Source organism: Pelobates fuscus, chromosome 3, assembly GCF_036172605.1.
Source record: "Pelobates fuscus isolate aPelFus1 chromosome 3, aPelFus1.pri, whole genome shotgun sequence".
In the NCBI taxonomy this organism is placed as follows: domain Eukaryota; kingdom Metazoa; phylum Chordata; class Amphibia; order Anura; family Pelobatidae; genus Pelobates; species Pelobates fuscus.
In genome coordinates, this window is record NC_086319.1 from 37743480 (window position 1) to 37799201 (window position 55722).

General features: G+C 43.9%; 1 protein-coding gene across 2 annotated transcripts; it reads right to left on the reverse strand.

Annotated features, from left to right (window-relative positions):
* Window positions 1-27231: 27231 nt before the first annotated feature.
* YAF2 (YY1 associated factor 2) lies at window positions 27232-48912 on the reverse strand. 2 transcript variants are annotated; one of them, XM_063446930.1, is made up of 4 exons: window positions 48764-48912; window positions 48339-48464; window positions 30206-30358; window positions 27232-29490 (listed from the first exon to the last, which is right to left on the reverse strand). In XM_063446930.1, exons 1-4 carry the CDS (start codon window positions 48787-48789, stop codon window positions 29253-29255), a joined length of 543 nt encoding a protein of 180 aa, XP_063303000.1. In that variant the 5' UTR covers window positions 48790-48912; the 3' UTR covers window positions 27232-29252. The 2 variants fall into 2 exon arrangements, with proteins under 2 accessions (XP_063303000.1, XP_063302999.1); XM_063446929.1 differs by lacking the exon at window positions 48764-48912 and having other exon boundaries at window positions 48339-48536.
* Window positions 48913-55722: the final 6810 nt, after the last annotated feature.

The following is a 55722-nucleotide window of genomic DNA, read 5'->3' on the forward strand; positions in this document are numbered from 1 at the left end:
TAATAATAACCAGGAGGAGGGCAAGGCTGGGCATCCAGGTAATAATAACCAGGAGGAGGGCAACCCTGGGCGTCCAGGTAATAATAACCAGGAGAAGGGCAAGGCTGGGCATCCAGGTAATAATAACCAGGAGGAGGGCAAGGCTGGGCATCCAGGTAATAATAACCAGGAGGAGGGCAACCCTGGGCATCCAGGTAATAACCAGGAGGAGGGCAACCCTGGGCATCCAGGTAATAACCAGGAGGAGGGCAAGGCTGGGCATCCAGGGAATAACGACCAGGAGGAGGGCAACCCTGGGCGTCCAGGTAATAATAACCAGGAGGAGGGCAAGGCTGGGCGTCCAGGTAATAACCAGGAGGAGGGCAACCCTGGCTATCCAGGTAATAACCAGGAGGAGGGCAACCCTGGGCGTCCAGGTAATAATAACCAGGAGGAGGGCAACCCTGGGCGTCCAGGTAATAATAACCAGGAGGAGGGCAAGGCTGGCTATCCAGGTAATAATAACCAGGAGGAGGGCAAGGCTTGCTATCCAGGTAATAATAACCAGGGGGAGGGCAACCCTGGGCGTCCAGGTAATAATAACCAGGAGGAGGGCAAGGCTGGCTATCCAGGTAATAACCAGGAGGAGGGCAACCCTGGGCGTCCAGGTAATAATAACCAGGAGGAGGGCAAGGCTGGGCATCCAGGTAATAATAACCAGGAGGAGGGCAAGGCTGGGCATCCAGGTAATTACAACCAGGAGGAGGGCAACCCTGGGCGTCCAGGTAATAATAACCAGGAGGAGGGCAAGGCTGGGCGTCCAGGTAATAACCAGGAGGAGGGCAACCCTGGGCGTCCAGGTAATAATAACCAGGAGGAGGGCAAGGCTGGCTATCCAGGTAATAACCAGGAGGAGGGCAAGGCTTGCTATCCAGGTAATAATAACCAGGAGGAGGGCAAGGCTGGGCATCCAGGTAATAATACCCAGGAGGAGGGCAAGGCTGGGCATCCAGGTAATAATAACCAGGAGGAGGGCAAGGCTGAGCGTTCAGGTAATAATAACCAGGAGGAGGGCAAGGCTGGGTATCCAGGTAATAATAACCAGGAGGAGGGCAAGGCTGGACATCCAGGTAATAATAACCAGGAGGAGGGCAACCCTGGGCGTCCAGGTAATAATAACCAGGAGGAGGGCAAGGCTGGGCATCCAGGTAATAACAACCAGGAGGAGGGCAACCCATGGCATCCAGGTAATAACAACCAGGAGGAGGGCAACCCATGGCATCCAGGTAATAACAACCAGGAGGAGGGCAAGGCTGGGCATCCAGGTAATAATAACCAGGAGGAGGGCAAGGCTGGGCATCCAGGTAATAATAACCAGGAGGAGGGCAAGGCTGGGCATCCAGGTAATAATAACCAGGAGGAGGGCAACCCTGGCTATCCAGGTAATAACCAGGAGGAGGGCAACCCTGGGCGTCCAGGTAATAATAACCAGGAGGAGGGCAACCCTGGGCGTCCAGGTAATAATAACCAGGAGGAGGGCAAGGCTGGCTATCCAGGTAATAATAACCAGGAGGAGGGCAAGGCTTGCTATCCAGGTAATAATAACCAGGGGGAGGGCAACCCTGGGCGTCCAGGTAATAATAACCAGGAGGAGGGCAAGGCTGGCTATCCAGGTAATAACCAGGAGGAGGGCAACCCTGGGCGTCCAGGTAATAATAACCAGGAGGAGGGCAAGGCTGGGCATCCAGGTAATAACAACCAGGAGGAGGGCAACCCTGGGCGTCCAGGTAATAATAACCAGGAGGAGGGCAAGGCTGGGCATCCAGGTAATAATAACCAGGAGGAGGGCAAGGCTGGGCATCCAGGTAATAATAACCAGGAGGAGGGCAAGGCTGGGCATCCAGGTAATAATAACCAGGAGGAGGGCAAGGCTTGCTATCCAGGTAATAATAACCAGGGGGAGGGCAACCCTGGGCGTCCAGGTAATAATAACCAGGAGGAGGGCAAGGCTGGCTATCCAGGTAATAACCAGGAGGAGGGCAACCCATGGCATCCAGGTAATAACAACCAGGAGGAGGGCAAGGCTGGGCATCCAGGTAATAATAACCAGGAGGAGGGCAAGGCTGGGCATCCAGGTAATAATAACCAGGAGGAGGGCAAGGCTGGGCATCCAGGTAATAATAACCAGGAGGAGGGCAAGGCTGGGCATCCAGGTAATAATAACCAGGAGGAGGGCAACCCTGGCTATCCAGGTAATAACCAGGAGGAGGGCAACCCTGGGCGTCCAGGTAATAATAACCAGGAGGAGGGCAACCCTGGGCGTCCAGGTAATAATAACCAGGAGGAGGGCAAGGCTGGCTATCCAGGTAATAATAACCAGGAGGAGGGCAAGGCTTGCTATCCAGGTAATAATAACCAGGGGGAGGGCAACCCTGGGCGTCCAGGTAATAATAACCAGGAGGAGGGCAAGGCTGGCTATCCAGGTAATAACCAGGAGGAGGGCAACCCTGGGCGTCCAGGTAATAATAACCAGGAGGAGGGCAAGGCTGGGCATCCAGGTAATAACAACCAGGAGGAGGGCAACCCTGGGCGTCCAGGTAATAATAACCAGGAGGAGGGCAAGGCTGGGCATCCAGGTAATAATAACCAGGAGGAGGGCAAGGCTGGGCATCCAGGTAATTACAACCAGGAGGAGGGCAACCCTGGGCGTCCAGGTAATAATAACCAGGAGGAGGGCAAGGCTGGGCGTCCAGGTAATAACCAGGAGGAGGGCAACCCTGGGCGTCCAGGTAATAATAACCAGGAGGAGGGCAAGGCTGGCTATCCAGGTAATAACCAGGAGGAGGGCAAGGCTTGCTATCCAGGTAATAATAACCAGGAGGAGGGCAAGGCTGGGCATCCAGGTAATAATACCCAGGAGGAGGGCAAGGCTGGGCATCCAGGTAATAATAACCAGGAGGAGGGCAAGGCTGAGCGTTCAGGTAATAATAACCAGGAGGAGGGCAAGGCTGGGTATCCAGGTAATAATAACCAGGAGGAGGGCAAGGCTGGACATCCAGGTAATAATAACCAGGAGGAGGGCAACCCTGGGCGTCCAGGTAATAATAACCAGGAGGAGGGCAAGGCTGGGCATCCAGGTAATAACAACCAGGAGGAGGGCAACCCTGGGCATCCAGGTAATAATAACCAGGAGGAGGGCAAGGCTGGGCATCCAGGTAATAACAACCAGGAGGAGGGCAACCCATGGCATCCAGGTAATAACAACCAGGAGGAGGGCAACCCATGGCATCCAGGTAATAACAACCAGGAGGAGGGCAAGGCTGGGCATCCAGGTAATAATAATCAGGAGGAGGGCAAGGCTGGGCATCCAGGTAATAATAACCAGGAGGGGGGCAAGGCTGAGCGTCCAGGTAATAATAACCAGGAGGAGGGCAAGGCTGGGTATCCAGGTAATAATAACCAGGAGGAGGGCAAGGCTGGGCATCCAGGTAATGTCTGCTGGGAGAGGAACGCTAGGCTTCCAGGCTATGCCAGCCGAGAAGACAGGGATTGGTATCTAATGCCATACGTGAGGACAATAAAGGGCAAATAAGTAATGCCAGCTGGGAAGACAACGCTGGCAACCCTTGGGCATCCGGGTAATGCCAGCAGGGAGGGTAATGCAGGTCATCCAGGAAATTTTAGAAAGGAGTCAGCATTGCTGGGCCTCCAGGTAATGCCAGGAGTGCAACGCTGAATAGACAATGAATGGTGTCTAAGTAATGCTATACATGAGGACAACGAATGATGAATAGCTAATGCCAGCTGAGAAGACAATGCTGGCAACTGTGGGCATTGGTATTGCCAGCAGAGAGGGCAACTTCTGCATACAATTTGTACCTCTTGCAGGTACATATTATAACAGTCTTGGGAGATTCAGCAAAGGCAATTTCACAAAGGAACAAGGAGTTAAAATAGTGGAATTTTATTCTCAAATCAGAGATAACTGTTTGGCGAGTGAATAATTTCAAGAAATTCCCAGAATAATTTGGTCGCCATGTTTGCCTGACTTTTCAGCTCCCGATTACTTCCTGTGGGGAAATATGAAGGCGTGGGTGTACATGAACAATTGAGCCACTTATTTGCTTACCTTAATCCAGCGCCGGGCTCCCTCGGCGCTGGTGACCTCTCCTCCTCCATCGTCAGCTTCCGAGTGGAGCCGAACCCGCATGCATGGCCAGAGACGCACACGCACTCAAACCGGCCCATAGGAAAGCATTACTCAATGTTTTCTTATGAGGATCTTTTTTGAAGCTGGACTCCATGAGGATGTCCAGCGCCAAATAAGTGCGGTTTACTCAGTGTAAATCGCGGAAGTGGCCTCTAGTGGCTGTCAGGGAGACAGCCACTAGAGGCTGGATTAACCTTGCTTTGTAAACATAGAAGTTTCTCTGAAACTGCTATGTTTAAATCTGAAGGGTTGAGCTGAAGTAGTCTGGTTGCCTATAGTGGTCCTTTAAATAATGTTATGAATAATGCAATCGAAAGAGCCCGACTTTGCAAGGTGGCAAATGGAGCTCATTTAAAAGATGTCATATTTTGTACCTAGTCTAGCAAATCTCCATACATTAAACATTCATTGTATGCAATATCACTGAAATTGGTTCATTAATAAAAAAAAAAGTTATTGACTCCTCGAATCCTTCTCTGAATTTAGGCCCTCCCTGGAGAAGTGTATTATTTAACGGTTTGTGCAACATCGATGTAATCTGGCAGCCAAGCAGAGTAATCTGGAATGTGCATGCATGAACAATTACTACTTCACTGTACTAGTCAGTGGGGGCGATAGACATCGTTGGGTGAGCACGTGTACTGTGTAGCCGTCGCATTCAATATGACTGAGCGAGTAGAGGAACGAACCTGCATTACATTTTGCATTCAGCTTAAAAATTTCTCAGCGTAAACTATTCGGAGGCTTTCGGGGACGATGCAATGAGTGCAGCGCACATAAAAGTGTGGCACAAACACTTTGAAGATTGTTCTTGATGAGCATAGGCCCCAGCATGTTAGGTGTAAATGGATATGAAAGTCAGCTCTTAGAATCAGAGGGCTTGGGGGAGTGACTAGAAGACACTCAAAACGAAAAATAAAATTGGATGACAAGACTAATAGGGGCATACTTATGGCACTATAAAATCTTTATAAAGCTGAAGTTGTCATAGTACCCACAATGTTCATCTAATCAATCCAAGATTTTTCTGTGGAGTCTTGTTGTTGAAGTGCTTTAGAAGTTAAAGGGACTCTCCAATGCCAGGAAAACAGTTTTTCTGGCACTGCAGAACCCTACAGTGTCCCTCTCCCTCCCACCCCCCATCCCATGTTGCTGAAGGGGTTAAAACCCCTTCTAGTGACTTACCGGAGTCCAGCGCTGGAAGTCCCTCGGCGCTGGGTCAGGCTCCGCCTACTCTAATGCACATGCGCACACGCATTAGACCTCCCCACAGGAAGGAAATGCTTTCCTATGGGGATTTCAGCAATGCTGGAAGTCGCTCCAGCCTCTTATACAGGGCTGCTATCAGAAATTTTGGGGCCCCTGACAAAGCACAAGGTCTAGGCCCCCCCCGCCCCCTCCCTCCCGGGCCCGCCCACGCCCTACCTAGTCCGCTGACAATGATGCGGGACTGAATGTGGTGTGTATAGTGGAAGTGAATTAGAATGTGGGTAATGGATGTAGTGTTTGTGTGTATTAGATACTGTTTGTGCAGTGAATGCAGAGTGTGTGTTTGTGTAGCGGATGCAGTGTGTATAGTGAACGCAGAGTGTGTTTAAGTAGTGGATGTAGTGTGTGTACAGTGGTGTAGTGTGTGTTTGTGTAGTGGATGTAGTGTTTGTATGTACTAGATGAAATGTGTTTAGTGGATGCAGTGTCTGTAGTGGATGTAGTGTGTGTATTAGACACAGTGTCTGTGTATAGTGAATGCAGAGTGTTTCAATTTGTAGTGGATGTAATGTGTACTGTGAATACAGGATGTTTGTGTAGTGGATGCTGTGTGTACAGTTGATGCAGAGTGTATGTTAGTGTAGTGAATGCAGAGTGTGTGTTAGTGTGTAATAAATGCAGAGTGTGTCAGTGTAATGAATGTAGTGTGTGTGTTAATGTGTAGTGAATGCAGAGAGTGTGTTAGTGTGTAGCAGATGCAGAGTGCGTGTCAGTATAGTGTATGCAGAGTGCGTGTCAGTATAGTGTATGCAGAGTGCGTGTCAGTATAGTGTATGCAGAGTGCGTGTCAGTATAGTGTATGCAGAGTGCGTGTCAGTATAGTGTATGCAGAGTGCGTGTCAGTATAGTGTATGCAGAGTGCGTGTCAGTATAGTGTATGCAGAGTGCGTGTCAGTATAGTGTATGCAGAGTGCGTGTCAGTATAGTGTATGCAGAGTGCGTGTCAGTATAGTGTATGCAGAGTGCATGTTGTATTAGTGAATGCAGTGTGTGTATTGTATTAGTGTATGCACTGTGTGCAGTGTGTGTATTGTATTAGTGAATGCAGTGTGTGTATTGTATTAGTGTATGCACTGTGTGCAGTGTGTGTATTGTATTAGTGTATGCAGTGTGTGTTGTATTAGTGTATGCAGTGTGTGTTGTATTAGTGTATGCAGTGTGTGTTGTATTAGTGTATGCAGTGTGTGTTGTATTAGTGTATGCAGTGTGTGTTGTGTTAGTGTATGCAGTGTGTGTTGTGTTAGTGTATGCAGTGTGTGTTGTGTTAGTGTATGCAGTGTGTGTTGTGTTAGTGTATGCAGTGTGTGTTGTGTTAGTGTATGCAGTGTGTGTGTTAGTGTATGCAGTGTGTGTGTTAGTGTATGCAGTGTGTGTGTTAGTGTATGCAGTGTGTGTGTTAGTGTATGCAGTGTGTGTGTTAGTGTATGCAGTGTGTGTGTTAGTGTATGCAGTGTGTATGCAGTGTGTGTGTTAGTGTATGCAGTGTGTTAGCAGTGTGTGTGTTAGTGTATGCAGTGTGTTAGTGTATGCAGTGTGTTAGTGTATGCAGTGTGTTAGTGTATGCAGTGTGTTAGTGTATGCAGTGTGTTAGTGTATGCAGTGTGTTAGTGTATGCAGTGTGTTAGTGTATGCAGTGTGTTAGTGTATTTTGTACTAGTGTATGCAGTGTGTGTTGTGTCAGTGTATGTTGTGTCAGTGTATGCAGAGTGTGTGTTGTGTCAGTGTATGCAGAGTGTGTGTTGTGTCAGTGTATGTTGTGTCAGTGTATGCAGAGTGTGTGTTGTGTCAGTGTATGCAGTGTGTGTGTGTTGTGTTAGTGTATGCAGTGTGTGTGTGTGTTGTGTTAGTGTATGCAGTGTGTGTGTGTGTTGTGTATGCAGTGTGTGTGTGTTGTGTTAGTGTATGCAGTGTGTGTGTGTTGTGTTAGTGTATGCAGTGTGTGTGTGTTGTGTTAGTGTATGCAGTGTGTGTGTTGTGTTAGTGTATGCAGTGTGTGTGTGTTGTGTTAGTGTATGCAGTGTGTGTGTTGTGTTAGTGTATGCAGTGTGTGTGTTGTGTTAGTGTATGTATTGTGTTAGTGTATATAGTGTGTGTGTTGTGTCAGTGTATGTAATGTTTGTGTGTTGTGTCAGTGCATGTAGTGTGTGTGTTGTGTCAGTGCATGTAGTGTGTGTTGTGTCAGTGCATGTAGTGTGTGTTGTGTCAGTGCATGTAGTGTGTGTTGTGTCAGTGCATGTAGTGTGTGTTGTGTCAGTGCATATAGTGTGTGTGTAAATGTGCAATCTGGGGGAGGGGGAGGAAGGGGCATTTTAACATAATTAAAAAATTTTTTAATTGTTTCTCCCCCCTCCCTGCTTACCTTTGTCCAGGGAGGGGGGAGATTCCATCCCTGGTTGTCCGGTGGGGGGCCCCCAGCTCCCTGTTACCGCAGAGGGGGCCCAGGCAGCACACAGCCTCCTCTCTTCTCTCCTCCAATAACTCTTGCGAGACCCGCGGAGCGTTGCCATGGCAAACGGGTCTCGCGAGAGTTATTAGCAGAGAGGAGAAGAGGCTATGTGCTGCCTGGGCCCCCTCTGCGGTAACAGGGAGCCGGGGGCCCGCGGCTGCACACATAGATCGCGATATTCGCTATCTATGTGTGCAGAGAGGGAAAGTGGGGCCCAGGACTGCCAGAGCAGTCCGGGCCCCCCAGCCAGTGACAACCGTCATGGTTGTCACCCCCTGATGCCGGCCCTGCTCGTATAGCACACTTTTCGTGTTCTAAGAACACGGAAGTTCCTCTAGTGGCTGTCTGACAGACAGCCACTAGAGGAGGACTTAACCCTGCAAGGTAATTATTGAAGTTTGTAAAAACTGCAATAATTACACTTGCAGGGTTAAGGGTGGTGGGAGTTGGCACCCAGACCACCCCAATGGGCAGAAATGGTCTGGGTGTCTGGAATGTGCCTTTAACAGCATGTCACCCTTCTCCCCATTCATGAAACTTCCAAATTAAAGAGAAATCAGTATTAGTTTTTTTTTACATTTAGGAACATTCCCCAGCAAACAAGCAGTCAGCCAGGATGTCATATTAGGTTCTTTCTGCTTGAACTATAAAGTAAAGGTGTGTACCACCAATCTAATGTTTCCCTGTCAGAAAGACTGAGAAATCACTGTATTTGATTGGGGCAACTGACGCACATGTGCTATTTTCTTCCAAACAGAGAGAGAGAATGTCATCTCTGACAGTCTCTTGGGGGAAGAGTGCATTTGCAAGGAACATTCCAAATGTTAAAATCAAACATTTTTTAACTTTGGTGTGCTCCTTTAACACCTTTCAAAATCAACGGTCTTCTACGATACCTTGCATGAGGGAAACTTGACCTATCCCAAATGATTAGTATGCTTAAACGGTTATATTTCATCATTATAAATAAATAAAAAGCCAAAATGAGGTAATTTAAACTTTACTAAATTTCTGCGTGACGAACCTTTTTGTACATTGTAAGTATGCTAGATTTTCCTGTGATATCTTTTGTCTAAAATGAAAGATTAACAAAAAAAAAAAGAATCAATGGTCTTCAAATTTGGCATCATGATTCAATGTGCTACTAATTTCCTATGAGAAGCATTTGGCTGAGAGCAGCACGCTATCATCCCTAATGCTTCAGTAGATTGGACAAGATTCATCGTTACAGAGGACTTCACAGGAGTCAGAGTGGCTGCACTAAGGAGACTCTGGATTTATAGTGCCCTCTCTCCCCCTTTTTTAGGGGAGGGGTGGGCCTGAATCTAAAACAAACCTGCACAACATTTAAATAGGCAAAACTTCTTCGGGCCGCAGATGGGTTTTTAGTACCTATGGGGTTTGTCCTATTTCATTCTTTTACCCCCTGTAATAAATCCACTCCCTTCATTATATTTCTCTTTACAGTTTTACCCCCTTTTAAAACATATATTTTGCTCCTTACTGGGTATCATATTTTAAAGGGAAACTCCAGTGCCAGAAAAACGATCCGTTTTTCTGGCACTGGAGGGTCCCTCTCCCTCCCAATCCCCGGTTGCTGAAGGGGTGAAAACCCCTTCAGTGACTTACCTGGGACAGCGGCGATGTCCCTCGCCGCTGTCTCCGCCTCCGCGACGCTCCTCCTTGTGATTACGTCGGCCGGTGGGTGAGACTAATCTCGCCCACTGGCCAAGGAGACCTAATGCGCATGCGCGGAAATGCCGCGCATGCGCATTACGTCTCCCCATAGGAAAGCATTGAAAAATCATTTCAATGCTTTCCTATGGGGTTTTGAGCGACGCTGGAGGTCCGCACACTGCGTGAGGACGTCCAGCGACGCTCTAGCACAGGTTTCCTGTGCTAGAACCCAGGAAGTGACCTCTAGTGGCTGTCTAATAGACAGCCACTAGAGGTGGAGTTAACCCTGCAATGTAATTATTGCAGTTTATAAAAATCTGCAATAATTACACTTGCAGGGTTAAGGGTAGTGGGAGTTGGCACCCAGACCACTCCAATGAGCAGAAGTGGTCTGGGTGCCTGGAGTGTCCCTTTAACTCCTTACTAGAGGAAAAATAAAATCCAGGGCTGCACTCACAGTCTTAGAATGAAAAATACTTCTTTATTCCATAAAATGAGAGAGATCAACGTTTCGGTCCACGCAGGGACCTTCCTCAGGATCAAATTCCTTACTATGTATAATTTCATAAATTGACCCCCTCCTTTTGATACCGGAGAAACTGACGGAAGCCAAGCACAGAGAGATGGACACAGGTTTCTTCAGGAAGGAAGAGATTCTTTATTCGGTTCACCGATCGGGACTCAGAGGGACTAATGTCACCAAAATACAACAGGTTCTGAGCCCCGGACAATAGTGCAGGCTCCTTATATAGGCATATAACTCCTCCCATATTAAGCTCCACCCGCACATTCTCTTAACCAATCAAAACAAATAAGAATTAACTTCCTGCTTGACCGCATGGCTTGTCCAGCACAATGGAGGAGGGGAATACTACATCCTGTATTCTCGCACATGCTCCGTACACTACTGATCGTATCTTGCCACGTGCAACCAACCGACTGATACGTCAGCATATGCACGTACACATGCCACGTGGTAATCTCGGCCTACTAAATTTATTTTTACCGAGATTCCACCACATTCCCCCCTTTGATGCCTCTTGATATTTCACAATTACTTGAGGCATCACTTAACCTTGGTTTGCATACACCTCAAGTTACCATGAACCAGACCAGACTTTTCCTATGATGTGAATCCCTCAACACTCCTCTACCTGCATTGGTTCTCCCTGATCTAGAGCCTCATATTTATATATGGCCATTATCTGTGCTGCAGCCTTCCTTTCTGCTATATTTTCTATCAGGCTTTGCACAGACCTAACTACTAAGGGAATAAGACATGGCAGGAGTAGACACAACATTAAAATCAGTATGACTCCGCCTACCAATGCCTTAAGCCCTCCAAACTGCTCATACCAGTTACCAAACCAACTACTTGGATTGTACCCTTTCCATACCTGAGTAGGCACATGCGCTAGTTTAACCATATGGCTAGTAAGCTCAGCTATTGCTTGCCCTTCGTCATCTATTTGAAGACAGCAATTGCTCAGGTTAAACTTCCCACATACACCTCCCTCTACTGCCAATAGGTAATCCAAAGCTAATCTATTTTGGTACACTGCTGTCCTCATCCTGGTATTATGCTTCGCTAGAAGATTGAGCGCTTGTGAGGTCTCATTAGTAATTATCTCAACCACCGCCTGTAACCTTATAATGCGGTTGAGCATATAAATTGGGGTCCTATACCCGAAAGTACCATCCTCTGCCCACGTGGCTGGCCCATAATAATCTATAATACGCTGGGGAGGCCATTCATCATCTTCCCAGGCACCTATCTCTATGGGTCCCCTTTTCTTCCTATGATTCACATCATATACTTTAACACCCAAAGTCTCACCTGTTTCAATAGGTAACAAGAAGAAGGATGGTTTGAGCATACCTAACACACATGCCCCTTCCAACTCCTGTGGCAACTCCGAATAGGCCTTCTTACCACAGATCCAGTACAAATTTGCTGGGGCTTTCCAACTAGATGCGATAGATAAATCAAACCATACGTCCTTTAAATTGGCATATCTTGCAAACGGGTTAGATGGTTCTGAGACATTTGAAGCCGACCACCAAGTTGTATTCTTTGTATCATCATCATAAGCTTTTTGCCCTAGACAAGTTAACTCTCCTACAGAAGTATTAAACATCATTCCTTTCCTTGCTATGCAAACATAACCTATGATGGAGGTCTTTAATCTCCACTCAGATTTACCTCTAACACTCATCTGATAATCGGCTTGTGAAGATATTAATTGTTCAACTGCCTCAGAACCGGGCATTACCTCCTTTGCTTCCCAAGGCCATTGGTCTCCCATGTTAGTACCTCCACACACATAGCAGTTGGTTACATTAAGACTACCGGCAATACTTTCAGCTAAATCTATGAACAGGTTTTTAGCGTTATGGGGGATCTTATTATCTATACTCATCTCTTCATAAAAGGAATGGAATACCTGATGAGTTTGGGAGGTTACCGTATCGGTCTCTATCCCTATAAACAATACTGTCCCAGGGTCTAAACCCGTCCCGTATATTTGAAACCCAAATAAATTACCATATCTATCCAGGAATTGGTCAGGATTATTTAAAAGAATATGGACTGGATTACATTCCATAGACTTACAGTATGGATTGGTAGGCAACTTAGTCACAATCATGTCCTTGTCTGCTGTCTGTCCCCAAGTTGCCCACCCCACACAAGACCAATATGGGCACAAATTATAATCCCTGTTTGGGCATCTAGGACTCACATACTTATTTTTACTACTGGGACATATATATTTATCATTAGACCCATACGTTCTCTCCCATCTAAGATCCCCACATACATTCCACGGCTTTCTACCACTTGAGATTGCTTTGCATGCATCAAATAGCAGAACACCCGAAAAATGTACGGATTCTAACACAGTTTTGTTTATTAGGGTCCCCTGAGGATCTCCATTCCTGAGAGTCAACCAAATTGTACGGGGTTGATACTCTGGATTGAAGCACTTAGGTTCTCCTATCCCTAAATGGCATACACTATACTCTACATTTAAGTATCTACACCTGGACACATCACCTTTACATTCATATTGCGAATGCCAAATTAGGGTCTGGGAAATATGGTTACCTGTTCTTGTAGTCTTAATGCATACCTCACAGCTAGGAGTGTCGGTACCTCTATCTTCCTGAATATAAAAATACATATAAATAAACATTATCACAAATACATCTTTCGTCGGCTGCATCCTCAGTCTTCGTCCGTGCGATGGCACCTCAGCTTCCAGGTGTAAGGGCTGCAGGGAATGGAGTTCTGCTCGTCTTCACAGGGGTCCCTTCGAGACTTTCCTGGCTTTTAAATTACACGTTGGTGAGCGGACAGGCTTTATTATGGCCGTCTCAACACTCACTTACCAATCTCTGAAACAATAAAATTTGTAATCCACAAGTTTCCTCGTCACTCCGACTGAGTCGTGCGCTTTAACAGGATCTTGCAGGGATTCTCTGGATCTGATGTAGCTTGCCAAGAATCTACCGCTGCTGGTTTAACCCTGGAGTGATGAATCCACGGAGTCACTTCGGCCACTTTTATCGCTGTAGGGGTAGACAAAAGAACAACATAAGGACCTCTCCACTTGGGCCCTAACGGTACATTATTCCACTCTTTAATCCACACTTGGTCTCCTGGGTGGTAACTATGAACTGGGGGATAAATATTCACAGGTAATCTATCTTGTACCCATTTCTGTACCTCCTCCATAGTCTTACCCATCTCTACAACCTGCTGCCGGGTAATTCCTTCTCCCAACTGACTCAAATCCCCCCTTAAGTTACCAAGTACGGGAGGTGGACGCCCATACATGATCTCAAAAGGAGAGAGACCCATCCTTCTGGTAGGTGTACTGCGAATTCGCAACAGAGCTATAGGCAAAAGGACGTTCCACTTAAGTTGGGTTTCCTGACACATTTTTGCCAACTGATTCTTAATTAATAGTTCTATTCATTCTCTCTACTTTACCAGAACTCTGAGGTCTATATGCCGTATGAAGTCTCCACTTTATACCAAGCATAGGAGTCAGTTGTTGTAGGCACTGATGAACAAAAGCTGGACCATTGTCCGATCCTATAGAGCAGGGTAGTCCATATCGGGGTATTATTTCTCGTAGCAGGAATCTCACAACTTCTCCTGCTTTCTCTGTACGAGTAGGACATGCTTCTACCCAGCCTGAATAGGTGCACACAACTACTAGTAGGTAGCGATGTCCACCAGATTTAGGCATTACTGTATAGTCAATTTGTAGATCGGACATAGGGAGTCCCCCCATATACTGAACTCCTGGTGGCTTTACTGGTCCTTGCCTTGCATTATTTTTAGCACACGTTACACATCTTCGTACAATGGCTTGAGTTAAGTTGGACAATCTTGGTATGTAGAAATGTTTTCTGAGAGATTCTTCTGTACTCTCTCTTCCAGAATGCGTCCCGTTATGATAGTTTTGGACGATTTCTACCGATAGTGATGCTGGAATAACTATTCTCCCATCTTCTAACTGATACCATTTGTTCTCCAAATACTTTCCAGGTTCAGTCTTTAACCACTCCTCTTCTTGAGCTGTATAAACCGGAGTCCATTGAGACAGTGGAGTTGGAATAAGAGCAGCTATATGTTCCACATATTCCTGTCTTCCTGATTCAGCGGCACGCTTAGCTGCACTATCTGCCATCCGATTTCCTTTGGTTACACCACCATCTCCTCTCAGATGCGCTCGACAATGTATAATACCTACTTCTTTCGGTTCCCATACTGCTTCCAATAGTTGTAGTATTTCAGCTGCGTACTTAATTTCTTTGCCTTCTGAATTCAATAGTCCTCTTTCTTTATACAAAGCTCCGTGGGCATGAGTGGTTAAAAACGCATACTTAGAGTCCGTGTAGATGTTCACTCTTAAACCTTCAGCCAATTGTAACGCTCGTGTTAGTGCTATCAATTCTGCCTTTTGTGCTGATGTTCCTTTTGACAGTGGCCGAGCTTCTATCACCTTATCTATCGTTGTTACTGCGTATCCTGCATAGCGAATCCCTTCTTTCACATAACTACTGCCGTCTGTATAATATTGGACATCGGTGTTCTGGATGGGAAAATCACGAAGATCTGGTCTACTTGAAAATACTTCATCCATCACTTCCAAACAATCATGTTGACTTTCAGTAGGTTGCGGCAGAAGGGTAGCTGGATTTAAGGTATTTACAGTCTCTAAATGCACTCTTGGGTTTTCACACAACATTGCTTGATACTTGGTCATACGGCTGTTACTAAACCAATGATTTCCTTTGTAATCCAACAACGTCTGTACTGCATGTGGAACTCGTACATAAAGTTCTTGACCCAGAGTGAGTTTATCGGCTTCAGCTACCAGCAGGGCGGCTGCAGCTACGGATCTTAGACAAGGTGGAAGACCGCTGGCCACTGCGTCCAGTTGTTTAGACATGTAGGCAACAGGTCTTTGCCATGATCCCAAGTACTGTGTCAATACTCCCACAGCCATTCTTCTTTGCTCGTGTACATACAGGTAGAATGGTCGTGTGTGATCAGGTAGACCTAATGCTGGGGCACTCATCAAAGCCCTCTTCACATCTTCAAATGCCGTTTGCTGTTCTTGAGTCCATAGGAAGGGGTCGTGTTCTGTACCCTTGATAGCTGTATACAGAGGTTTCGCCAATATCGCATAACTGGGAATCCATATCCTACAGAAGCCTGCTGCCCCCAAGAATTCTCGCACTTGTCTTCTATTCTTGGGTGTTGGTATTTGGCACACAGCTTCTTTTCTCTCTGGACCCATTATTCTTTGACCTTCAGAGATATGGAATCCCAGATATTTGACAGTTGGCAAACACAACTGAGCCTTCTTTCTAGACACCTTGTATCCTGCCTTCCAGAGAATGTGTAGTAGATCGTGTGTTGCTTGCTGACATTTCTCTTGTGACTGCGGCTATCAACAAGTCATCTACATATTGTCATAATACACACTCTCCTGGGATGGACTTGAAGTCCAGTAGATCTTGACTTAGAGCTGAACCAAATAGGGTCGGTGAGTTTTTAACCCCTTGGGGCAGTCTTGTCCAAGTCATCTGGTGTTTCAAGCCCGTTACAGCATTTTCCCATTGGAAAGCGAAGATACATTGTCTTTCTGCGGCAATTCGAAGGCAAAAAAAGGCATCTTTGAGATCCAAGACTGTAAAATAGGTAGCCCCGCCCGGAATTAAAGCAAGCAGGTTATACGGATTGGGCACAGCTGGGTGTATACTGACAACCGCATCATTGACTGCTCTCAAGTCCTGCACAGGACGATACTCATCTGTACCGGGCTTTTGAACAGGCAGCAATGGGGTGTTCCAGGGGGAAGTACAGAATTTTAGGATACCATACCGTATGAACTTATCCAGATAAGATTGAATATTTTTCTTAGCCTTCTGCGGGATGTGATATTGCCGTAGGCTCACTGGATAAACCCCAAGCTTTAGTTCGATTCGAATGGGTGGATGTAACGGATCGCCTGGCACCCCGACTGGGTACCTCCGTTGAAGGATGCTCCTAGCGCTCCTGAGGACTTTAAGCACTGCAGCAGACACCACAACCACCAACTCTGAGAAGCATAGGAATCCTCTAGCATATGAATGCTGTATACAGCCGAATAGGAAAAACCATTCGATAGGTTTACACTCCTAGCAGTCAAACTGGAACAGCATACAACGAATCCTCCCCCCAATAATGAGACGACACTCCACTTTGAGGGTTAAGCAGGAACTCTGGACTGGCTCATCCAGCCTGGCTTTTATTACACTTGTACACTTACAGGCCACACCCAGGGGGAGGCATAAAATAACCAATCACATACATGGTTCAGCCCACACATCCCCTCCCCTCAGATAACAGTAAACCCAATTATACAGTACACATTTTTAACCAAGTTCTGGATGTACCCCAAAAACAGGCCCTTATTCAGGGGGACAACATATCCAAAAATCAGTTGATTCGGATAAACGGTTCGGGAGATATGGGGTTCCAAAGATTTGACCGACCGCATGGGTAAAGTATCCGAAAACAGTTCCATGCATTTTGGCCCTGCGGTCGGTCACAAACAAGGGAATGAAAACAGACGAATTGCCTGTGTTATAGAGCCTGGAGAGGGTTTGAATGAATTCCCTTGTTTGTGGGGTTCTTTCTACCGAACGGCGGGTCATTCGGTAGTTTCTATACGAATTTCTGGAAGTATGGAGGTCTCAGCGGTGTTTGCCTAGTTGAGTGTGCGATTTTAGTTCCAGACACTCGACGGCAAAACACAGCTGTTCGGTAGTTTAAGATGGCCGCCGCCACGTGTTCGTTTCCCGAATGGCGGCCACCCAGATGACACAGACCACACTGCACAGATTGCCAATTACCCGTTTGCAACATTGTTGCAAACGGTAATTGGAGGCACACTCATTCCTGGGTGGTCTGGTTGTTCGGTAGTTTCACTCAATATAATGAATGGAGTGATTCTACCGAACAATCAGATGAATACTGCATACAAATCACCCAGGTTAAACTTAACACATAAATACATATACAATATTACAGGCAGTACACTGGAATATGCTTCATAGTCTTAAAGGGACAGTAGTCCCAAAAGTCCCAATCTGTTCATAGATGATTTTAAATGGCCAGTAGCAGCCATATACAGTACAATATGCCCCAAATAACCCAGGGGCCATAGTCAGTAGGTAGGAGGCTAGCAAACAGGCTTCTCCAGGGCCCAGTGGCGAGGTTGGTTTCATCACAGTGGAATATTGCGGGCCAGTCCTGGTGGGTTGTTCTCTGCCCAAACTCCTGGTATGTTGAATAAGGATTCATCACTCTTAGGGTTTTGGCTAGTCAACGCTGTATAAAGTCGCCATTCTTCTTCCTTTGGTACGGATAATGTCATAATACCTGAAGGTCCATTAAACTTTAAGGATGTTGTTCCGTTTGGTAGGAACGTAATCTGTGCTTGTAATTTGGATAGCATATCACGTCCCAGCAATTGGACTGGACATTCAGGCATGTAAAAGAATTGATGTTTTACTACGTGGCCTCCGAATGTACAGAGTCGACTTTTAAGAACCGGTTTTGCAGCACTCCTTCCAGTTGCTCCTATTACGGTAATAGTTCTTCCGGATGGAGGAGCAACTAGGTCAGTCACCACCGAATGTTCAGCACCAGTGTCAATCATGAATGCACTCCTTTTCCCCCCTATTGATACATCGACTATAGGCTCCGCTCGACCAAGGGGGATGGAGCCCGGTCGGTATCAATAGCTCTCCATGACCGTGTCAGCCAATCCTACAAAGTCCCTATCTTCTCTATCGCAGGACCTTTGCGCTGCGGGATAGTATCTATCTTCTCTTACACTTCCTCTGTTACCACTATTACTCCCTCCGGGACCTCCTCTACCTCTCGCTCTGCCTCTAAAGTTTCCATAACCTGCCCTGGTTGGGTCTCTCTCGTATTGCTCTCTTTTTGGACACTTGCTTCTCCAATGCCCTTCTTCTCTACAATACGCGCACTGATTCCTACTCAGGGGTTCCCTATTCCACCTACTATCGCCTCTATCTGGGCCCCGTCTATCTATGCCTGCGATCGCTACCGCTAGCATATCCGCCTTTTTACGCATCTTGCGCTCTTCCTCTTTCTTACTTTCTGATTCCCTATTCATATATACCTTATTTGCTACCTCCATTAGTTGGGTGATGGACATTCCTGCAAACCCTTCTAACTTCTGTAGCTTGCGCTTAATATCTCCGTAAGTTTGGCTGACAAAGGCATAGTTTACCATTCGGGAATTCTCAGTGTCTTCCAGATTAAAGGGGGTATACAAACGGTATGCCTCCAATAATCGGTCATAAAAGACACTAGGCGCTTCATCACTTTTCTGAATCACCTCAACCGTCTTCGACATATTTATGGCTTTCTTCCCTCCAGCTTTCATGCCAGCAATTATAGCATCTCTATAGGCTTTTAGTTGAACCATATCTGCGCCATTAACATTCCAGTCAGGATCGGTATTAGGATAATGAGTCGCGGCCCATGCTGCTGGATTTGCTTGGTTTAAAGTACGGGCTTCTTCCTCCAGTGCTTTAATAGGCGCTTGATTTATCCTAGTCCTCTCCTCGTTGTTAAACAATGTCATTAATAATTGCTGGCAATCAGCCGAAGTTGGATTATGCGTCTGGACTATCGAGGTGAACAGGTCGGTCATGGCTTGTGGCTTTTCAGTATACGAGGAATTGTGAGTCTTCCAATTCAAGTGATCGGTAGTCGTGAACAGGACATATACGAAGACTGGGTCAGCATACACCATTTGACCTAAAGCATCAAGGTAGGCTGGCCCAGGATTCAAACGAAGAGGCATCTGGTAATGTTTGGGTTTTTGGGTACCGGTCAGTTGTTGGGTTAGTATAGGGCTTTGTGGAGGGGCGTCGGTTAGAGGTTCCGGTCGGGGGGTAGTAAGACGTGCGGATAGGGAAGCTTTATCATGGGGAAGGCCGGTGAATAAAATATTCCGGGCCGGGCTAGAGGAAGCCTGACCGGAATCTTGAAATGGCGCCAAATCGGAATAGATGGACTTAACGGGGGCTGGTGTCGGAAGGGGAGGTTTATTACGGCGTGGGGTGGATTCTGAACTGGAGGAGGATGGGGACAACGGGTGAGGGGGTGTGGAACTTCCTGTACTTGTATCACCTCCACCTACAGGGAAGTAAGGGGGCGGCATAGGGATCTCGGACTCAGGGGGCGTGTCCAAAATGGGCTTAACCGTGGTCCTAGTGGACAAACAAGTCCTGGCCACCATGAGGCGACATTGCTCCTCGTGGCATATTCGGACCCATCTTGGCAAGTCGTTTACGGCCTGCCTCCAACAATCAATGTATGGAAACGGTCCGTAAAGTTCAGGCCTACCTGATACAGCCACGTGTACACGCTGTACCAGATTTGGATCCAAACTGCCACGTGGCGGCCATGCCGCAACCAAAGTAGGCCATTCCCTGGTGCACAAAGTGATCAAACGAGCAGGAGACATTTTAACCCCAAAATCACATACTGTGAATCCCTTTTTAAAATTCTTTACCATACATCCTAAGGGATCCAAAATAGTCAACTCCGACGCGCCCATACTTATCAATGGAGCGTCGTTGACAACGAATGCTATACACACGCTCTATTCAACAGTCACACCCGTTTCTTCCGGCAACAGCACCACGTGGTACAGTTACCAAGTGAAACGTACACAATAACACAATAAACACTCAGGGAATTCCCGTACACACACAGCTGTTACACCAGTCACTAAGTAATCAATATTATGCCCTTTGGCGAAACTATACCGTCACCCACGCTATAATTCTCTATATATGAATTACCCGTCTATAACATACCCCAGTAACATCGTCTTTTACAAACAGCAGTTACAGTACGGTTAGCATAGGTCAAAGTACAATTTAAGGTCACAATACAATTATTAGTGGTTATGGTGTTAGACATGCAATAGACGACAATTATTAGTACTTATATACAGTATCAGTAAATATACAGGGTTATGGTACCGTGCACTATAATACAGCAACACACTATTAACACTCTTGCTAGACGGCAGAGCTCACGCTATCTAACAAGATATACACGTTACTAAACAATCTTTATCACATATACAATCCCAACTAATCTATTGGCCAGTACCTTGATGGACTACCTAAAACTATCTACACCCGTTTTGGTTAGCCACACTGCCCAAGCACCACATATAGCGAACTAGAGGGCGGAATTTACAACAGAACCCTTTTAGTCTTTCTACTCTATCAATAGTCTAGTGGGTTCCAAATTTACACACCTTCCCACTTAGCCAAGATAGGTTGAGAGCTAGCGGACCGAATTTACACAGACGCCGCTTAGTCTCCCGGTCCCTCCGACCTAGCGAACAAATTGTACACCCTAGAACGCTAGTCTAGACACCGGTGTCCAGCTAGGGCTATTTACACAGAACCTCGCCTGACTCCAAACCAAATCAAACGGTCTTACTAAAGAGCGTTCGATTGAGCGGTGCGCCTTCGCTCCTTCCCTCCGACAGAGGGGGCAGATTCCATACACAGATTAACCCCTTATGGGCCTACCGCACAATCGGTATACCCCTAGTGGGTCCGCCGTCTAAAACAGCGGTCGTCTTACCTCCTCGTTCCTGAACCTGAGTTCACACTCATCAACGGGGACACCCCAGCACTTACTACGTAGAGGCCGATGATCTCCTGGACAACAGACCAGTGACGCCGAGACGAAGGGAGGTCCACGCAGAAGTTCAGGGGTGCAGCCGTAGAGAACGTGGGCAAAGATAGACAGTCTCACGCCTCTGCTTCTCAGCTACCGTTGAACGATGAGCTTCCCGGCCAATGCACCAAATGATACCAGAGAAACTGACGGAAGCCAAGCACAGAGAGATGGACACAGGTTTCTTCAGGAAGGAAGAGATTCTTTATTCGGTTCACCGATCGGGACTCAGAGGGACTAATGTCACCAAAATACAACAGGTTCTGAGCCCCGGACAATAGTGCAGGCTCCTTATATAGGCATATAACTCTTCCCATATTAAGCTCCACCCGCACAGTCTCTTAACCAATCAAAACAAATAAGAATTAACTTCCTGCTTGACCGCATGGCTTGTCCAGCACAATGGAGGAGGGGAATACTACATCCTGTATTCTTGCACATGCTCCGTACACTACTGATCGTATCTTGCCACGTGCAACCAACCGACCGATACGTCAGCATATGCACGTACACATGCCACGTGGTAATCTCGGCCTACTAAATTTATTTTTACCGAGATTCCACCACATTTTCATTATTTTACTCCTGATTGTTAAGCAGGTGAGTGGCACGGTGAAAGTGGAGGGAGAAGTGTGTGAGACAGTGAAAGTGTGTGTGTGTGGTGGGGGGGGAATGGTTGGAGTGGATGTGCGTGATAGGATTGACAGTGTGTGGAGGGTGACTGTGAAAGTTGACACTGTCCCACTTTTTTTTTTAAACATAGCTGCAGACCATGTGGTAGAGGTCTCGCGAATTCCAACACTGGAAGTGTCAAAGCATTGCTGTAGTAAACCACGACAATGCTGATTGGCTGTAGCTCACTGACAGCTACTTTAGTAGCTACTTCCACCGGGTGGAACTGGAAACTGCGCTGGCCCTTTTCTGTGCTGGCAGCGGCTCTCCCTTAATGCGGGTACCACCTCTCCTTTCTTCGTGCAGGCTCTCTTCTCCGCAATCATACTGCAGCACACCTGTTGCAGAGCACTGGTATACACGACCAGCAGGCACAAGTAACACATTCACAAAGCTTGAAAGTAAAACACTTTGTCTGTGCATACATTTTTACTTTTTAAAAAAACATTACAGGCTGCCTGAAATCCTTTTGCGGGCAGCATGTTGTGCAGGCCTGATCTTAACTCCAACAGGAAGAATTTAACATTAAAAATGTATATTTAATATTTGTGTCTAGTTCTCTCACAACTTGCATATTCCAAAATGTAGGAAAATGAAGAAGAAATAAAAATTTCAAACAAAATTCAAATTCTGTATTCATAAAAATATTTTATTGGTACACGTACAGGATACCAAACTTGGGAATAATTTCCACAGCAGGCTACAATCAAATAAACAAAGACAGTTTGTTATTGATTTACCATTAATATGGCTATTGACATAAGGACTAAAAGCTCACCAGATGAAAACCGCACATAGAAGCTTCTGAATTTCAAAACAAAAATGTTAATGCAATACAAACTGAAAAAAAGTGTGCTAGGAATTCATACATTATTTTGATGCTCTAAATGTTTGCTAGTTAAAGCATAACTAGTAAACAATTACTGTACATTCATATTAATATCTTTGAGTTCATCCCCAAATTCCAATAATCAGCAGAGCCACCGGGCAAGAAAGCAGAAATTTGGTAATTTTCAAGTGGGAGGGAAATATTTAAATGAATATATTTGATGACCAATCAGAAGTGCGCGCACTTTTATAGCACCATTTTAAAATATTATTACTCAAATGACACATTTCACTGCTTTTAAAAAAAGAAAACCACAACAATAAACATGCTAAATTACTGCTTTTAACTGGGCATTAATAATGTACCATTTGAGGGCATTGCTTTCTTTCTAGGCATCAATTTTATTTAATTCAGTGCAACATAAAAACAACCATTTGGCAAACAAAACAATTTAAAACTATAAAATTTTGTAAATTCTAAAATTAAGGAAAATGCTTAACTTCACCTTGGACAAACTGTATTTATTTAGGTGTGTGTATACACAACACAAACCCATATGCAAAGTTGTGGATCTAATCTAATTAAAGGACCACTAAAAGGAACCCAGACCACTTAAGCTCAATGAAGAGATCCTTTAGTTTTAGCCCCGCAATTTACAACCAACCTTCCTTTGCAGCGCTAAACCCTCATCAAGACTAATATGTAAAAAATTGTTTTAACAGATAATGCCCTATAGGGCATTACTATTAACTGCCTCCCCACACCCTAAAATCTGTAAAAAAAAATAAGTTTTACTTTCCTGACCTCCAGCACCAGGCGAAGCACCTAGCACTGTCTGCCACTACCGTTCGTGATGTTATCCCTTCACTTGCACAGTGCAGTCACAGGTTTCTGCATGCAGACTGAGCCAGCGAGTGGAGGGTGGGAGGAATATTATTTATTTAAAAAAAAACAAAAAAACACCCTATTCACATTACAGACAGCCATCTTCCCCTTACAGGTGCTTTGCCTACAAGGGGGAGATTTTTAAAGTTTGTTGCCAGCACAATGACGACAGACGTAAAATATGCACAGAACTGACATTAGGCAGGTTGCCGAATTCGTGTGTGCTGAGGTTACAACTAGCCCCCTGGCACATAATGAAAAATAACTCTGCATGTGAGGTGTTTCAAGCTGCAAAACTGCACACTCCTACCATCATGAAAACTTCAGATCTCTAAAGTTGTCAAGGTGGTTGGAGTAACCCTTTTAAACATACCTCTAGTGCATCTTCCTGACAGCCACTAGACGCGTTCCGCTGTGAGAACAGAGTTGGACTCGGCTCTCAATCAAATGCTGCTTCTCGAGCTGCATTTCAATGGCATTGTGTTGTACATACACACTAGCTTTACAATGCTTCCCTTTGGGGAATCATTGGATTGGCGGAGATCAGCAATCTTGACCAGCGCGGCAAAGGAAGAAAATTAATATTCGCCTTTCAAAGCCTCTGGGGCACACCTGCAAAGGTAAGGGAACACTATAGTGTTACAAATACATGTTTGTAATCCTAAGGCTATAGGATTTCTTTAAGTAAAGCATTTTATACAATACATTGGGTCTGATTTTAGTTCACTCATCTGTGTGTTTTATGGTCATTAACCAATTAAATTAATTCCAGCTAAATTGTTAGTGGGTGAACACCCAAGTAATCCCAATCCAGCTTCCAGTTCTACTCCCCCCCATATCTGCTTTCTCTAAAATACAGGACTGTTGGCTGTAAAATATAAGTAACATCTACACAAGTATAACATTTTTATCTCTGTGTGACATTTCATTACAAAATTTATATGCGGGCGCTACCAACCTTGTAAGTAGAATACAGATGGTTTTACTATGAAATTAACTATGCTCTCACAGAACCAAAATGAAGTCACTCATGAACGAATGTCATACTTTCTACAAAATAAGGTACAAATAGTTTAGTTCCAGTGAACTGCAATAAATAATATCACAGTTACTTAGCCCGTGGATTTGGTGATACTCATAAAACCAAAATTTCAATAAGCTAGTGGTTCTTAAACATTTTGATGTAGACTCAAATTACAAGTTAATAAAATATTTTATCAGGAAGTGTACACTGAGATTTTAAGCCCTGGATACATACATATGTGAAACCAACTTGCCAATCCACTGTTCGATTAACCCCTCAAGGACCAAACTTCTGGAATAAAAGGGAATCATGACATGTCACACATGTCATGTGTCCTTAAGGGGTTAAAAAGCTCTCAGTGGGCAATTCCTCAAATGCAATATTATATAATAAAATAAATTCAGCAAGACACATTTTAGACTTGTTCAGTGTGTGCAGATACGGTTTACAGTTTGTTACTAAGGTGGTCTTACGAATGTGATGGGCGTGTGCATAGGGATCTAATTCAGGATCCTAACCAATGTTAAAAGCAGTCCTAATGATGTAATTACCTAAAGCAGGTCTGAAATGCTTATAAAGACTGTTGGAATACACAGTCAATAGATATTCTAAGACCAAAAAAAAAAAAAGGAGCTATTACTGTCAAGGCCTCAACTAATGAAAAAGGATCTATGGAAGATCCCACAAAGACATCAGTCTTGTACTATCACGCGCTTACATCGACTGCTGACGGACTAAGCGCCAGGAGATTAATAGGAACTAGTCGCAGGGATAGGCAACATTCGGCACTCCAGATGTTGTGGACTACATCTCCCATAATGCTCTTACACCCATATTGCTGGCAAAGCATCATGGGGTGTGTAGTCCAAAACATCTGGAGTGCCGAAGGTTGCCTATGCCGGATAGTGGAACAAAATGGCAGCAGAAGCCGCAAGGGATATGTGCAGGTAAGTAAAAACTACCTACACCCCTGTACCTCTTCCCCACACTGCAAGCAGAGAAGTCATTATCTGGGAGGTCTGCAAAATATATATATATTTTTTTATACATATTACATACATATAGGGAAAGAGCCACTTTCAATTTTACAGCCAACTCACCCATGTGTCAATTTATCTCACACATCTGAGACATAGCAGGGCTTGCCGAAATGTATAGCCCATCTGTTTTAAAACTGCAAATCCCATGGTGCTTTGCCACCCTTACAGTATCTGTAGCTTGACAACAGCTGTGAATCAACCTCTCTGATCACCCCTGAGACAAAGTCTTTATAATAGAGATGGGAAAAAGTTCTAGAAGTGACAAAATCACAAACAATATTCCAATGTGATTACCCCGATTTTACGAACGTGTAGAAATAAAAATTATGCCATCAAATTTGTACAATTGTAATTTGAGTTAACTAGTTTTTAAAACATCTAGCTGCACATTAACAGGATGATCAAAATTACATTTCTATTATCTTAACAATATGAAAGAATTTTCATAAACTATGAATATCTGATATTTAAATGCATATAATCTTATTTCACTTGCTGCTGTGGGTCCCTTTAAGTTGACATCCATACGTTATACTAATGGTAAGCCAAATAGTAAACATCAATATAAAACCAAAATATATATATACATATATATTCCTCCTCACTGTTGTGCAACATTGTATTAATGCAAAAGGACAAGTCAAAAGCTACAACATAAAAGAAAAGAAGAAGTGGGAAGAAAAACAAAAAACAAACAATGGAAGGAGGGCTTTGAGTTACAAACATTGAGACGACATCAGAAAGAGTACTAACATTTTCTTCTTAGGATAACAAAATAAGTCTGAAATGCATACATCCTTGCCAAAAGACACATGGAAATCAATAAAGAAAGAAATCCAGTGTTGAAAAAGATGGTTGTACACTAAACAGTGAGCTGTAGTGAATTGACAACATTGTTGGAAAAATCTAGGTTACATCAGTTGAATTGGAAAATTATTCCAACTTTGTCAGATGCAAAATGCTCCTCAACACAGCTTACTTGTGCATGCTGATGGGCATGACATAAAAAGGTTCTGTCTTGTATACAGCATTTACATACAGCAAAAAGGAAACGTAATGCAGGACTAAATCACAAAGGAACAGTTCCAAATTAGTTAACAGAAACCATTCTTACAGCATGTGAATGCTATATAATGCAAGGCAGCTCTCACTGGATTCACTGCCCCTCAGAATGCAAAACTGTATATACAGGAAAATGTAGTGGGTCTGACATTTTTTACTTCACACTAATATTAAAAAGGAAACGATAGGGTAAAAATTACCATCTTTTAATAAAAGATGCAAAACGCCAACAAAACAACCTATTACTCACTTGCAAAGTTTTCCAAGATGCATTTAGAAGACCAGCCATGAATTTTAAAAAAGCCCCAAAACTCCCATAAAATCGCTAACCACCAGTTAATTATAGGAGATGTACTTTATCTTAACAGGTTCACTCATCACATAAAATGAGCAGAGCTGCTCTGTAAACTGATAGCAGCCAAATATACACATAGCTCAATCACCTTTTAGTGAACTAGGCTATATTAAAAGCTCAGCATAGCCAAGGTCCACAGTTCAAGTTTGCAAAACTTGGATAAATCCAACATTGCCAGAAGAAAAGGTAAATAATTCAGGCCCAGCAGCATTTCAAGAAGCTCTGCACAGACTGCATCCTCACCATAACAACTTTAGCAACCTGAAGTTGTCATGACACTTAGAGTAGCCTGTTCTGCTTAATGTTGCTACTTGATGGTTAAGTCAGCACACTGTTTAGTGAACGTACATACTTAGTGTTTAAGAAACAAAAAAATCTGCTAGTTTATCACATATCAACTATTTAGAGCTGGCAAAATTACTCAAACAATTGGCCAGAAAAAAAAAAATGTAGGGAGAAAAAAAAAATTGGCAAAACTTTATAAAAAGGCTTTATTTTATATTTCATTCCTATTAAATCACACCAAGTACCAGCAGGTGCATTTAAGATAACCACTTTGAAATTGCTTTTTCAGTTGTAGTCCTAACTATGCATCACTATATTCCAAATAATACAGCTTTAACTATGTTATAAAAATTGCTTCCACACATGCCTTTAAGAAACAAGTCAACATGTGTTAGTATTCACGAACCTAAAAGTGAAGATGGGTTCACTAATAACACTGAATAACAAATGACCAACCACATTTCCATGGCACTTCAACATTAAATTTGTAACATTAAGACAGATATAGTGTGTACACCCCTTCAGTGCCTTTACATATTTAATAATTTGCAATTAGAACGCTAAAACCGATAATGAACTGGGTCTCTTGGGAACATTGGGTGAAAAAAAAAAAAATATGCATATACTTCTCAGATGACTTAAATGTTACTGTACCCTATAGATTTTGAAGTAAGCAGTTAGCATCTGTTTCTATCTGCAATAGCCCAGTGTACCTTTACAAAATAAAATATAAAGTCCTCAAGACCCCTCATCTGTGCAGTTTATTTGTATACTGGCTTGCTTATCAGAGCGCTCCCCGACATAGGTATCTGTGCTTATGTAAAGTTTGATTACTGTCTGCTGGAAAAGTGATAAAGCTTGAAACACATTAAAGGGGAACTATGATGAAGGAAAAAAAACAAAACATTACTTGGTTTTGCGGTGATTATTCCCTCATTGGATATATATATCTAGACACACACTACTGTTCCCGTATGTCAATGTGTTAGAATTGAACTTTTATCCCGTTTCTGATTGTACAGCACTGAAGAATATGTTGACGCTGTATAAATAGTTGTAATTGTAAATCAGTGTGCAACGACCAGTGTTTTATTCATTTAGACAGGTCAACGACTATCTGCAGAATGCTCACGAACAAAGCATCTCAAACTGCAATGAAGGGTAATTAAGCAGCAATTAAAATCCAGAATATTATTTACCATAAACATCTATGGCACTTACAACTTTTCTAAGAAGCAAATATTAATATACACACCAATATATCAAGTTGTTTTTTTCATGACAGTTTCCCTTTAAGGCTATTTCTAGTTAAGCACAGCCTCACCAGCAGCAGATAAACTGTTGGTCACCCCATTGGTACATTCACGTGCAAATATCCTCTAATTCTGCTGAACAGATGGGCTTTAGAGAATTGGATTTATGCCCTACTGTCCCAATACAGTTCTAATTTAGGCCACGTTCATGACACAGATGCATACTGCGCAAACATACGAGTGTGTGTAAAAAAAATGTATACAACAGGGATCAATTTTGAGTGTTTTCATACTGCAGGACTAAGACTTCTCCCATGATCTGTTCAGTAATTAAAGTATTCATGGGAGCAAAACATGATAAAAGTCTCCACTGATTAAGCAAATTCAAAATTAACTGTTGTGCAGCACCTTCTTATTACAAGTAAGAGCTTAAGAAAAACCCGTCTTGAGCACAGTAAATACATTTAAGCATTTGGTTATGCATCCCTGGAGGTTAGTAAGCTTCTCTATGTCTTGGTTCATCAGTTAAGAGACACTGAAGGTTATTTACACAAGAGATTCTGAAGCAAAACTGTAAAAATGAAGCCATAAGCAGGATCATATCGATGATTTCCACTGTGACGGCTTCACTTTTAAAAGTTTGCCCTGCAACCTCTCTATACGTAACTCCCAATATTTTAAATAACCATTTCTGAACAGAGAGTTTACAAGAAAAACGTCATACATTGACAGACTTTTTCCCACTTTTTATAAACAAGCTGACCAACCTTAAGTGTGAACCTGGACAGTGCACTTACAAAAGTACAGATAAAAAAATAAGTGCATACTTAACCATTTCCCACCCAAAAAAATACCAGTTTTATATCAGATATTTTCTCATGAAAATGTGTTAACTATTGTCAGAAGATGCTTGTCTTAATCTTGAGGAGAAAAATCTAGAGATCTGAGGAAGGAAACTTTAATGTGATTCCCCGTTTACAGAAGATGCTTCTCCTCTGGGTGAAGATGACCTGGATACTCCTCTTTCTGTGTTTTCAGAACCAGAACCACTTTGACTGTGTTGATCCACTGATGCGGTGCTGGATGCTGGTGGGGACTTTGTTTTCTCCTTAAAGTCTGTAATGATGACTGTCAGATCTCCCACGGTAACTTCCAAATGCTGGGCGCTACTTCGATCCACATTTTTCAACCGTGGCCTAGAGCAGGTGGAATGAAACACACAACTTGTTATCATACAGAAAAAGTAGAACTTGAAGAATGTATATAAAATATATAATTAGCTTCAGAGCAGGTTAACAAAGTACTGTAGATATGTGGTTAATATAAGGCTTAGCTTAATAAAGCAGTTTGTGTATAGATCATGCCTCGGAAATTTCACTATTCAACTCTCAGCCATCTAGGAGTTAAATCACCTTTGTTTCTGTTTATGCAGCCCTAGCCACACTTCCCAGGGATGTGACTGACACACACTGCATGAAAACTAAATGGTTTAATTTTACAATAATGCAGGGAGGATAGACAGCAGAAAATAAGTGACAGACACAAAGAATGATTATGGCCCTGACTTCAATAAAGATTTAATTTCATTTTTATGCTACAACATTTAATCTGCGAAAAATGCAAGACAGCTAAAAACTATTAGTTCACATCTACACAGAACAAAAAGATACTGGTAGGCAAGTACAGGATGCACAATTTCAATGTATATTAAACTTTTTTTTTCCTGTATGTTTTACAAATGGTCTTTATACCTTCTTGACAGATTTCCAAAAGTTAATGTAATATTTGAAATATACAAACATCACAAAAAGCCTCAATGTCTCATGAAAGCTACAAGTCACACAAATTAAAACTATTCAGGTCGTCAAGCAAGCCTGGAATTCGGTGAACTTCTATATTAATAAATATCACCTTGTTTTCTTGTGACTGTTCTTTTTGATAGCAATTTCTTTTTCACTCTTTTCTTTCTCCACTTTGTCTTTTTTCTCTTTCTTTGATTGTATGGGAGGCACAAATTGCTGGGTTACCTGCTGTGAAACCAACTGGGAAACAGGACGAGGTTTCCTGTACAAATAAGGGAAAAACAAACATGTTAATGTTTTTTTTTTTTTTTTTTTAATTCTTTATTTTAGACGTGCAGTGTTTAATACAAGCTTTGTCAAGATGTGCTGCACTTTTTGTTACTTAAAACCTAGAACTAGCTTTTCGCAGAAAGCTTAAACATAGGGAGGTAATAGAAAACATGCAAATTGTCAGTGTATTAGTCTAGAAGTGTATAAAAGTTAACAATTTAGTCTACACATGAGAGCATTAATATGGCATAATTAAAATATCATCGAATTCAAACATTTTCTTGTAAGTAAGCAATTTGGTCACAGTTTAAGAAAAAATATGCTTAGCAATAGTGTGCACCCCTGTCTGAAGTAAAAGGCTCTATATTAGTATATGAACAAGTGTAGACTGCACACTGAGTAATACATTTGAGATCCTTATATATATTGAAGTGGCTTAAACAATATGTTAGACAATTCCTAACACCCAATCTGCTCCAATTAGAGTATAAGAAGTACAGTGCGCTAGTGGGTTGCGCAGGCTAGAGCAGGGGTATTAAGTAAGCTAGTCACAGGTTAAACATGCTGTGTAAAATTTGTAATATGCCTGAGTAAGTAATGCCAGCTGAGATTGTCAGATCTGTTATCTAACTTTTGCGACATCTCTTATCCTCTAACTGCCATAGTTAACTGATTGATTCTTAAGTATCTTATTAAATACAAAACTTTGAAAAAACCGTTAGGGTTTGCACAGTAAAAAAGAAAAACAAAAACTATCTGTCATAAACTCAAAGCAGAATTCCCAAACGTAGGCAAAAATATAAAGCTGTGACTTGAGCTGGAGAGTATTTTCACAGCTATATGGTCTCGAATATTACAATTTGTCTGTCCGCTCGCTATACACAGTTTAGCAAGTAGTCTTCTCCTGGGGGTAGTTAGAGGGGTCTCGCTCCTGGTTTTGAGTCATCCAGTGCCCCTTCTGGAGGGCTACTGTCGATTCGGGCATGAGTCCATCGTAACATAAGCGTGTGGGGCTGCAACCAGTTCCCGTCGCTGGTTTTCCTCAGTTGCCGCTCGTCGCCGATAGTTCCGGGTACTCTCGTATGCGCGGTCAATGGGTTGTCAGCCTGTTGGGGGGCGAAAATAATGAGCCGGGTTCGGGGGTGTGGGGCCTTCTGATGTGACATAGTCTCGCAGGTGAAGCCAGAGTTTTTGGGGGAGGAGTGATGAAAGGGAGCCCCTGAGGTAAGTCCTTGTTGTGGTGTAACATGGCTCGCTAGCTGTCTAGGATTGTGATGTTGCGCCTACTCCGTGCTCTCCGCCTCGTTCTGTAGGGGGTGGTAGGTGGTTTACAGATTGTGGCGTCTGTGTACGTGTGTCTTATTGTTACCGGTATCGTGCTGTGAGGTGAAGACCCGGGCTGGTGGGTACCTGCTTGTGTCTAGGTCGTGATTGTCGCATATACGTGCGGCGTGGAGACTCGGGGGGTGAATGGTGTGGTCAGGTCTGGGTCCCAGGTGTGGGTGCGATTTGGGGAACCGCTATTGGCGCTTGCCAGCCCTACCAGGGGCATGGAGTCTTGATGTAGATTCAGGCTCTGCAGGAAGGCTGGGGCGTCGTGAATATCTTGGATGGTATGCACGACTGCCCCTCGTTGGACCACCAGTGTCCTAGGGAGCCGCCAGTGGTAGTCTATCTTGTGGGCTCTTAGTGTCGTGGTGAGTGGCTTGAGCGACTTACGCCATGCCAGGGGGGCACCGGACAGGTCCGAGTAGAACGAGAGGTCCATGTTCTCGAAACATAAGGGAGTCCTGCCACGGAGGGTGGACAGGAACAACGTCTTTTCTTTTCTGTTTCGGAGAGTTACGATGACATCCCTCGTGGCCCTGATTGGTGCGCTTGGCGGTTTAGGGATACGAAATACCTCCACTGGGGTGATTGTTGTGGCCTGTCCGGGTGGCAGAATAGCTGGGATCTGGCGCCCCAGAAGCTTAGGTAGGTCGTCCTCTGGGATGTTCTCCTGGATTCCCCTAATCTTGACGTTGGCGCTGCGCCTGGCATCCTCAAGCGCCGCGAGGCGGTGCTCATATTGCTGGTTCTGCTTTTTTAGGTCTTGTACAGTATGGTGCAGTGCAGTGACTTCCTGGGCCTGAGAGTGTACAGAGCCCTCCAAGGTGGAGATGCGGCCTGTCAGACCTTTCAGGTCTGCACGTAGTGTTGTGATGTCCTCGTGAATACTGCTTTTTAAGTCCAGCAGCAGTGCCTTCAAGACCGCCGTGGTGACCGGTTCCGAGTCTGCTTGTTTGCCGCGTTGTTTTGCCTTCTGTGGTGAGGGCTGGGAGGGCTGCGTGGCAACAGGGTGAGTGTATCCCCCATCCTCCTCCTCCGACAAATCCTCAGAAAAATCTGAGTACCCACCATGCAGGGCCGCCATGCTTGTTTCAGTTGCTCCTTGTGCCTGCCTCCACATCTGCCCTATCGTGAGTCCCGTGGAGGGTTTGTTCGGGGATTTTTTGTTCCCCTTTTTCCCCATAACAACTAGGAGGTTTTGTCCAGCTTTTGGGGTCTCGGTGGGGGATATTTCTGCTCTTTTCCTCCGGTAATAGTTAGGAGCTCCTCGTGTGTGCGACCGTTCGCTTCGGCGTGCTAGCTCCGCCCTCAAACATGTTAATGTTTTTAATATTACAAATGCATACTTTACTAGACATGGGCACCCTTAAGATTTTCTGAAGAAGGTATGCAGACTGGAAAAAGCATCAGATATTGGAGTTTTACAACCATTTCAAAAATACTGCAACTTGCTATCAAATTGTTATTCTTCATTATTCTTGTCGTTTTCCCTCTTATTGGGGAACAGGATCCCCGCTACAGTAAAGCCTTGTCTCAACAGGTGACAACTGCTTTAAAAGAGCACTATAGGGTCAGGAACACACGTATTCCTGACCCTATTGTTTTAAAACTACCATCTAGCCCCCCTGGTTCCCGCATGCCTCCCTAAATCTAGTAAAATCTTACTTGTATTCAAATATGGAGCTGCTGGCTTTGTCACTGTTTCTTTTGACCTACCCACTGCCTGGTGACATCAGCAGAAGTGGTAACCTGATCCAATCACAATGCTTCCCCATAGGATTGGCTGAGACTGACAAAGAGGCAGAGCAGGGGCAGAGTCAGCACAATTCAAACACAGCCTTTGCTAATCAGCATCTCCTCATAGAGATAAATTGAATCAATGAATCTCTATGAGGAAAGTTCAGTGTCTGCATGCAGAGGGAGGAGATACTGAATGTTTGGATGCATTTTAGGCAGCCATGACCCAGGAAGAATCTCTAACAGCCACCTGAGGAGTGGCCAGTGAAGTTATCACTAGGCTGTAATGTAAACACTGCATTGTCTCTGAAAAGACAGTGTTTACAGTAAAAAGCCTGCAGGTAATGATTCTACTCACCAGAACAAATTCAATAAAATTTATGAGCTGTAAGCCATAATCATTGCACTTATGACAAATAACAGCTTGAACTATCTTGCTTTGCATGTAATGCGTTTATCTCATATATTAGTTTCCCCTTTTACGTTGCATTACTGAAATTAATGAACTTTTGCACAATATTCTAAATTTTGGAGTATCACCTGTATGTATACATACATACATACATACATACTTCCCTCCCCCCCACGTTATTATTTGTAAAGCCAAATCTTGGTCACACCACTTTAGTTATCTCTCTATTAACAGACTCAATCAAAATTGAGTGCCAAGCCTCCCTTTCCTCCCAACACAAACTAGTAACCATCATAGAGCGTATTGGGATCTTTATTAGGCTCTGTGATGAAGGATTGTGTTTGTGCCTTTATGTATAAAAAGATCAGTATTTTGTTTCCAGATGAATTCCATAGGCATTTACATTTGCACACAAAAGGAGATACAAAATTATGATACTTACCTATGATTACACACCAAAGCCAAGTAATAGTTTCTAAGAAACTGCTATAATTACCACTGTAGGGTTAAGGGACATGGGACATTGCACACAGACCACTTCAATGAGCTTAAGTGGTCTGGGTGCCTGTAGTGTCCCTTTAAGGGGAGGTCTTCCACGAAGGATTGACAAAGGGTACGAGGGTATGAATTGAAAGGTACTGTGAATAAGAGCCTATGATGGGCATCCTAATTTAAAAAACTGACAAACCCTATTTTTCCTTACACTGGGTGGCCTCCCACATAATTTAACTTGGAGTAACAAAGCACCTGTCTGATATGGAGGATGGTATGCTTGGCAACAGCCAAGAATATTTGAATAAATTTAGAGTGTTTACAGCACAAGTGTAAAATGGGCTAAATATATGTTTTAATTTCGGGCCAGAATTGTGCAATAAGATTTGAATTTGCTAGATTTTGGAGTTTAGTGAATAAATGGTTACTCCAAGAACCAAGACCACTTCATTGATTTTAAGTGGTCATGGTGCCTGTAGTCTGTAAATACAGCTTTATTTCGAAAACAAGTTCTGGGCTTTCTGATGTAAATTCTGTGCACATTTTTTTTCCCACAATGTGCCATTCGTTGGCTGAGTGTGGTCAGCTGATGCTCTCAACTGGATCAGTTTCCAGCTTTTTGTAGCTCTGGAGAAGCTGGAAGCACATCAGAGCTAGAAGCCTTGTAGGGCCCCAGGCATTCACCAATACCTGGAAACCTTTAACCCCTTAAGGACACATGACATGTGTGACATGTCCTGATTCCCTTTTATTCCAGAAGTTTGGTCCTTAAGGGGTTAAAGGAACACTATAGTGACCGGAATACAAACATGTATTCCTTAAACTATAGCTGTAATATAACTATAAAGCCCCCTCAGCCCCAGTCTGTAATGTAAAAGGTGATATCACTCATCTTTATTCCAGTGCTGTGCAGGTCTGTCGGCGCTGGCTCCACCCCCAATCTACCTCCTTGGTTGTTATTAGAATTGACGATCTCAGCAATCCAATGCTTTTCCCATAGGAAACCATTGGATTGGCTGAAATAGTCAATTCTGATGATCTCAACCAAGGAGGCGGAGCCAAACACTGCCATGGCTAAATCAGCATCTCCACATAGAGATGCATTTAATCAATGCATGTAATAGGTTAAGTCTAGCGTCTGCATGCAGAGCGTGGAGGTGCTGAACGTCAGTGCAGCACTGACCCAGGAAGCACATCTAGTGGCCGTCTGAGTGACTGTCACTGGAGGTGTCCCTAGGCAGTGTTTACATGAAAATGCCTGCGCAGACTGAGTATACTCACCAGAACAACTACATAAAGCTGTAGTTGTTCTGTTGACTATAGTGCTTCTTTATATAGTGTTATTTCATAGTGTGGAGCTTCTGTTTCTGTATTATTGTATAAAAACTGTGTCTCATTGCAGTTAAAGGGACACTCCAGGCACCAAGACCACTTCTGCCCATTGGAGTGGTCTGGGTGCCAACTCCCACTACTCCTAACCCTGCAAGTGTAATTATTGCAGTTTTCTATAAACTGCAATAATTAACTTGCAGGGTTAACTCCACCTCTAGTGGCTGTCTACTAGACAGCCACTAGAGGTCACTTCCTCCTTCATAGCACAGGAAACCTGTGCTAGAGCGTCGCTGGACGTCCTCACGCTGTGTGAGGACCTCCAGCGTCGCTCATTTCCCCATAGGAAAGCATTGAAATTATTTTTCAATGCTTTCCTATGGGGAGACGTAATGCGCATGCGCAGCATTGCCGCGCATGCGCATTAGGTCTCCTTGGCCGGGATCAGTCTCGCCCACCGGCCGACGCAATACAGAGGAGGAGCGGCACGGAGGAGGAGACAGCGGCGAGGGACATCGCCGCTGCCTCGGGTAAGTGACTGAAGGGGTTTTCACCCCTTCAGTAACTGGTGATTGGGGGGTGCCAGGAGAAGCACTGGAGTTTCCCTTTAAAGTGACACTATAGTCACCATAACAGCTACAGCTTATTGTATTTGCTCTGGTGAGTAGAATCATTCCCTTAAGGCTTTTTGCTGTGTCTTGTCAGAGAAAATCTAGTGTTTACATTACAGCCTAGTGACAACTCCACTGGTCACTCCTTAGATGGCTGCTAGAGATGCTTACTTGGGCAGTGCTACCGAGTAAGCAGCACTGCCCTTCAGTGTCTCCCCCTCTGCATGCAGACACTGAACTTTCCTGCATTGATTAAATTCATCTCTATGAGGAGATGCTGATTGGCCAGGGCTGTGTTTGATTTGTGCAGGCTCTGCCCCCAATCTTCCTCCTTGACAGTCTCAGTCAATCATATGGGAAAACATTGTGATTGGCTCAGACCACCACTTCTGATTTCAGCAGACAGGCAGTTCACAGGCAAACAGCGGCAGAGCCATCTACACACACACACGCACAGACAGACGCGCGCGCACACACACACACACACACACAGACAGACACACACACTTCATTTATCAGCCACCCTCCTCTCCCTTACCTTTTCGTTGCAGGAGGGTGGTTGGAGATGATGGGAGCGGCTGCCTCTCCTCTCCTGTCTCTCCCCCCCATGCGGAGTAAGCAGGGAGGAAGTGAGCGGCCATCACTTCCTCCCAGCAGCACTTGTGGTGCAGCCGCAATTTATTTTTTTTATTTTTTTTAAAGGGGCCCGGTCGCGCTATTACGCGGCCGCAGCGCTGACCGGGCCCCTGAAGCTATAGGACTCATCGGGTGGCCCTAAATGCTTGGGCCACCTGATGGGCCCCGCTGCAGATGCACCTGCGCCAGTTTCACCGCTCCACGTGGGGCCCGAGCGACCGGGCCCCTTAGGGCCGCCGGGCCCGTGAAAACCGTCATGGTTGTCACCCCCTGATGGCGGCCCTAGTCACACTATAGGGTCAGAAATACATGTTTGTGTTCTTTGTGCCTTTAAGGGCACCCCTCTAACAACCCCCCCACTTAAATATACTTAAAGGGGATAACCTGAAATACAAAAACATATAAGAGAAATATATTCAATCAGTGTGGAGTCTAATCCATAATGTGTATAAAGAGAATCAGTATAATAGCGTTGTCCCCATAGAGACTTCTATACACTAAATCAAAAGTCCCAATGCACATTTCGCCTGAAATAGGCTCTTCCAGAAAAGATGTGTTATAGCTGTGATAATGTTTTAATGTGTGTCTCCCTATGTGTAGGAGATAATCAAGAATTATTGTGGCAAAATTTGTTACTGGGGTAATGTGTTATTGAGGTATGGTGTGTCGCACTATGTGGTGATTATTACAGTGGAGTTATGTTATTCTTGTGTTTCCCATTGTGTTATGTCTGTAGTAATATTGTACTATTGTTTTGATATGTTATTCTGGCAGTATTATTGCTGAATGCTAGTAACTGTTACTGTGGCATTGCATGACTCACCATGTGAATATTGTTATAGTATTGTGCCACACATTGTTTAGATGTTTTTGGTAATGTGTGTCTCACTGTGTGGAGTTTCTGTTACTGCAGTATTGATATTATAGTTTTAATGTGTATTGTGTGCATGGATTACATAGTGTAAAGTTATGTTACTGTGGTAATAGTGTGTCTCATTGTGTAAGTGTTGTGTTATTGTCTTAATACCATGTTATTTTTGTGTCTCACCTCGGGTTGTGTGGTATTTTTGATGATGTGCTACTGTGTCTCACCATTATGTTAGGGTACTTTTACTTGTGTATATTACCCTGTTGAGTTTATGATAATATTGTAGGGCTATGTTAGCTATTTTGTATGTTTCGTCAATTCATTGTTGTGGTAATACTGAAGCAATGCAGTGTTAGTGTGTCAAGGTTGTGATAAAATTGTGATGGTGTATTTTTGTCTCATTGTATTGAGGTTTTGGTAATAGTGTAGTGTCCTTGTGTTATTGCAAGAAAGTGCTATTTTTTGAGGTTGTGGTAGTATTGCGAGATTATTACAGTGGTAAAATTTTTGTTGTGTTATGTTATTGTGTCACAGTGCCAAAATCGCGATTAAAATGTGGTATTATTATGCCTTACCATGTCAAGCCTGTGATAAAATTGTATTGTTGCTGTGTTATTTTTGTGGCAGTGGTGTTTCTAATATTGTGATGGCAATGCGTTATTGTGTAGTTGTGTTATTGAGTCTCTATAATGTGGAGGCTGTTTAGTTGTTGTGTCATCTCACCGTGTGGAGGTTGTGTTATCATTGTGTAGTTGTTGTGTAGCTGTGTCTCACCGTGTGGCGGTTGTGTTATTGTTGTGTAGTAGTTGTGTTATTGTTGTGTAGTAGTGGTGTTATTGTGTTATTGTTGTGTAGTAGTTGTGTTATTTTGTAGCTGTGTTATTGTGTAGTAGTTGAGTTGTCTCACTGTGTGGAGGTTGTGTTGTTGTTATTATTGTGTTCTCACCGTGTGGAGGTTGTGTTATCATTGTGTAGTTGTGTAGCTGTGTCTCACCGTGTGGAGGTTGGGTAGTAGTTGTGTTATAATTGTGTTGTGTAGTAGTTCTGTTATTATTGTGTTAGTGTAGTAATTGTGTTATTATTGTGTAGCTGTGTTAGTGTTATTATTGTGTAGTTGTGTAGCTGTATCGCATCGTGTGGAGGTTGTGTTATTGTATAGTTGTTGTGTAGCTGTATCGCATCGTGTGGAGGTTGTGTTATTGTGTAGCTGTATCTCACCATGTGGAGGTTGTGTTCTTGTGTTATTGTGTAGTAGTTGTGTTATGTAGTAGTTGTGTTATGTCACCGTGTGGAGGTTCTGTAGTTGTTGTGTTATTGTGTTGTATAGCTGTATCTCACCACGTGGAGGTTGTTTTGTTGTGTTATTGTGTAGTAGTTGTGTTCTCACTGTGTGGAGGTCGTGTTGTGTTATTGTGTTGTAGTTGTGTTCTCACCGTGTGGAGGTTGTGTTGTGTTATTGTGTAGTTGTGTTGTATAGTTGTGTAGCTGTATCTCACCGTGTGGAGGTTGTGTTCTTGTGTTATTGTGTAGTAGTTGTGTTCTCACTGTGTGGAGGTTCTGTAGTTGTTGTGTTATTGTGTAGCTGTATCTCACCGTGTGGAGGTTGTGTAGTTGTGTTATTGTGTAGCTGTATCTCACCGTGTGGAGGTTGTGTAGTTGTGTTATTGTGTAGCTGTATCTCACCGTGTGGAGGTTGTGTTGTGTTATTGTGTAGCTGTATCTCACCGTGTGGAGGTTGTGTTGTGTTATTGTGTAGCTGTGTTATTGTGTAGCTGTATCTCACCGTGTGGAGGTTGTGTTGTGTTATTGTGTAGCTGTGTTATTGTGTAGCTGTATCTCACCGTGTGGAGGTTGTGTTGTGTTATTGTGTAGCTGTGTTATTGTGTAGCTGTATCTCACCGTGTGGAGGTTGTGTTGTGTTATTGTGTAGCTGTGTTATTGTGTAGCTGTATCTCACCGTGTGGAGGTTGTGTTGTGTTATTGTGTAGCTGTGTTATTGTGTAGCTGTATCTCACCGTGTGGAGGTTGTGTTGTGTTATTGTGTAGCTGTGTTATTGTGTAGCTGTATCTCACCGTGTGGAGGTTGTGTTGTGTTATTGTGTAGCTGTGTTATTGTGTAGCTGTATCTCACCGTGTGGAGGTTGTGTTGTGTTATTGTGTAGCTGTGTTATTGTGTAGCTGTATCTCACCGTGTGGAGGTTGTGTTGTGTTATTGTGTAGCTGTGTTATTGTGTAGCTGTATCTCACCGTGTGGAGGTTGTGTTGTGTTATTGTGTAGCTGTGTTATTGTGTAGCTGTATCTCACCGTGTGGAGGTTGTGTTGTGTTATTGTGTAGCTGTGTTATTGTGTAGCTGTATCTCACCGTGTGGAGGTTGTGTTGTGTTATTGTGTAGCTGTGTTAGAAACATAGAAACATAGAATGTGACGGCAGATAAGAACCATTCGGCCCATCTAGTCTGCCCAGTTTTCTAAATACTTTCATTAGTCCCTGGCCTTATCTTATAGTTAGGATAGCCTTATGCCTATCCCACGCATGCTTAAACTCCTTTACTGTGTTAACCTCTACCACTTCAGCTGGAAGGCTATTCCATGCATCCACTACCCTCTCAGTAAAGTAATACTTCCTGATATTATTTTTAAACCTTTGTCCCTCTAATTTAAGACTATGTCCTCTTGTTGTGGTAGTTTTTCTTCTTTTAAATATAGTCTCCTCCTTTACTGTGTTGATTCCCTTTATGTATTTAAATGTTTCTATCATATCCCCCCTGTCTCGTCTTTCCTCCATGCTATACATGTTAAGATCCTTTAACCTTTCCTGGTAAGTTTTATCCTGCAATCCATGAACCAGTTTAGTAGCCCTTCTTTGAACTCTCTCTAAGGTATCAATATCCTTCTGAAGATAGGGTCTCCAGTACTGTGTACAGTACTCCAAGTGAGGTCTCACCAGTGTTCTGTACAATGGCATGAGCACTTCCCTCTTTCTACTGCTAATACCTCTCCCTATACAACCAAGCATTCTGCTAGCATTTCCTGCTGCTCTATTACATTGTCTGCCTACCTTTAAGTCCTCAGAAATAATCACCCCTAAATCCCTTTCCTCAGATGTTGAGGTTAGGACTCTATCAAATATTCTGTACTCTGCCCTTGGGTTTTTACGTCCAAGATGCATTATCTTGCACTTATCCACATTAAATGTCAGTTGCCACAACTCTGACCATTTTTCTAGTCTACCTAAATCATTTTCCATTTGGCTTATCCCTCCTGGAACATCAACCCTGTTACATATCTTAGTGTCATCCGCAAAAAGACACACCTTACCATCAAGACCTTCTGCAATATCACTAATAAAAATATTAAAGAGAATGGGTCCAAGTACAGATCCCTGAGGTACCCCACTGGTGACAAGCCCAAGCTTCGAATATACTCCATTGACTACAACCCTCTGTTGCCTGTCACTCAGCTACACAATAATTATTGTGTAGCTGTATCTCACCGTGTGGAGGTTGTGTTGTGTTATTGTGTAGCTGTGTTATTGTGTAGCTGTATCTCACCGTGTGGAGGTTGTGTTGTGTTATTGTGTAGCTGTGTTATTGTGTAGCTGTATCTCACCGTGTGGAGGTTGTGTTGTGTTATTGTGTAGCTGTGTTATTGTGTAGCTGTGTCTCACCGTGTGGAGGTTGTGTTGTGTTATTGTGTAGCTGTGTTATTGTGTAGCTGTGTCTCACCGTGTGGAGGTTGTGTTGTGTTATTGTGTAGCTGTGTTATTGTGTAGCTGTGTCTCACCGTGTGGAGGTTGTGTTGTGTTATTGTGTAGCTGTGTTATTGTGTAGCTGTGTCTCACCGTGTGGAGGTTGTGTTGTGTTATTGTGTAGCTGTGTTATTGTGTAGCTGTGTCTCACCGTGTGGAGGTTGTGTTGTGTTATTGTGTAGCTGTGTTATTGTGTAGCTGTGTCTCACCGTGTGGAGGTTGTGTTGTGTTATTGTGTAGCTGTGTTATTGTGTAGCTGTGTCTCACCGTGTGGAGGTTGTGTTGTGTTATTGTGTAGCTGTGTTATTGTGTAGCTGTGTCTCACCGTGTGGAGGTTGTGTTGTGTTATTGTGTAGCTGTGTTATTGTGTAGCTGTGTCTCACCGTGTGGAGGTTGTGTTGTGTTATTGTGTAGCCGTGTTATTGTGTAGCTGTGTCTCACCGTGTGGAGGTTGTGTTGTGTTATTGTGTAGCCGTGTTATTGTGTAGCTGTGTCTCACCGTGTGGAGGTTGTGTTGTGTTATTGTGTAGCCGTGTTATTGTGTAGCTGTGTCTCACCGTGTGGAGGTTGTGTTGTGTTATTGTGTAGCTGTGTTATTGTGTAGCTGTGTCTCACCGTGTGGAGGTTGTGTTGTGTTATTGTGTAGCTGTGTTATTGTGTAGCTGTGTCTCACCGTGTGGAGGTTGTGTTGTGTTATTGTGTAGCTGTGTTATTGTGTAGCTGTGTCTCACCGTGTGGAGGTTGTGTTGTGTTATTGTGTAGCTGTGTTATTGTGTAGCTGTGTCTCACCGTGTGGATGTTGTGTTGTGTTATTGTGTAGCTGTGTTATTGTGTAGCTGTGTCTCACCGTGTGGATGTTGTGTTGTGTTATTGTGTAGCTGTGTTATTGTGTAGCTGTGTCTCACCGTGTGGATGTTGTGTTGTGTTATTGTGTAGCTGTGTTATTGTGTAGCTGTGTCTCACCGTGTGGATGTTGTGTTGTGTTATTGTGGTGTTGTGTTATTGTGTAGCTGCGTCTCACCGTGTGGATGTTGTGTTGTGTTATTGTGGTGTTGTGTTATTGTGTAGCTGCATCTCACCGTGTGGATGTTGTGTTGTGTTATTGTGGTGTTGTGTTATTGTGTAGCTGCATCTCACCGTGTGGATGTTGTGTTGTGGTGTTGTGTTATTGTGTAGCTGCATCTCACCGTGTGGATGTTGTGTTGTGGTGTTGTGTTATTGTGTAGCTGCATCTCACCGTGTGGATGTTGTGTTGTGGTGTTGTGTTATTGTGTAGCTGCATCTCACCGTGTGGATGTTGTGTTGTGTTGTTGTGTTATTGTGTAGCTGCATCTCACCGTGTGGATGTTGTGTTGTGTTGTTGTGTTATTGTGTAGCTGCATCTCACCGTGTGGATGTTGTGTTGTGTTGTTGTGTTATTGTGTAGCTGCATCTCACCGTGTGGATGTTGTGTTGTGTTGTTGTGGTGTTGTGTTATTGTGTAGCTGCATCTCACCGTGTGGATGTTGTGTTGTGTTGTTGTGGTGTTGTGTTATTGTGTAGCTGCATCTCACCGTGTGGATGTTGTGTTGTGTTGTTGTGGTGTTGTGTTATTGTGTAGCTGCATCTCACCGTGTGGATGTTGTGTTGTGTTGTTGTGGTGTTGTGTTATTGTGTAGCTGCATCTCACCGTGTGGATGTTGTGTTGTGTTGTTGTGGTGTTGTGTTATTGTGTAGCTGCATCTCACCGTGTGGATGTTGTGTTGTGTTGTTGTGGTGTTGTGTTATTGTGTAGCTGCATCTCACCGTGTGGATGTTGTGTTGTGTTGTTGTGGTGTTGTGTTATTGTGTAGCTGCATCTCACCGTGTGGATGTTGTGTTGTGTTGTTGTGGTGTTGTGTTATTGTGTAGCTGCATCTCACCGTGTGGATGTTGTGTTGTGTTGTTGTGGTGTTGTGTTATTGTGTAGCTGCATCTCACCGTGTGGATGTTGTGTTGTGTTGTTGTGGTGTTGTGTTATTGTGTAGCTGCATCTCACCGTGTGGATGTTGTGTTGTGTTGTTGTGGTGTTGTGTTATTGTGTAGCTGCATCTCACCGTGTGGATGTTGTGTTGTGTTGTTGTGGTGTTGTGTTATTGTGTAGCTGCATCTCACCGTGTGGATGTTGTGTTGTGTTGTTGTGGTGTTGTGTTATTGTGTAGCTGCATCTCACCGTGTGGATGTTGTGTTGTGTTGTTGTGGTGTTGTGTTATTGTGTAGCTGCATCTCACCGTGTGGATGTTGTGTTGTGTTGTTGTGGTGTTGTGTTATTGTGTAGCTGCATCTCACCGTGTGGATGTTGTGTTGTGTTGTTGTGGTGTTGTGTTATTGTGTAGCTGCATCTCACCGTGTGGATGTTGTGTTGTGTTGTTGTGGTGTTGTGTTATTGTGTAGCTGCATCTCACCGTGTGGATGTTGTGTTGTGTTGTTGTGGTGTTGTGTTATTGTGTAGCTGCATCTCACCGTGTGGATGTTGTGTTGTGTTGTTGTGGTGTTGTGTTATTGTGTAGCTGCATCTCACCGTGTGGATGTTGTGTTGTGTTGTTGTGGTGTTGTGTTATTGTGTAGCTGCATCTCACCGTGTGGATGTTGTGTTGTGTTGTTGTGGTGTTGTGTTATTGTGTAGCTGCATCTCACCGTGTGGATGTTGTGTTGTGTTGTTGTGGTGTTGTGTTATTGTGTAGCTGCATCTCACCGTGTGGATGTTGTGTTGTGTTGTTGTGGTGTTGTGTTATTGTGTAGCTGCATCTCACCGTGTGGATGTTGTGTTGTGTTGTTGTGGTGTTGTGTTATTGTGTAGCTGCATCTCACCGTGTGGATGTTGTGTTGTGTTGTTGTGGTGTTGTGTTATTGTGTAGCTGCATCTCACCGTGTGGATGTTGTGTTGTGTTGTTGTGGTGTTGTGTTATTGTGTAGCTGCATCTCACCGTGTGGATGTTGTGTTGTGTTGTTGTGGTGTTGTGTTATTGTGTAGCTGCATCTCACCGTGTGGATGTTGTGTTGTGTTGTTGTGGTGTTGTGTTATTGTGTAGCTGCATCTCACCGTGTGGATGTTGTGTTGTGTTGTTGTGGTGTTGTGTTATTGTGTAGCTGCATCTCACCGTGTGGATGTTGTGTTGTGTTGTTGTGGTGTTGTGTTATTGTGTAGCTGCATCTCACCGTGTGGATGTTGTGTTGTGTTGTTGTGGTGTTGTGTTATTGTGTAGCTGCATCTCACCGTGTGGATGTTGTGTTGTGTTGTTGTGGTGTTGTGTTATTGTGTAGCTGCATCTCACCGTGTGGATGTTGTGTTGTGTTGTTGTGGTGTTGTGTTATTGTGTAGCTGCATCTCACCGTGTGGATGTTGTGTTGTGTTGTTGTGGTGTTGTGTTATTGTGTAGCTGCATCTCACCGTGTGGATGTTGTGTTGTGTTGTTGTGGTGTTGTGTTATTGTGTAGCTGCATCTCACCGTGTGGATGTTGTGTTGTGTTGTTGTGGTGTTGTGTTATTGTGTAGCTGCATCTCACCGTGTGGATGTTGTGTTGTGTTGTTGTGGTGTTGTGTTATTGTGTAGCTGCATCTCACCGTGTGGATGTTGTGTTGTGTTGTTGTGGTGTTGTGTTATTGTGTAGCTGCATCTCACCGTGTGGATGTTGTGTTGTGTTGTTGTGGTGTTGTGTTATTGTGTAGCTGCATCTCACCGTGTGGATGTTGTGTTGTGTTGTTGTGGTGTTGTGTTATTGTGTAGCTGCATCTCACCGTGTGGATGTTGTGTTGTGTTGTTGTGGTGTTGTGTTATTGTGTAGCTGCATCTCACCGTGTGGATGTTGTGTTGTGTTGTTGTGGTGTTGTGTTATTGTGTAGCTGCATCTCACCGTGTGGATGTTGTGTTGTGTTGTTGTGGTGTTGTGTTATTGTGTAGCTGCATCTCACCGTGTGGATGTTGTGTTGTGTTGTTGTGGTGTTGTGTTATTGTGTAGCTGCATCTCACCGTGTGGATGTTGTGTTGTGTTGTTGTGGTGTTGTGTTATTGTGTAGCTGCATCTCACCGTGTGGATGTTGTGTTGTGTTGTTGTGGTGTTGTGTTATTGTGTAGCTGCATCTCACCGTGTGGATGTTGTGTTGTGTTGTTGTGGTGTTGTGTTATTGTGTAGCTGCATCTCACCGTGTGGATGTTGTGTTGTGTTGTTGTGGTGTTGTGTTATTGTGTAGCTGCATCTCACCGTGTGGATGTTGTGTTGTGTTGTTGTGGTGTTGTGTTATTGTGTAGCTGCATCTCACCGTGTGGATGTTGTGTTGTGTTGTTGTGGTGTTGTGTTATTGTGTAGCTGTATCTCACCGTGTGGATGTTGTGTTGTGTTGTTGTGGTGTTGTGTTATTGTGTAGCTGTATCTCACCGTGTGGATGTTGTGTTGTGTTGTTGTGGTGTTGTGTTATTGTGTAGCTGTATCTCACCGTGTGGATGTTGTGTTGTGTTATTGTGGTGTTGTGTTATTGTGTAGCTGTATCTCACCGTGTGGATGTTGTGTTGTGTTATTGTGGTGTTGTGTTATTGTGTAGCTGTATCTCACCGTGTGGATGTTGTGTTGTGTTATTGTGGTGTTGTGTTATTGTGTAGCTGTATCTCACCGTGTGGATGTTGTGTTGTGTTATTGTGGTGTTGTGTTATTGTGTAGCTGTATCTCACCGTGTGGATGTTGTGTTGTGTTATTGTGGTGTTGTGTTATTGTGTAGCTGTATCTCACCGTGTGGATGTTGTGTTGTGTTATTGTGGTGTTGTGTTATTGTGTAGCTGTATCTCACCGTGTGGATGTTGTGTTGTGTTATTGTGGTGTTGTGTTATTGTGTAGCTGTATCTCACCGTGTGGATGTTGTGTTGTGTTATTGTGGTGTTGTGTTATTGTGTAGCTGTATCTCACCGTGTGGATGTTGTGTTGTGTTATTGTGGTGTTGTGTTATTGTGTAGCTGTATCTCACCGTGTGGATGTTGTGTTGTGTTATTGTGGTGTTGTGTTATTGTGTAGCTGTATCTCACCGTGTGGATGTTGTGTTGTGTTATTGTGGTGTTGTGTTATTGTGTAGCTGTATCTCACCGTGTGGATGTTGTGTTGTGTTATTGTGGTGTTGTGTTATTGTGTAGCTGTATCTCACCGTGTGGATGTTGTGTTGTGTTATTGTGGTGTTGTGTTATTGTGTAGCTGTATCTCACCGTGTGGATGTTGTGTTGTGTTATTGTGGTGTTGTGTTATTGTGTAGCTGTATCTCACCGTGTGGATGTTGTGTTGTGTTATTGTGGTGTTGTGTTATTGTGTAGCTGTATCTCACCGTGTGGATGTTGTGTTGTGTTATTGTGGTGTTGTGTTATTGTGTAGCTGTATCTCACCGTGTGGATGTTGTGTTGTGTTATTGTGTAGTTGTGTTATTGTGTAGCTGTATCTCACCGTGTGGATGTTGTGTTGTGTTATTGTGTAGTTGTGTTATTGTGTAGCTGTATCTCACCGTGTGGATGTTGTGTTGTGTTATTGTGTAGTTGTGTTATTGTGTAGCTGTATCTCACCGTGTGGATGTTGTGTTGTGTTATTGTGTAGTTGTGTTATTGTGTAGCTGTATCTCACCGTGTGGATGTTGTGTTGTGTTATTGTGTAGTTGTGTTATTGTGTAGCTGTATCTCACCGTGTGGATGTTGTGTTGTGTTATTGTGTAGTTGTGTTATTGTGTAGCTGTATCTCACCGTGTGGATGTTGTGTTGTGTTATTGTGTAGTTGTGTTATTGTGTAGCTGTATCTCACCGTGTGGATGTTGTGTTGTGTTATTGTGTAGTTGTGTTATTGTGTAGCTGTATCTCACCGTGTGGATGTTGTGTTGTGTTATTGTGTAGTTGTGTTATTGTGTAGCTGTATCTCACCGTGTGGATGTTGTGTTGTGTTATTGTGTAGTTGTGTTATTGTGTAGCTGTATCTCACCGTGTGGATGTTGTGTTGTGTTATTGTGTAGTTGTGTTATTGTGTAGCTGTATCTCACCGTGTGGATGTTGTGTTGTGTTATTGTGTAGCTGTGTTATTGTGTAGCTGTATCTCACCGTGTGGATGTTGTGTTGTGTTATTGTGTAGCTGTGTTATTGTGTAGCTGTATCTCACCGTGTGGATGTTGTGTTGTGTTATTGTGTAGCTGTATCTCACCGTGTGGATGTTGTGTTGTGTTATTGTGTAGTTGTGTTATTGTGTAGCTGTATCTCACCGTGTGGATGTTGTGTTGTGTTATTGTGTAGCTGTATCTCACCGTGTGGATGTTGTGTTGTGTTATTGTGTAGCTGTGTTATTGTGTAGCTGTATCTCACCGTGTGGATGTTGTGTTGTGTTATTGTGTAGCTGTGTTATTGTGTAGCTGTATCTCACCGTGTGGATGTTGTGTTGTGTTATTGTGTAGCTGTATCTCACCGTGTGGATGTTGTGTTGTGTTATTGTGTAGTTGTGTTATTGTGTAGCTGTATCTCACCGTGTGGATGTTGTGTTGTGTTATTGTGTAGTTGTGTTATTGTGTAGCTGTATCTCACCGTGTGGATGTTGTGTTGTGTTATTGTGTAGTTGTGTTATTGTGTAGCTGTATGTCACCGTGTGGAGGTTGTGTTGTGTTGTTGTGTTATTGTGTTATTGTGTAGCTGTATGTCACCGTGTGGAGGTTGTGTTGTGTTATTGTGTAGTTGTGTTATTGTGTAGCTGTATCTCACCGTGTGGTGGTTGTGTTGTGTTATTGTGTAGCTGTATCTCACCGTGTGGAGGTTGTGTTGTGTTATTGTGTAGCTGTATCTCACCGTGTGGAGGTCCCCTTGCGTACATCACACATTAGGCATTTGAAGGCCTCCGCGCTGTTCCGGAAGGTGCACACACTGCAATCCCAGAATCCCTCGTCGCTGGCCGGCTTGGGCTGCCGCTTCGGCCTGGGGGAGAGAAAGGTGTGAGTGGGGGACATGGGGCTGCACAGGGCTGGGGGGCTGCACGGGGGGAGCTGGCTGGCTGCACGGGGGAGCTAGGTGTGAGTGGGGGACATGGGGCTGCACGGGGAGAGCAGGGCTGGGGGGCTGACTGGCTGCACAGGGCGCGGCCTGCTCGCTCTGCGGGTCCTCGGCCTTTCCTGCCACACTGGCGGGATTACCGCCCTCCCCCCCCCCGCCTCCCAGGGAGCTTGGCCCCGCCCCGCCCGCTCGCCCATCCCCCTCTCGGGCTGCGAGTCTCTCACCTGGTCGGGCTTTTCTTGTCTCCCATGCTGCGGCGGGTTCACTGAGCGGAGGCCGAGCGGAGGGAGGGGAGCCCGGGCTGGGAGGCGGGAGCAGGCGGCGGCACCGACCGCGATCAGCCGCAGCCAGCTGTCCGCCGCTACCACACGTGACCGGAGCCGGCCAATGGCAGCGCTTCCAGCCACCAGCTCGGCCTCACACAGGGAGACAGAGACAGGGAGAAAGAGAGAGACTGACACAAGAAAACACAGAGAGAGAGAGAGAGAGAGAGACACAGGGACAGAGAGAGACTGAGACAGGGACACAGAGAGACAGGGAGAAAGAGAGAGACAGACACAAGAAAACACAGAGAGAGAGAGACAGGGACAGAGAGAGACTGAGACAGGGACACAGAGAGACAGGGAGAAAGAGAGAGACAGACACAAGAAAACACAGAGAGAGAGAGACTGAGACAGGGAGCCAGAGAGAGAGAGAGACAGGGACACAGAGAGACAGGGAGAAAGAGAGAGACAGACACAAGAAAACACAGAGAGAGACTGAGACAGGGAGCCAGAGAGAGAGACAGGGAGAAAGAGAGAGACAGACACAAGAAAACACAGAGAGAGAGAGAGACTGAGACAGGGACAGAGAGAGGGAGAGAGACTAAGACAGAGAGAGACAGGGACAGAGAGACAGACAGACACAGGAAAACACACACACCGAGAGAGAAAGAGAGAGACACCCACAGGAAAACAGAGAGAGAGACAGGGACAGAAAAACCACACACACTGACAGAGAGAGACAGGGACAGAAAGCCAGAGAGCGAGACAGACACAGGAAAACCCACACACCAAGAGAGCCAGAGAGAGAGAGAGAGACACAGGAAAACACAGAGAGACAGACTGGGACAGAGAGACAGGGAAAGAAAGAGCCAGATACAGGAAAACACACACTGAGACAGGGACAGAGAGAGAGACACAGGAAAACACACACACAGAGACAGGGACAGAGAGAGACACTGGAAAACAGAGAGAGACTGAAACAGGGACAGAGAGACACAGGAAAACACACAGACACAGAGACTGACACAGAAAAACACAAAAAGAGAGAGAGAGACTGAGATAGGGATAGAAAAAGCCAGAGAGAGAGACTTGAAAACAGACAGAGAGAGACACAGGAAAACAGACAAAAAAAAGAGACTGAGACGGATAGAAAGAAACATAGGAAAACCAAGACAGGAAGAGCCAGAGAGATACACAGGAAAACAGATACAGAACGAGAGACTGAGACAGGGACAGAAAGAGCCAGAGAGAGACACAGGAAAACGGAGTGAGACAGGGACTCAGGAAAACAGAGAGAGAAAGACCGAGACAGGAAGAGAGAGAGAGACATGGATAGAAAGAGCCAACAAGAGACACTGACATTAACCAAAACAGGGCCAGAAAGAGCCAGAGAGAGACACACACAGGAATATAGACAGTTACAGAGAGAGAGAGATTGACACAGGAAAACAGAGAGACACACACACAGGGATAGAGACAGAGTTACAGAGAAATAGAGATTGACACAGGAAAACAGAGAGACACACACACACACAGGGATAGAGACAGAGTTACAGAGAAAGAGAGATTGACACAGGAAAAGAGAGAGAGACACACATACACAGGGATAAAGAAAGAGATTGACACAGGAAAACAGAGAGAGAGAGAGACACACATACACAGGGATAAAGAAAGAGATTGACACAGGAAAACAGAGAGAGAGAGAGACACACACACACAGGGATAAAGAAAGATAGATTGACACAGGAAAACAGAGAGAGAGACACACTCACACACAGGGATAAAGAGAGAGATTGACACAGGAAAACAGAGAGACACACACACACAGGGATAGAGAAAGAGAGATTGACACAGGAAAACAGAGAGACACACACACACACACAGGGATAGAGAAAGAGTTACAGAGAGAGAGAGAGATTGACACAGGAAAACAGAGAGAGAAAAATGGACGGAGACAGGGACAGAGAGCCAGAGACACACACACAGGGATTGGAACCAAGACAGGAAAACAGAGAGCGAAACACAGACAGACTGAGACAGGGATATAGAGAGAGGGGGGCAGACTGATATAGGGATACAGGCAGAGAGACTGACACAGGCAGAGATATACTTAATATTGCTAAGCGTGATGAGAACTTTTCTTTTAGCTCTATCACAAAAGTGTTTAAAAAATTATTGGCTAGGGCATTTTATAGCACAGGTTCTTCCCCCGCCTTCTCTGTCGTCACGTTGCATCACTGCTCCCCTCTCCAAAGTCTAATCAAATGCTTCTCATAGAGAAGCATTGTTGGACCTTGGGCACCTGTGAGGCAGGTGTTGCGAGCTGACAATCAGCTTCTTCTGATTGAATCCAATGCCTGACTGTCAGAAGCAGTTGATATTACTCCGCGCATGCGCACAGTGGGCGCATTCACGAGCAGCGAGATGAACTGCGTGACAGCTCATCTTGCTGCTGAAGGAGGAGCGATAGATTCTGGGCTCACCAGAAGCTGAGCAAGGGGAAAGAACAGAATGATGTAAAGACATATAAGCTATTATAGCAGTGCTGCTGTAGTGAGGGAGGGAAAAATACAGGGAAAAAGTGGATTACGTCCATCACCAGCACGTACTTTTCGCAAAAAAAAACTAATTTTAGGCCGTCCTGGGCTGCAACTACTCCTGAGCCCACAATTACAGATGTATCTGTACATTTCATGCTTGAATACTGTACATACACATTGCTTGCTCAATGACCACTTCTAAAAACAAAAGTAGTCATTGTGTTTGGAATGACCCTTTAAGCAAAAAAAAAAAAAACACAAAACCCTAAAAAAAATTCAACTGTACTATATTTTTAATTTCAGCTATTTTGGTCTACATTTGCAATTATCTACAATTCCCGAGTTTGCAGTTTTTATATTGTAGTTCACCTTTGCTTAGGATTACATACACCTTTTCCCAAATATACATAACAAATATATAAAAGACAGCACTTTCAATATCCTTCTGCTCTTGGTATCTAGAGGAAACCTATCGTCCCAAAAATAATCGTTATTTCAGTACGTTTCCTTATATCAATGTTATCGCTGTCCACCCTCTTTGCCGTGCAAGATTTAAGCCTAATCTATTCTACTTAGTTTGTTTCCAGTGCAGAGACTTCTCCACTGTGGCCTCCAGCTCTGCCTAAGTCAATGTCAGCACCCAAGCGTCCAGTTCAAAGTGCCTCCAGGACTGTCAAGAAGACATCCAGTAGAGCCATGCTTAAAATGTAGACACTGCTGTTTTTTACAAAATGGCAGTGTTTTATAGACATGCGCAATTTGTTTCGTTCCGAATGCAAATTCGGACATTTGGATGCTTCCGAATGCTGAACCGAAGTTCCGTATGCCGAACTGAATTTTCAAAGTGCTTCGAATTTCTGAAAAGTGGCAAAACAGGAGAGGGTTGGAGTAGGGTAACCATATTCCTAAACCAACCCTAACCCTACAATTACCCCAAGTTCCGAACCGAAGTCCCGAATTTCGCAATGCCGAACTGAATATTTTTCCCATGCACATCCCTAGTGTTTTATATTAAAGGGTTACTCCAATCCTTTTGGAGGGGAGGAACCTATCTTGTGTAAAGTGCCCTAACGGCGAACGCGAACTTCCGCAAATGTTTGCGAACCGGGCGAACCGCCATAGACTTCAATAGGCAGGCAAATTTTAAAACCCACAGGGACTCTTTCTGGCCACAATAGTGATGGAAAAGTTGTTTCAAGGGGACTAACACCTGGACTGTGGCATGCCGGAGGGGGATCCATGGCAAAACTCCCATACAAAATTACATAGTTGATGCAGAATCTGGTTTTAATCCATAAAGGGCATAAATCACCTAACATTCCTAAATTGTTTGGAATAACGTGCTTTAAAACATCAGGTATGATGTTGTATCGATCAGGTAGTGTAAGGGTTACGCCCACTTCACAGTGACAGACCAAATTCCCCGTTTAACGCACTGCAAACAGTCCATTTGCACAACCGCAAACTCCCCATTTGCACAAGGTTGGATACCAAGCTAGCCATGTCCCGTTCCTTGTCCTCACTGATGTCATTGAAGGTCTCTTACTCCACCCAAAATGTACACTATTGTTACACCAGATATGAGTTGCACTGGTGTGACACTGTGCCCTGGCAGGCCCTGAAACGCACATGTGTGAAGGAAACTGACTGCTATTATTTCACAGTCAAATTTCTATTTATTTTTTTTTATGTACACTACTGTTACACCAGATATGAGTTGCACGGGTGTGACACTGCGCCCTGGCAGGCCCTGAAAAGCACACGTGTGAAGGAAACTGACTGCTATTATATTACAGTCAAAGTTTTTTTGTTTTTTTTTTAATGCAAGCTATTGTGACACCAGATATGAGTGGTGGCACTGGGCAAGTGGGCACAATATACGCTGTGAGCCTGACACAGAAGCTGGCAGGCAGGCAGGCAACTGCAATTACATTACACAGAAAAAAAAGAAAAAAAGCAGACTGATGTTCTAGCCCTAAAAAGGGCTTTTTGGGGTGCTGTCCTTACAGCAGAGATCAGATGAGTCCTTCAGGACTGTAGTGGACACTGAATACACTAGCCTAGCTATCGATTTCCCTATTAAATCAGCAGCAGCTACACTGTCCCTCCTCTCACTAAGAATGCAGCTTCCGGGGGTCGGGGCCTAGCTGTCATGGAGGAAAGACGCACTTCGTGTGAGCTCCATCAATATCTCACTTTAAGCAGCTATCAACAAGCGAATTTCACCCCAGAAGGGGATGACCCAGCAATGTTGCTCCTACCTGACCGACCCGACATGCTTAATAGCGGCCAGCAACTCGACAGAGTCTTACTTACCTCCGCATGGCAAGTGTGGCCTGGTGCTCACCGGGCGGGAGAGGCGGCCGATCTCCCAAACCTGGGATGCCCAGGAGCAGCTACTTCCCGGCAGGAGCTCAGTTACCCCCCCCCCCCCCACCCCTCGGACCGGTGGGGGTTATCCCGGTCCACCCCTGAGAGGCTGTCTGGAGCTAATGGACGCACAGAGCACAGCCGCCCAGGCTGACATACTCATCTGCGACTCTCCCAATATGGCGTGTGGGGATATTTATTGGATGATAATAGTAAACAGTTGAGAATTGCCCACTATTTCAATTCTCAGATCTCAAAGATCGTTATCGTGTAAGTGAAATGTATTCCATATAAATAAAATCACAATTTGTTATAAAAATAGATACAATTTATTGTGACAATTTAAATAATAATAATAAGTAACATGCGTGACAATAATCAATGAATATTCAGTATAACATGGTATGCAATTAATGGCAATACACATCAATGGTTGACAATGATTTATGATAGTACTTCACAGAGAAACGAAAGTGGAACTTACACTCAGACACAGAGCTTGCAGCTTAAGGCCATAAAACTTGGCTAACAGTTAGAATAACCCTTTCAATGCTGGCTAGACCTCCTAGGTAATTAAGATCTATTCTCATGTAATTTTAAATAAAATAACATCTAAACCAGCTCATTAGTCATTTCCTGGAACTATCCAATAAGAGTAATCTACCATGTTCTATAAGCAGAATTTTTTTTAACTTGCCTAAACAGATATTTTATCTTATTTTAGAGCAAATCAATACACCTGGATAAATATCACGATATGCTAAAATGTGATAAATCACATAAATACATCATTATTCTTTTCCCATTTGCAGAATGGGATGGTTATAACTATATACTTCTTTAGTAACCAAGATTTCTAAATATCGAAATCTGATCGTGATTTATCCAGTCATATATCATGCTATTAGAAATTTTTAATTAAATTAGATTAATTAAATGAAACCAGTATAATTACCAGTTGAGTAGATATTTTCATCAGATTAGTAGGTAGTCTCAGGAACTGAATGGATGTGTGATTGGTGTGTAAGAAATTCTGAGTGCCCTGGAGTGGATATCTGTCATGGATTTCTCTGCATTGCCCCCGACTGCTCACCTCCTTGCTTCTTTGCTCCCTTTGCATACCTCTCTCTTTCCTTTGTCTTAACTTTTTAAAGGGAAAATTCACTAGGTGATAGACCAATAGAAAACTGGAGGTGTGGTTACCTTTCAGATAGCAATTTAAGTATTTGGTCTATAGAGGGCAGTCTCGTCCCACCAAACATTCCTATCCAGGAAAGAGTTAACTTTTCCTGGTGGCTATTTTGATGTCATTTAGCTTATCTTTATGGTTGTTTATAATTTAAGTTTTCTGTCAGTTCAAAGAGTTTCTTTGGGCTTTCTTCAGACTATGTGTCTGGCAAATTCTGCTATAATTTATAATATGACAGTTAGAAACTTAATATGACCTTTAAATTACAATGGGACGTTATACAATATCGAAAGTCAAATTAAATTATTTAATATTCTCTGTCATAAATGTCTGGGTTTAGAATGAATTATATTCCATTAGCATTTAGACAGTCTGTCCATCCCCCGTTCTCATTTCTTATCAATTTGGTTTGTATATACTAAGCATTCCTTAGCTTCTGGCAAAGTGGTTAGTTTTACAGAAGGGATAGAAATCTTGTGTCGTTTGTTAGCTTGAAGATAACAAAATTGACTCTGCTCTGTTCAGGATGATTTAGGCAATATACACTTTAATTTCTATCATAGCACAAAATGTCTGCCGATATAAATACCCTGCAGGCGGCAGCCGCGTGTCCTCCTGGTACCAGCAAAGCATGGCAGGATATTGAGTCTAAGCTGGACAGACTCTTTAATCAATTTTGGAAGCAAATAACAAGCAGGAAGCCCCAACAAGCTCCACCACAGCTAAGCGAAGCAGTCCCCATTAAAATCCACCAACGCAAAAGGCGTTGAAGACGGGACCGGAGGCACAAACAGAAATGCAGAGCCTGCCCACGTCAAGCA

Coding starts and splice junctions, on each gene's coding strand:
- YAF2 (XM_063446929.1), bottom strand. CDS start 48,496: ATGTCCCCCACTCACACCTTTCTCTCCCCCAGGCCGAAGCGGCAGCCC. Junction 30,359..48,338: donor CGCAAGGGGACCTCCACACG/GTGAGATACAGC, acceptor TTATTTGTACAG/GAAACCTCGTCCTGTTTCCC. Junction 29,491..30,205: donor AACAGTCACAAGAAAACAAG/GTGATATTTATT, acceptor CACCTGCTCTAG/GCCACGGTTGAAAAATGTGG.